Source organism: Cupressus sempervirens, chromosome 10, assembly GCF_028749045.1.
Source record: "Cupressus sempervirens isolate cs-2001-9-10 chromosome 10, ASM2874904v1, whole genome shotgun sequence".
Lineage (NCBI taxonomy): Eukaryota > Viridiplantae > Streptophyta > Pinopsida > Cupressales > Cupressaceae > Cupressus > Cupressus sempervirens.
This window is the reverse complement of record NC_143127.1, coordinates 725,115,942-725,188,030: the sequence shown is the minus strand read 5'-3', so window position 1 is coordinate 725,188,030 and position 72,089 is coordinate 725,115,942. Positions and strand designations below refer to the sequence as shown.

Genomic DNA, 72,089 nt, shown 5'->3' with positions numbered 1-72,089 from the left:
GAATAGTGGAGCTTCTTGCCACATCTCTAGATTTAAAAGACAAGTTTCAAACTCTCACAAATCATGAACCAGAAGATGTTACTATTGGAGACAACTCCTCTCATCTAATTAAAGGCATTGGTACATGTTATATTAAAATCAATTTTGATATCACTTTGCAATTGAAGAATTTCCTTTATGTGCCAAGGATCTAAGAAATCTTGTCTCAATCTCTGGACTTGCTGATCAAGGGTACCACATTGCATTTCAAGGAAATAAAGTTCTATCCTAGACAAAGAACTCTTCTATCAAGAAAGCTATAACCATAGTAGTTAGGGATAGAAGTCTTTATAAACTATGTAACTTTTAAAACCCAGAGTTAAACTTAACTCTCAGTAAAAATAAGTCAAACTCAATTGAAATTTGGCATAGAAGATTAGGTCATCTTAATTTTTGAGTTTTACCATCCATAAGTAAAATTGTAAAAGGTCTTCCAAATCTTAATTCAGAGCACTCAAGTATTTGTAAAGGGTGTACCTTAGGAAAAAACACTAAACACTCATTTCCTAATAGTGTTCATAAATCTAAAATCATACTTGAGTTGATTCATACAGATCTTTGTGGTCCTATGTTAGTTCCCTCTCTAAATGGATGTTTATTTTATGTAATCTTCATTGATAACTACTCTAGGAGAACTTGGATTTATTTTCTAAAACAAAAGGAGTCTTCTGAAGTCTTATCCAAATTCAAAGAGTTTAAAGCCCTAGTCGAAAACCAATCAGGACAAAAGATCAAAACCCTTAGGTTTGATAATGGGGTGAATTCACTTCTGATATTTTCAAAAACTTTTGTATTTCTGTTGAGATTAAGAGGGAGTATTATGTACCTTATAATCTACAATAGAATGGAATAGCTAAAAGAAAAGATAGATTCATTGTTGAATTATCCAGGGCCATGCTACATGATCAAAGCCTTCATTACTCTTTTTGGGCTGAAGCTTCCATTAGAGCTGTCTAAATTCAAAATCATTGTCCTCACTCTATATTGGAAAATATCACTCATGAAGAAGCATTTATTTGAGTTAAACCAGATTTAAGTCATCTAAGAATTTTAGGATGTCCACTATACATTCACATTCCAAAAGAAAAGAGAACCAAATTAGAGCCTTTTGGGAAGAAGGGGATATTCATTGGTTATAGTGAAACTTCAAAGGGGTACAAAATCTACATTCCCAGACAAAAAAATATTGAGATTAGTAGAGATGTCATATATGAAGAAGACACCGCCTTCAAGACTTTTAGTAATAATGAAGAATCTATTTCAGAAGAAGATCAAAATATAGAAATTGAGAGGGAGGAACACTCTAACATCTCAAATCATTCAAAATCTGAAAACATCAACCTTAATGATAAGAAGAGACCTCTTTGGGCTAGAAAGATGTTAGCTAAAAATCAATTTGAACTAGATGATGTAATTCAAGAAAGCAAAAGGACTAGAAATCAATCCTGCTATGTTGCTCTATTATCTAAACTCATAAAATCTAAACCTGCCAATGTTAAATAAGAACTTTCACATCAATCTTGGAAGGAAGCCATGATTGAAGAATATAATTCAATATTGAAAAATGATGTTTGGGATATAGTACCAAGACCTAAAGATAAATCTATTGTTTCTTCTAAATGGTTGTTCAAGATTAAACATGTTGTAGATGGTAGTATTGAGAAATACAAGGCAAGATTTGTGGCTTGAGGTTTCTCTCAAAAGGAAGCCATCAATTATGATGAGACTTTTGCCCCTGCTGCCAGATATACTTTAGTCAAAAAAATTCTAGCTATTGCTACATCTAAAGGATGGAAAGTACATCAAATAGATGTCAAAACTGCATTTTTCAATGAAAAGATTGAAGAAGAAGTTATGTTGAATAGCTAGAAGGGTTCAGTATCTTTGATCATCAGACTCATGTTTGTAAATTGAAGAAGGCACTTTATGATCTTAAATAGGCTCCTAGAGCCTGGTATGAAAGAATAGATAATTATTTACTCAAACTAGGATTTTCCAAGAATGAAGCTGATCCTAATTTATACTTCAAAGTAGAAGTTGATGATATGGTGATCTTTGTATTATATGTTGACAACTTATTAATCACAGGTGATGAACACGTGATCAAAAAATGTAAACAAGATCTCTCTGCTGAATTTGAAATGAAGGATCTAGGGTTACTTCACTATTTCTTGGGGTTAGAAATTTGGCAACTGGTCAAGTGCATTATACTAAATCAGGGAAAATACATAGCTGACATATTAAACAAGTTCGGTATGACAGAATGCAAACCAACTGCTACACCAATGGAGATAAACTTACACAAGCTAAAAGATGATCTGAATGAATCTAAATATGTGGATCTTACTTATTATAGATAGATTATTGGATCCTTAATATACCTAGTTAATACTCATCTTGACATTTGTTATGCAACTCATACCTTGAGTTAGTTTATGTACTCACCTAAAAAGATACATTTGTAGGCAGCTAAATACATAATGAGGTATCTCAAGGGTACTATTAGAATGGGAATAAAATATGAAAAAGTTAATCTTAAGCTAACTGGATACTTTGATTCTGATTGGGCTAGAAGTTTTATTGAGTGCAAGTGTACTTCAAGATACTGTTTTAGTCTTGGATCTGGCATGATCTTTTGGACTAGTTGAAAACAAACTTCTTTGGCTTTGACTTCTACTAAAGTTGAGTATATTGCATCCTCCCTATGTGCTAGAGAAGTAGTATGGCTTTGAAATTTACTTTCAAATCTCTTCAAAAGACCATTGAAGCCTACAGTGATTTATTGTGATAATAAAAATTGTATCAAGCTTTCTTCTAATCCCGTGTTTCACAATCACTCTAAACATATTGAAATTCCATTTCATTACATTAGGCATATGATTAATCAAGGAGTTATTCAATTGGAATATATATGTACTAATGATCAATCAGGTGATATTCTTATCAAACCTCTTGCTAAAGTGAAACTAAAATATTTCAGGGAAAGGCTTGGTATGATTATTTGTAATGATTTTTTTTTTGAAATAAAAGAGTTGTTTGTTTCTTCTATTTTATATGTTATGAAAGGTGACGATCTTTCATGGACATATTCAGTAATCTTTAATTATTTACAAGGTGATGATCTTGTAAGTAGAGATTATTTTTGCACTTCTCTACACATTGCTTAAGTGCAAGTAGAGATTATTTTTGGGTTTCTCTAGACATTTCTTAAGTGCAAGTAGAGATTATTTTTGGGCTTCTCTAGACATTGCTTAAGTGCAAGTAGAGAATGTTTTGGGCTTCTCTAAACATTGCTTAAGTGCAAGTAGAGGTTGTGTGTGTTGTCTCCAGACATTGCTTAAGTGCAAGTAGAGATCAATTACTACTCTTTCAGTGTTGCTTATTAGATAACTTTGATCAAGTTTTCCTTCTCCCTAGCTAAAGAGGGAGTGTTGATGTTTAGCGTTAGGACAGGTAAATTTGAATCTTCCATGATGTTATTACTTGTAATTATATTTCAGAGATATAAGCAACTTTTGTTCTAACTTTGACATCTATCTTATATTGTAGAGAAGTATCTATGCATCACTATATGATATACATGATAGAGACCTATATATACTTTCATGTATTCATACTAATGTATATACATATATACATACATACACACACACACACACACATATATATATATATAATATATGTATATGTGTATATATGTATATGTATACATACATACATACATACATACATACATACATACATACATATATATATATATATATATATATATATATATGTATATGTATATGTATATATATATGTATATGTATATATATATGTATATGTATATATACATATATACATATAGATATATATATATATACATAGATATATATATATATATATATATACATATATATATATATATATATATATATACATATATATATATATATATATATATATATATATATATAGACACACACACACACACACACACACACACACACATATACATATACATATACATATACATACACACACACACACACACACACAGTGACAGTATTTATATGCATTATCGATCAACTGAAGTGGTCAAGATTCACATTACCCTTGACAGACCTTGTTGTTGAAACTTTGTATTATGAATCATGAAAGATATCACTATCAAAATTTGTATTATTTATGATTGATGATTATTGCTAGGCTTATTGTTATGTTTGGTGGATGTTCAATTGAGATGCTATAACTCATGTAATATGTATGGCATCTTGTGTTGGGTTTGCAACCCAGGACTTGGCACTCATAATGATATGGAGATTACGCCTTGTGTTATTAGGGAAAAAAATAATAATACTCAAAGAATAGTTATAACATGGCTTCGAAGGGCCATGTCCCTACGTGGCCCAAGGCATGACTCTTCGGAGTCATGGCTGTTCGGGTGCGAATATATTTGTGTTCTTTCAACTACAGTGAATATATTACAAACGGCAATATGAGTAACTCCAGTATTATATTCACATTAGTATATCAATTGCTATTATTATTGCACCACATTTGTTTTATAGAGATACAGTAAAAGCAATCAAAAGCTAAAGAAGGAAGATTTCCAATACGTGCTACAAATACGTGGAGATAAGTAAAGTTATTCTACTCATATTGATTCTGAATTATAGAAATATATTTGTAATTGTTTATCTATCAGAGATCCTTTAGTTTTAACAATGATATCTTGGGTTTAGTTTAGTTTGTTGTTAGTCCATTTGCATTCTACACTAAGGCTTCATGAATACGTGTTTACACCGTGTACACATATGATTTACAAAAGAATTACAATGAATTCCCTGAATGTAATTCTCTAACATTCTCACCAAAAAGCCCTCTTTCAGAGATCAAAATCCAATGCCTTTTCCCAACCAGCAAAATGGTATAGTATTCTTACCTTTGATCGATAATGGTAGTGCCAAAAGATTGATCAATTAATCCTTCAAACTTTGAGCATTTTATCAAGATTCCTTATTTGAATTGTTAGATATGAATATTTTTTCTTGTGAATATGAGAGTCTATATGTGATGATCCTTACAAAGGTTGTAGGTGAATATCAGGTGCTACTGGAATATTTAGGTGTTTTAATTTTTTTATCAATTTATTTTATTTTATAAAAATATCTTAGTAGATATAGATATTCGCATTTTCTACCTTTATTCAAACATGTCTCTCATTTGAATCTTAGTAGATGACATTACCTACAGTTACCATCAAGCTCACCAATTGTACTCAACTAATACTTAAATTTAAAAAAATTCAAAAAAATTGTATATGAATTTTTTATATAAAAAGATACTTATACTTCATACATCATCAGTTAATCTAATTTTTTCCCGTTTGATATAAAATGTTTTCTCAGGTCACTCATCATTAGAGAGTAGTTATGGTAGACTGCAAGGAAGGTATCAAAGTGTTAAGAGCACTCTTGGGATGGGAAAAATAAATGTTATCATGCCCAGCCTGCTACAGTGAAAGAAAAGTTCTGAAAAATGTGAGTTGGTTCCTCATTTTCCTCCGAATGATCCAAATAAATTTGTAATGTAGAGAATGTTCTGAACCAGATATATCGTGAAAATGACTCAAATTACTCTTTTATATATCCCAAACATGCCATTTCACCGGTCAAGGGAAAGTATCAAGTAAAATGTGGTAGATCAGTATTTTGGGGTTTTCTAGAAGTATGGAAGTATTGATTTATCAGACTATGTTACTTTGACCAGTTCTACAATATGGCCAGTTACAATAATTCTCTGCCCTACTGTGAACTATTATGAGATCATCTAGAGGAAAATGAGGAGCCAGAACACATTCTTCTGAACAATTCTTGCATTGTAGTAGATCTTTCATTTTTCTACTAAAGATTTGCGTAGAATAAATGAGACAGCAGAAATAACCATTTTACTCATGGGTTAACTATGTGAATTTCTGCGAAGCTGAAAGAGAAAGGTCAATGAAAATAAGACGAACTACAAGGAAAGTTCCCATTGAAAGCCTCCCTAGCGGCATACCTAAAAACTCCAAAACAATTTGAGGTACTTATTTTTTTCTTTATGTTAAAAGTATTTCACGCCGTATGGGAGGTATATTCTAGGAGAACTATTAGTCACATCAAAAAATCTATCAACAATTTTATATAATTTTTAATTTTTTTTTACATTTGTTAAGTTCATTTAATTTTGAAAATTACTTTTCTTTTAAGATTTTAATATACTACATCAATTGTAATCTATTTTTATCATTCAATCCAATCAATGATAAGTGTTCATATAAGTAAAGAGAGATTATTGAATATTCTAATGCTATAAATATTTGTGATCAAGATGTCCATTCTTCCCTTCAAAATCTTTTGATCCATTTTTTTTCCCTTTTGAAATTTCTAAAAAGTTGTTACTCAAGATTGACCAAATTCAATGTAGTTTCTTCTCAATTTGTTTTAAGAGTACAAATAAGATGAAGAGTGTATTTAATGTTCTAGCATAACAAGTATTTGTGATGTTTATACATCAAGATGGTGATAGTATCAACTAAAATTGAAGAGACGTTAATTATGTTCAATATGAAAATCAGTAAAATTATGTACTTGATTCATTCTTACAAAACAAATCTAAAATTAAAGCACTTGTAAAGTGTTAAATTGATTTAAAAGATTGGAAGAGTTTTTTGATCAATAGTGATGAACTGAATTAAGTTGTGCTGAACTAATATTTTGTTTTTTATTCTATAGAGGTTTAGATACATCCAAAATATTGTAGAATCTCACAATGCACAAAATACATTACTTAAAATAAAGGAAAAACCAAAAAATTAAAAGCAAAAAATTATACAAATATGATAAATTACTAAATATTTCAACAATCTCCTCAATTTCAACAACTAGTGATTTTAACACAAATAAAAATATCCAACCATTAGAAGGCATTAGGTTGGCTTGAATGGCAATCTCTATAGGGATAAATTTTTAAAATTTAAAAGCTTCGAATGTAAATGGGAATGGTGATCGAGGGTTTCCACCTAATTTTTCTACAAGGTTTCTACAATGCCCTGCCCAAGGAAAAGGTGGTTTCTATCCTCTCTCTCAATTGGAGATTGCTCTAGCAATAGCATTGTTGGATGGTTCTCCCTCTGTTTTGGAACCCTCTGGTTCTCAAAAGGGATATTTTGGGAAAGTAGAGGTTCCTAATGTTCTAAACATGGTTGTCATCCTTCCTAAGAAGCAGTCATGCTTGTTTGTAGATCCAAAAGGTATAATCCATTCTCCTCCTTCCAAGGATCTAGTCAGGGTGGGGTGTCAGGATAGAGAATATAGTATTTTTTTTTTCTATGACCCTATCCTTCATAACACAATAGCTTCAATAGTGGTGACCCTAATTGGGAGGTTTCTTGGTCTCCACCTGAATATTGAAGCTATCTATAGGTTTGTTAAGAGAAAATGGTATCTAAAAGGTCACATAGATATTTGAGCCCTTCCTAAGGTTTTTTTTGTCTTGTGACTTTCCTAACAATGTCGACTATGACTATGTCCTTTGTGGAGGACCCTAGATATTTGGTAAGATAGCCTTATCCTTGTAAGTGGTCACCAAAATAGAACTATGATAAATCTTTCTTCTCAATTCTCCCTCTCTAGATAAGGTTTCATTACCTTCCCCTAGAGTTTTGGAACTTGGAACATCTAAAATGGTTAGCAAGTTTCTTTGGGGAACTCCTTTCAGTTGACCAAAGTACCTCTTCTAAATCTAGACTCCTTTGTGCTAAGGCATATGTGAACATAGGGAATTAGGAGAATCTTCCCTCGGTAATATCAATTAACTCGAAACAAGATATTTTGAAGCAGGAAGTGGAGTTTGAATCCCTCTCTTTAAAAGGACCTAATAAGAAGAAGAAAGGGATTCAATAGGGAGCCCTTTTCTCTTCAGTTATCCTTTCCTTGGTTCCACTCTCTAAAAAGGTTTGGATAGAGAAACTATCGACAAAAGAAAAGGATGATATTCAAGCTCTGGTTGATGCCCAAATTCATGGTGGAAATGGGGATCCATTTGATAAAGTTGAGATGGAAACTCTAAGATCAAACATGGAAGTGGGGAAAAAAGACAAACAAGCTTTTCTTCTAGTAGGTCCTATTTTGGTAGCCTTGTTGGCAGGGACAATTCCTATAGTGGAAGGGGTTTTCAAAGATTTAAAACGGGAGGAAGTCTTAATAGAAGACTGTAAGAATTTGGTATAGCTCTAATACCATGTAAGAAGTTTCCTTAGGGCAAGATTCAACCAAGATTTTAGAACTCGAACACAAGCTAAACAATAGACCAAAAAAGAGTATGATCAATAGATCAAAGCATGTCCTCATACATTGCTCTGTTTAGATTATATTTTAGATGATTGTACACACTAGGAGTGCCTGTATATAAAGGCCTCTCAGGAATCACCTAGATTGTCCCTAGAAAGTACCAAGAGATAAGATAAGCATGGAAACTAAGCACATGTCTTATCCATTATTCTAGATGAGAGGATAAGAATGAAAAGGTATATCCCAAGTGGAGATGGTGTAGACGCTATGTGCTTAATTAGTGTGCTAACTCCTGTGTTGTAGACACCATGTGCATAAAAGAGGTGTGAACTCCTATGTTGTCAACATGACAACTCAAAAGAGTGCACATACTCCTAGGTGACTAATAAATAACTATTAAAATAATGCATTAACCTAAGTAAACTTAAGTGTAAATAGAAAATAATTATTTACACCAATAGCCCACCTTAAGTGCAACTTAGAGGAATGTCGTTAAGCTTACAAACAACTAGGATGAAATACAAGATGGGTCCAAACTACTAGGCCATGTTAGGTACCCATGTACATAATGAAAATGCAATCTCTAATAAAGTAGAGAAAGAGGGAAAACCTCATGGAAAAGACCCTCCCCCAAAAAGAGAGATGAAAAGACAAAATTCCTAGATGGATGGAGTAATAAAGACCCCCATTATGACATACATCGGGTATATACAAAGGTGTAATGGGAGAAGGAAAAAACCCCCTAAGAGGGAGAAGTCCTCCCCAAAAAGGAGAAAAAGAAGGAGACAAGGTAGTCCCCCCATCTTAAAGGTAGTGTGCTGACCAGTCAGAAATGCTCCAATGTAGAAGTTGATCCATGATTGTTGAATGATGCTCCTCCCCTTTGGAAGAAACAATGGCAGTGGTACTGGTGAGATGCTTCCCCTATGTGTGGAAGGAATCTCAATGATGAAAGGTGTCTCTAAAACTTGTTCAAGTGTCCCTATGTCGATACTAATGGTGCCCTATTTCAAAGCTACTGAGAAGAAGTGTAGATCTAGCAAGGATTGATGAAGAACCTATTTCAAAGAACAATCTATCTCCTCAAATAATAAAGAGACCTCTTGCAAATGTTGTACATAAGGATCCACAATCACTTCAGCCTGTAAAGATTGATCCTGTACAGAATGGACATGAGGGTCAGAGTGAGCCCTTGTAACAACTATGGAAGGATCATCCACATCAAAAAGAATCAATATATCATCAAAGAAGTCTCCCAAATTGGCTATGTGAATAGAATTTCTCCAAGCTCTAATACCATGTAAGAATTTTTTTTGGGGAAATATTCACCCAAGATAGTAGAACTTAAACACAAGCACAATTGTAGACCAAAAAAGAGTATGATCAATATATTAGAGTATGTCATCATACATTACTCTGTTCAAATTAGATTTTAGGTGATTGTACACACTAGGAGTGCCTGGATAGAAAGGCCTCTTAGGAAGCATCTATAATGTCTCTAGAAACTACCAAGACATAAGATAAGCATGAAAACTAAGTACACATCTTATCCATCATTTTAGATGAGAGAATAAGAATGAAAAGGTGTATCCCAAGTGGAGATGTTATAGATACCATGTGCTTAATTAGTGTGCTAACTCCTATGTTGTAGACACCACGTGCATAAAAGAGTTGTGAACTTCTATGTTGTCAACATGATAACTGACAAAAGTGCACATACTCCTAGGTGACTAATAAATAAATATTAAAATAATGCATTAAACTAAGTAAACTTAAGTAAGTGTAAATAGTGTATAATTATTTACACCAACAAAGACCTTGAAGATGGTAAGGTAAGATAGATAGATTTTGAGGTTAGTCAATGTTATTTACTAGTGATGTTGGCTGGTTTGGAAGATTTAGGGAAGAATGGATTGTTGGCTACTATAATCATGGCCTTTTCAAGGGGTACAAAGTTGGTTTCTTCCAATCTTCTAGAACTTCTTCCTTCTTTTATTTGAGAAACCTAATTTTCATTGGGTTCAAAGAAAAGGGAGTTGGATGATGGATCCCAAAGTCAATATGTTGAGATTAACATGAGGAGGAAGAAACTCCTAGCTTCAAATAAGTTCTTCATCATGTTCTCTAAGTCAAAATAAAATCCAAATGTGGGTGGTAAGAAGATTGGTCAAGGAAGGATGACTAATAAAAATTCAAGAGAGATGACTAGAAAAGAGAATATTGTAGATGGAAAACAACTAACCATCTAGGAGAGTTTCTCAGAAGGTTTCAAATGGAGATCATGTCTTGGAATATAAGAGAATTGAATGCGCCTTATAAGAAAGACATTCTAAGAAGTGTAGTTCAAGACCATAAACTAGATATTCTAGTAGTCCATGAAGCTAAAATGACTAGAGAAAAAGTTAAAATAATATCATTGTTCAAAAAAATTAAAGTGTTGGGTTGTAGTTCCCAAGGCGTGTCTAGAGGAGTTGCAGTCTTTTGGAACGAGGCTATAGTTCAAGATGAGTTGATCTTGTTTGAAAATAACCTTCTCTCCAATATAGAAGGATCAAAATGTCTCCAATATATTGCATGATAGTGATGGGATTAAAAAATATGAACCAACATGAAATGATGCTAGGTTAAACATACACAAAAGGATATGTTAAAGATCTAGAGAGCAAATATAGATTGTTAGTCAATTACTTCATGAGCCCTTGTTCTCAAGTACATCACCAAATATGCATCAAAAGAAGAGAAATGACCTGATATTTGTACAAATATGCTAAGAAGAATATCAACAACATAGCAAGAAGACATGTCAGATCTCACTACATATCAAAAGTTCATAATAGAGATTGTTGCAAAGCATGATATAGGCGCACAAGATACATGTCAGATACTCCAAAAATTACAACTTGTTGTATGCAATCATCCTTTCACATTCTTGAATGTTGGATGAAAAGTATTCCAGTAGATAATAAAGAGAAAGGGAGAAAGACAAGTGCAGTTTAGCTACTTGCTTAGCTACATTGAATGACCCCTAGAGCTTGAAACACTAACACTTTTATAATTTACAAGATCATACACCTATTCTATGAATTGTAAACAAAGTAATTGGAAAAAGAGACAGGTAAAATCCATAGTCAATGTCTACCCAATTTTCTAAAACATCTTAGATGATGAGTCAAAGCAATTTGAAATATTTTGTTGGAGTGAGCTACTCTTATATAAACATTTCTATCATATAGAGATCGAAATAGGGCTTACAAAGAATAAAATTATTACAAAATGGAAGTAGATATATGTGACAAGATATTCTATATGGAATGTCAATCATTTACCAAAAGGGAGAAACCTCAAAAGAAGATGAATGCCACCATGATAACAAGATGGATGAAACATTAGAGCTAAATGAATGGCAATTATTTTCACAAGTGGGGCCCTCAAGAAGTGTTAGCCTAAATGAACTTGATATTCATTCTATGTAAGTTTGATCATAATAATAGATAGGATTTGGTTGCAATACTAGAAAATTTACATTCAATTTCAACACAATTCATAAATACAAAGAAAACAAATTGGCAAGAGGAAAGCATGTTGTCTAACTTTGACATCCCAAGCTATACATTATCAGCAAAGCAAGACATTGCTTTAGAAATAATTACAAACCACAACAATTGCTAGAGTTCCAAACTACTTTACATGATCATTCAAGGGAAAGTCGGTATAGGAAAATCCTACTTGATCACCTACATATGAAATGAAGTCAATAGTGAGACACCAAAAGAAGGAAGCCAACTAGTCACATTAGCTCCTGCAAGAGTTGCTACATTCAACATACATGAGTTAACAATACATTTAGTGATGAAGATTCCTATTAGAGAAATGCATTCATTGCAAGGGTAGGCTTTGACAAAATTCCAAGAAGCATTAAAGGACATAAGATACATTCTTATTGTTGAAATGAGCTTCATTGGGGAAAAACTTCTATTAAAAATAAATAATTGACAGCGACAAGAATTTCTCTCCAATGAACACGTATGCTTCAGAGGAATCTCCTATTAGTTGGAGACCTTGCAAAATTTCCACCAATGATGGATAATTTTGTCTACATAGAAAACTCTAGTGCTACATTTCTATGGGAGTAGTTCACAACAATTTTCACTTTATAAATAATGTTTTGACAATAGAGTGAAAGTACAACCCAAATACAATTTTTTCAATTGTTACTAAACATTCAAATTGTAGAACCAAGGCAAGAAAATTGATAGTTCTTGATGATTTGAATAAACAAACAAGTAACATCATCTAAAAGGCAATAATTTGAACTCTCAATCGAGCTATTTGCTACGAATGATTTAGTTAGCCTACACAACAAATGAATGTTGAAATTTTTGAACTTCCCTATTGCAATGAATATTGAAATAAATATCAAGAACAAAATTAAAAATTCAAATGGTGATGAAAAACTCAAAAAAAAAGTGCTACTTTGTAAAGGCCAACACATCATGCTCATAAAAAGAATATGGACACAAGTAGGTCTTATATATGGATCTCTTGGTGAGCTAGTTGATATTATGTATAGTCTTGGTTCCAAACCACTTGATATTCCAATGTATGTACCCCATGGAATGAAGATGACCCAAAGATTATACCAATAATTCATGTGTCACGAGGTAGTCGAAGAAAAATACCACTCACAATGGCATGGGCAATAACCATACAAAAATCTCAAGGCCTGACACTGCAAAAAGAAAAAATTGACATCAACAAGACAGAAAGGAAAGGGTTAACATTCACATCTATGTCTAGAGTTAGAACATTGAATGAAATTTTCATTAAACCAATGTTTTCCTTCAAGAAATACTCGAAAATGCAAGACAACTTACAAACAATCTCAAGGAAAAAAGAGGAAGCTTAGTTGTAACATGCTTCTCTCTAACAAATCTAAGGTACACAAATCAACACAACCATTTTCTTAGGTCACTTATTGTTATGAATTTATCACACATTCTCCTCAAAGGTTTTCTAAGGTCCATAACACAACATGACTAGTTTCTTATGGTACTAAATTTATCATGCACAATTTTAATACTTTTTCTTCTTTAATTTGTGTAGGTCTTTGAGGGAGGTATTTCGATACATTTTTGTATAGTGAGAGCTTTTCTACAGGTCTTGACAACTTTTAAAAAAATGATCCATTCACCCATATTGTGTTTCTCTTTCCTATATTTGTAAATGGTGAAATACTTTATCCTTGAATTAATAATGTACAATTTCTTCTAGTATTGATCAATACAATAAAAATTATTAGACAAAGCAAGGTTTTTAATTGGGTAACCATTGCATCTTGTTGGTGCAAGTGCTAGTTAATAATTACATACAATATATTTTATATAAGGAGTGTTATTTTTAAAGAAACAATAATAAATTAGTAACAAAGGTAAAGAATTGAAAACTAAGTAAAGAAAAATGATTGCCAAACAACATATACAAAATATGAATACAAATACTCGGTACCAAAGCAATGTGTGAAAGCAACACCATCTGCAGTAGAAGGAAACACACTAATAATCAATAAAATAACACTAATGATATTTATTCACCTGTAAAATAACTTCTTGGGGTAAATACTTTGATAGATCAACATCTACTAGCATACATGTGAAGTGGGAGTTAATTATATCCAAATAATCAATATTCACCTACTCTTAATTAGGATGGAGAATATTTAAACATGTTGGAAAATTACATTTCTCATGGACCTAAGAATTATCATTACATATTCCAATCATGCACCAACTAAATCATATAATATTTAAGAGGAGTTTGAAACAAAAATGACCCCCTTACTAAAATGTCCATTTTAGTTTTTTATTTATATTTTTCCATGGAAATGCCTATAATATCCCTAGAAATTCCTCACAATGAATTTCTCATCTAGAATTAGTTTTCCCAATTGTACTTGATGGAGAACACAATTTGTTTCACATGTTGTCATGGGTGTGTTAGTATTGGTAGGTTAGGAGGGCAGATGTTGGAGTTTTTTTATTGGATAAAATTATATAGAGATTACATCAAATATAGATACAACATTTAAAAAAAATAGTTACAAAGATTTGGACAGTGGATTGAGACTCAGTTTCTAAGAAACCTACTAGCTAAGAAACCATTGTTGTTGTTATAGAATGACTATTTGAAAAGAAAATTACATCTTCTCAAAAATCAGTTTGCTACTATGAAATTCATATGCTCCATATTCTTTGTACATAAATACCTTCAAACCAAACGATAGTCAGTAATAATATTAACTTCCTGTCAATTTACAATATCCTACAATCTTTCCATCCTACAATCAAAGATAATAATTGTTTCTTCAAATGCATTAAATTGAATTTTATTCCCTCTTAGGAAGGTTTGGAAGTCTACTTTGTGTTGGGTATGAGACTAAAGGACATTAAGATATTGGGAAAGATTGTCATAAATCATTGAGCATTCCAAATGGATGGAATAGAATGTACAGAAAAAAAATCTAAGCAATAAAATTTCCATGAATATTTTAAGATAATATGTGTAAAAGTCTACGAAATAACATTATGGTGGGTGGAAGACCATGTAGAGTGGTTTACCAAGTCCAAACTTGATGGCTAAGAACTAGAATAGGTGTTGGAGTTGAAGGGGCCTTTGATTGTAAATGACATCCTCATAGATTATTTGTGCATCATGTCATTTTAAATTCATAAGTAGTTCATCATATGGAAATCAAAGAAAAATATCTAGATCTGGAAATGTGAGTGTCAATGTCATTTTTCATTTAGAAGCTCTATTTTATCACACGAAATTGCCAAATTTGGAGAATAAGCCAATAAGGGTTTATTCTACGATACTCGCAAAAGGGAATCCTAGGATTTCATGTATTTCTTCAATGAATTGTAAGCCATCCTAAAATACAACCATGTCTAAGACTAGTAAAGATGATGGAGCTCTTTAGGTTAAAATCTAGTTTAGAAAATCTAAGTTTAATGAAATGATGGAACATAGGAAAGATAGTTATGAGAATTCACCTCTCAAGGTATATATATATATATATATATATATATATATATATATATGAATCCACACATGATTTAATATTCTTTTCTTTCTCAAAATCAACATCTTTTCAAGTGTTATTTACTATGTGGTTGCAAAAATTTTTAATTACAATACACTATATCAAATTAAAGCACTATAAAATCCATATGAGAATATACTTGACACGACGCTCTATAAAATGGTGTTTACTTATTATTAAAAATATATCACAAAAAATAGTAAGAGTTATTGAAATGCCACTTTTTCTAAAATAATTTTATTTCTTTAGTAATTGGAAATAAACTAGTAGAAAACATGCATTTAATAGATATTTCCAATTGTAAAAGTGTGAGACTATATATAACTTAGCTAAAATAAATTTATCTAGATCATATGTTTAAAAAAATAGATTTTTAGATAGAAATAATCAAATTTAGTCATTCTAAAAATCTATTTATTTTTTGAACATATGATCTAGATAAATTTATTTTAGGTAAGTTATATATGGTCTCACGCTTTAAATATATTAAAGTAATGGTTGAAGGGTATTAGGATATGTGATTTATTAGGGGTATTAAAGAGGCCATAGTCCCAATATCCTTAAACAATTTCCACATAGAATCACCCACATTCACCTAGAACTCTAAGACTACACTAGTGCTTAGTGGTTAGCAAATGATGTGAGAGAATTTGCATATTACAAGATGTTACTTGATGATTTGGAAAGACTATGATATTTGCTGTTATAATAAGGTCTTAAGTGTCATTGTAAGTCATTCTAGTCAAAAGTTAAAGTTTTTATACAAGTTTTTGCTAATAGATCTATAAGGTCCTAATAAGGTCAAAGATACTTGAACCATGTAAAATTGTGCACTTTGGGTTGAAATGATGCAATCAGGTGATATAAGGATATTTAGTGGCTAAATAGATGATTTAGAGAAACTAGGACAAGTTTGTAGATAATATATTTAGGTTAGCAAAATTTGAAGAAATTTCTTGCCAACGGGTGAGCTTTTGTAGTCTAATGGTCATCAATGTTTGAAAGTAGTTGTAGTTTTTATATTGTGATGCTAAATACTTTCTTTTTGTAATTGAAGGGTCATGGAGTTTATTTGGTGTTTTGGAATGTGAAAATAATGAAAAAAATGTAAAATTTTAAAAACTCCTCAATTTTTTATTATAGAAGTTTGAACAATCATGCACAACCTAATAATAATAATAAGCTATTTTTTATGGACTATTTTATGAGTCCCCTTTATTTTTTCTTTCGTTTCATTAATTTTCATGAAGTGTTGCAAAATTTATGTTCATTTTATAGGTTCTTCCAAAAAATATTATTTATTGTTATGGCAAAGAATCAAACATCTGTCTATGAATATTTAACCAACTAAAATCTATGGAAGTGCTTAGTGCTATCAATTGTCTTTCTAAGAAGACTAAATTCACAAATTTTGATGGAGAATTAGAAAAAAATAAAGATTTTTCTATTTGCATCTATAAATTTATTGTTAAATACATTTTTAGATCTCTATGTTTAATGGTGTAATGACTTTCATGATTATATATTAAAATATTTGGATCTATACATGTTTCTAGGAGACACCAAAAGGGATTAACTCATTTAGATTCTTTTTTGTTCATTTCCTTCACATATTTTATGGGTCTTGTTATTATTTTCATTAGATAGACATTAATCCTCATAAAGGTAAACAATAAACATAAAAAAGTTCATAATTATATGGAATGACAATATTCGGTATATATTGGAGTTTTGGGTTATTATCCTTGAAAGGATCTATTAAGAGTACTATTATTTTAGAATGTTGTAAGGACTGATTTGAAACCTTGTGCAAGTCAAAATGTTGAAAAACTCAATAGTGATGAAACTCAAGCTCAAAGAAGATATTGATATTGAAAGTCTTGTTTCTAGTGTAAGTTATTTTATGTTTTTTTTTTAAATTCAATTAAGGTTATATGTACCCTTTCAAGATCATTTAAGAGAATTTATTTAATGTTCCAATTTGTATTGGTGATGAAAAGTGGTTTCAATGTTGTATGTTGAAGGTCTACTTGTCCCTAATTTAGTATAAAAAATGAGCAGGGACACAAATATGGGGTACCAAAAGTTTACATATTCTTTTCTTTCACATAAAAATTTAATAAAGAGAATGGATTGCACAAGTCTTAGGCTTATCAAACATAGATCATACCACATGCACAATATAGTGCATACATCTTATGTAAAGATTCTAAATGAATTGTTTAAAAAAAAAAAAAAAAACAATTTTAATTAGGCAAGTAAAATCCAACAATCCTTGTCATGATAATTTCAAGACTTGGACTATACATAGAATGTAACATAGTTCATCTCATGTCCATTTTTGCCAGAGATGCATAAATAAAATGTAAGATTTAATTATGAATTAGATATTCATACTCTACCACTCTTTTACTTAAGTTATATTATATCTATATACATTTAGGATGTTTGGGAGTGGCTTCAACTTCATATTAATTAAGATAAAGATTTTATATTTTGAGGTCAAATTATAAGAAAATTTAGACAAAAAAATTTCAAGAATCAATAGATTTTCCTAAACATAATTCCAATTGGACTACTGATTGGAATACTAATTGCTTCTCTTTTTCACTATCATATGAAGTTTATTTCATATTCTATTATTTATGTGGTGGTTATCTTTTTAATTGACATGTGTGTTTAACTGAGAGAGAGAGAGAGAGAGAGAGAGAGAGAGAGAGAGAGAGAGAGAGAGAGAGAGAGAGAGAGAGATATAAATTATCATAAGGAAGATTATAACCTATTGTATCCTCTTAGAAAATGTTAACCATTATAGGACTATATTTTTTTCTAAGTGGCCCTGATGTATCATACGAGGTCATAATACATCTTAAATTTGTCCAATGACCCCTTAAAACCAATTACAATTCATTAGGATGAACTAGGAATCACTAGGACATATTATAATGTATTAATACATATTGTAAGTGACATAGGACATATTAATATTTTATAATGGTCCCAAATTGATCAAAACATATCCTTATGGGATAGAATGTGTCCAAAGTGGTCCTAGGAAAGTTGACCTCTTAAACTTGGAAGAGAGAAGTGCACCTTATTCTCTTATTTCCTATAGAATTTTGATAGTTTCCAAGGCTCCTATATTCCTAACCCATTAAAAATAATTGGTCATAAGAGAAATTAAATGAGCACCTTGTACACACCCTCTCTCTATAGACACCTTACCCATAGAACCTCAAAAATATAACTTAAGTAGACTTGTTCAAGTACCTTCTAACTTGTTTGGAACTCATTTATTAATATTTGACACCCTATTTCCACTTCTAGGTTATGTTTAGGAATTTAGGCCTAAAGGAGGCATAATTTTGGTTATCCCTCCAAACATTAATGTTCATCCTTAAGTCAAAATTCCTCTAAATAAAGTCTCTAAGAAAATTACATATCCTAGTACCCCTTTTTTATTTCAATGAGATTCAAAAAAATATATATATTGGCACCCCTTTCTATATGGTAAACTATACTAGTGTGAATACTTCTAATTAGGCTTGGAATAGTTTTAACATACATCAAAATCCCAAAATTTATAAATAATTGACGTCTACCTAAGTTACTTTTACTTTTTTGATGATTTCTTCATCAATTATTTTACCACTCGCATGGAAATGATTGGCTAGTGATCACTAGTATTCCTAGATCTACTAGGATTTATGTAAAAAATATTTTTTTACTTGTAAAATATTTTCTCTCCTTCTGTTCCCTTAGTGTTCATGGAATTCCAATGGTGAAAACTCAAGTCAGAGCCATTTTAAATTATGGACCATATTAGGCCTAGGGTTTCAAACCCGACCTTATAAAAGAAGTTTTGTATTCCTTAAATGAAGCATGAAAATATCAAAATAAAGTTAATATGATATCTAAAAAATGTATCTACCCTTTCCATTTTATTTCAGTTGGTCATCAATCTATATGGGAAAGTATGAAGCTATGAGGCATGCAAAGTGCGAAAAAAACTATTACAACTTATTCATTGATCAACACCCAAATACACAATAACACAAAATCAAGTAAAACATATTCAAGTATCTTCTTACTAGTTTGTTTGATAATATTTTGAGCTTATTTTGTCATTTTTTAAAGTTATCTCTTAAGATTCCAAAAGTTGTTAATGTTGTCAAAAATTTATTATGTGCAACATTTTGACAATCATTGCAAAATTTTATTACTTTTTTGAATTTAGAGATAGAGGAGTAAAATAATGACCAAAAATATTGGAAAATAACTCAAAACATTCAAATATCATATATCAACCTCATTTCTATAGGCCATCTAGAACTATTAACCAAATTTAACATGATTTCTTATACGTGACTATCTTGTTAGTGGTCTCACAAATATATAGTATTACATTACTGCTTGGTCCTTTAGACCTTGTTCTATTGAAAAATATCCCTATTGCATGTTTATCACTCATGGAACCCATGAGCCTTCAAATTATTTCTTCATCTTCATGAGGTTGTCTTGTGCAATACCCTTTGGACAAGAAATGTGTCTAGTCCTCCTAGATCCCAAATCTTGCAAATCTTCCCCTTTCTTTTTGATATTTTCTTCAAATAGCCAAGTTCATTAGCTTCAAGGAATCCATGTCATTTTAATTAATGTTCATAATATGTCCTCCTTTTAATTTTAGCTTCTAATATATCTAATATTTTTTCCAGCCTCCGATGGTTGGTATTTAATTGATATAATTGTATTCATCCTTGTTTATTGCCTCATCACTATCATTTACATCAGAAACCCTTTATTATAGAATGATATTAGATGAACTAAAAATAGGAGATATGACAATATTAGGTGTTAAATCCAACTTGTTGGATTTTACTCCATATCATCTCAATATTTTCCAAGCATCAATTCAATTCATTATAAATTTAACACAAATTCTTTTATGTAATATATCCTTATTGAGATGGACCATTACCAGATCACCAAATTTGAAATATGTGTCTCATATATTTTTATCTAGTCTTACTTTAGCTCTTTTGCTACTCTATTAGATGATTTCTCTATTTTATTTTTTATGGATAGATCCTTCATCATGTCTGAAACCTTCAACATGTTCACTTCTCTGTAAGAATGCATTTGTATTTTTTATCTAAAAGACTCCCTCCCCTAGGGTGACCTCCATTATAAATTTCATTTAAGAATTAATTCAATACCAACATTTCTAATGAAACATTCATGATAGGAAAACTTTAGTTGAGTTGTTACAATTTCCAAGGAATGACCACCTTCCTTGGTTAGGTATATATAGAGATTGGCTACAAACCTATTGAACACTTATATTTTCTTATTAATATGAGGCTGAGATATATAAAATTGAAAGAACATTTTTTCGGAACTTTTTCCACAGGGCACTCCAAAAGTCACTCCTCAATTTTTTAATCCCTATTTAATACAATTTTCAATGTACATCCATGTATTCTACCCACTTGCTAAACAGAAAATCATGCATATAACTAACTTTGCTTGTGATTTCACATTATATAAGTTGGTTAATTTTTCTAAATCTATCCATTGTTAAATAAGATGGTGTACCATTCCATCTTATTACTTTGTTGTATTTGGTGGCCTCTTCTTACCTTTTAATAAGAAATAAAAACAGTAACAAATTCTTCATTTTTCCTTTCTAAACCCAATAAAAAATCCATTCTTATTCATTCCCATGGCCAAGCTGTAATAGGTAATGCTTGATAAAATCCTTCAGTATCTAAATTTATTTTATACTCTTTGATGGAGGATTATCTTGGGTCTATGACCAGTCTTGATTCTACACAAAATATTTCTTTTTTCCTATACCAGTATGTTGTTTGCAAATAAGTCATTGTTTCTTTTGTTTTTAGGTTGTGTGTAGTTGGTATCATGTCAAGGACCTATCCTAAAATATTTTCCTAAAGGAAAATACTTTGAGGTTTCATATTCTTTTAGTTCTAGGCCATTATTTATCATCTTTATTTACTACAATTTTTATCTAGTGATGTGCATTATTTCCTTCGAAAAAGTTTTGTATGATGATCTGGCATCTTGCATAGTTAGGAGCTGACTCCTAACTCCCATGTGGACCTATATTTAAGAGTGCATGAATTTTTTTTTGTCCTTTTATTGGGTTTTCATTTACTCTTTTAAGATTGGACCTATAATGTAGTTAAATTCTTGACTAGACAACTTGTAGCTTAATGGATATATAGGAAGATTGGTTGGATGTAGTAAAGGAAAGATCTTAGATAATAGGAGATAGAATATGTAAGCTTGGACTCTAGTTTCATATTTTTCTTTGTATAGGGCCACAACCTAGAAGGCCTCATAGATGGGAACATTTCCTTTTGTATAGATGAAGTGAAATAATTACACCTATTGTGATGATGTGTAATGACTGTTGTGCCTTATGTTTATTTGAATAAAGCTTTTGTGCATAACTCTTAGCAAGGGATTGTTTGGAGGTTTAAGTTTAATTTATTCCACCTTACTCCTACCTACCCTCTCTCATTGCATTAGGTGGTTTTGGAGAAGAGTTATTTCTTGTGGCTTTGATTATGGAGAACCTTATTGGATTAATTTCTAGGGTGGAATATTTGAGATCTGACCTATTACTTGTAAAAGATTACATTCTTGTACTAACTATTTCCAACATGGTTCATGGTAAAGAAAATGCTCATAATTCTATAATCGACATGTTCAGCTAGATTTTAGTGATATTTGAAGTTGTTGAGGTAACCCAGAGAAGAGTTGTACATCTTTAATATTTCTATGATGATGAAGAAGCATCAACTAATCCTAATCTTAAACTGGAGGTTTAACAAGATGAAGAAACACTTTTGAGAGATTTTTCTATATGTAATGCTAGACCAATTGTTGAAGTTTCCTTCTATGATGGAAGATTTGAAACTAATATAGTATTGGATTGGATCTCTAAAATGGAAAAATATTTTGAGTATGACAATAATCCTAATAATAAGAAGGTGAAAATAGAATTCACAAAGTTGAAGGTTCATGCTTCACTTTGATGGGATCATTTGCAAATAGAAAGATAGAGGCAAGGAAAGAAAAGATCAAGATATAGACAAAGATGATTGTAAATATAAAGAATAAATTTCTCCCCATAGATCTCTAGGTCAATTTGTTGAGGAAAATACAAAATTTGAGGCAAAAAGACATGAGTGTGAAAGAATATACTAAGGAATTCAACAAGTTTGATATTAGATTTGGACATTTTGATGATGAAGTTGAGAAATTTGCTAGATCCCTGAATGATTTGAGGACATTGATTTGAGATGAGATCAACTATGTTAAAGTGGACAGTTCAAAAGAAGCATATCAGTATGCTTTGAATCCTAAAGAAAGATTGGTGAAGAAAATTGATCAAAGACAAAAAGGTAGAGGTGGTAGATTTTAAAGAAGAAGAGTGAGAGCTTATGCAAAAGGTATCCAATTTGACATTGCAATTCAAGATAGAGGAAACACAAATTGGAGAGAATAACCTCCCAAAAAATAATGCAATTACACTAGAGGTAGTTGTAATGGCTACCCTAGGAATAGTAATGGTGGAAAAAGAAAGGAAATATCTTGGTTTAAGGGAACTTTTTTGAAATGTGGAGAAGAAGGACATAGAGCATTTGAGTGTAGTAAGTCTAGAAAGAAGACTAGAGGTAGTAGCAGAACACTTTATCTATAAACAAGATGTTTAAGCTCCCAATGAGGCTAAAAATTGTGAGAACCTAATGTTGATAAGGATATTCTAGAATGAAGAAATTAGTCAAGAACCTATTTTGAGAATATTTTTGTTCAAAACTAGATGTAAGATCATTGGAAAATGTTATAAGGTAATCATTGATAGTGAAAGTTATGATAATTTGGAATCTAAGGAGCTAGTTGACAAGTTGTAGTTGCAGAGACTAAGAGATCCTAATCTAGGCTACCATGTTTTTTTGATCTAGAAGGAGAGTAATTTACTCGTAAGTGAGTAATGCCTTGTTAAATTCAAAATTGGAAATTACCATGATAAAGTCTTGTGTGATATTATGCATATGGATTATTTTCATAGTCTTTGGGGTAGACCTTAGTAGTATCAAAGACATGTTTTGCATGATGTTAGATCTAATCATTGTATTATTTGGGTTGGTGGAAAGGAATTATTTTTTCCTTTCATTGATAAGCTTGTCAAGAATCATCATACCATAGTTAAAGTATAACTTCAAAGTTTACATTCCATGAAATCTTCTTACCTCTCCTATAGTCCTATCTACATGTTAATTTAAAATAACTTTAACCTTATATGGTTCCATTAAAAAAAATCTTTTAGGTATATAAAGAAACATTTTACCAGTATTAATTACTTTGAATTGACACTTTTCAATATTTATTATTAGCTTCAAATCATGTAGCATTTTAAAGATAATATCTAGGTATTATGGGTTATCTTATTTACTTCTAGTGAATAACTAGATATCATCTATTTATAACAGTACAAAAATATCTATAAATTAAAGAAACACCTCAATCATTAACCTCGTAAAGGTACTAGGAACATTGGATAGCTCAAATGGATAAAGAGGCTTGCATTCATATAACCCTTCATTTGTTTTGAACATAATTTTCCACTCATCTCCCTCTGTTATTATTATCTCATGAGACCCACACTTGGGATTAATTATTGAAAACCAAGCATCTCCACCCAAGAAATCCATTGAATCTTCTATTTTAGGGACATGGATGATATATATTTGACACCTAATCCTATTGATGGCCCTTGAGTAAATGCATAACTTCAAGTTTCAATCTTTAAAAAAAATAAAAATTTGGGGTTGGGGGGCTAAGGTAGTAGGTATGATATATGAGATAAGATATTTTATCACCAACCCTTTTTCTAGAATTTCTAAAATTATCTAAGACATTTCCTCATTATTTTGAGGGTTTATCTTGTAGGAAATATTTTAGGAAGGGTGGTTACTTAGACCAAATAGGTATAATGAATCATATTTCATATTAGGGGTAGTGTTCTGGAATATATTTGTCTACTACTTCCTTTTATGTCTCCAAATTGTTTTGCACTTCTATTGGAATCTCCACTTTTTATATTCTTATTCTCTAGGTCTTGTATCTTTAGGAAAACACAAAACCCTTCGCCTCCATCTTCCCTGAAAATGTCTACGAATTCTATATCTTGTACCATCATCATAGTATGGATCATATGTTTTAATTTTTCTTCTTTGAGTAATGGTTGTATCTCAAGTATGCTATCTCATATTTTTGGAAGGAATAATATCTCTTTCTCTTGTGATGTTATGCTTTAATATAAAATTGTCTATACCTTCCAAAAAGGAGATGGAAAGAATCCATTGGAAGGATATCATTTTTTTAACAATTTTATTATCATATACTTAATTCTACTCTATTTTTAAATTGACAAATGCACGCTATCATTTATTCTACAAAAATATCTTATAGGGATAATTAGGAGGAGTCCTTTTCGGAATCATAACAAATTTGAAGCTTTTTAATATTCTACATTATTAATGGACCATGAATCGATGATCATCTTAAGAATATTATCTTGTATCCTGTAATTGACCCTAAATAGGGATCTCCTTTTTGGTGGATCAGTCCTAGTTAGTTTTTGAAGGAAAGTGCTTCTCATCATCAAACTTTTTCCCAGCATAGAATACAAATATACTTCTAGTGAATCTACACACCTTGCATTAAATGGCAGCAATGTTGTTCTTATTTTTTCTCCTTGGGTGTTTGAGGATATTTTTGTGGACACCTAGCTATAGTGTCCCCAACTTTATTTCAATTAAAGAATCTAAAGGAATTGGATCCTCTTTCTAATCCCCAAAACTTTCATCTACCATTAGGTCTCCTACCTCTATATCTTATGGTTGTACTCAAGTCTTTAATCTTCTTTCTATTGGTTAGACTCATTTGGAACCTTTTGCATGGATTCCATACTCCAAAACTACATCTAAAGTTACTTCCTCTTCTACTGAGCTACTATTGTACCCACTTTTCCTTTGCAACTTCTCTTCTTCTCTTACAAGCATTTGGGGAGATTTATTTATTGTATCTAGTTCTAGGATGCTAATTTCATATTGAATAAAAATTATTACACCATTAAAATATCTAGTTACCTTCTTTTATTCCTCCTCTTGTCTCTTTGACCTAAAAATTAGTTAGTGAAAACCCTGTATTTGGGTACCTATATCAAGGTTTCTATGCATCGTATATTGCTACAACCTATCTATCTATATGTCATAATAAACTGGTATAACTTAAGTTATATTTTTTGTCATTATCCTCTCCAAAGAGGATACCATTCTCTTTGCTTGTTTTATCCTTTCTCATTGGACATAATTATACAATGTGAGTGCATACCATTTTATCCTTTTCTTGGCCAATTTAACCCTCTTGTTTGTTGAAACATCTTTATTGTCAAAATTATTATTATGTGTCTCAATCTAATCTATCATCTTTTTTTGTTAATTCATATTCCCATTGTATGTAAGTTGACTTTCTATGACATCTCTACTCACTTATTTTAAGGCTTCTACAAAAGAATTTTCATATGTAGGTAACTCTTCTACCTAACTAGTATTTTCAACCTATTTTTGTTCATCTAACTTTTTGTCAATTAAATATTCAGAATTTTTCTCCTTGCCCTTAGTTCATTTCAATTTCCCAATCTTTTCTTCAAGATATCAATTGACAAACAATATTTTGTGACATACCCTTGGGATGCACTATATTAGCTTCACCTCCTCCTTTAAAAAGATGGAGCAATTTGATGAAAAATTTAGAAGAATACTAATAGATAGAAGAGATACTTTTCAGAAATGATGCATGTTCCCATGTTTTCACCATTTTCTTTTGATTTTTTTTTAAAAATTAATTTGTTGTGATTTTTAAATTTTTTAATTTAAAAAAAGAATCATCCCTTGTGCTAGGATTTTAGACATAGAATTTCTTAAGATGTATGTTGTTCATAGGTTCATCTACCAACTTACCCTCTAAAGTTCGTAACTACTATATTCCATATCCAAATACAATAGTGATCACAAAAGGACCTAGCCAATTTTTGTAAAATTTTCCTTTCTTTTCTTTGTTGTCTTCATTCTTTGGACTTCCTCTTAGGTATAGGTCACCCACTTAAAATTCTATAGGTCTCATTTTTTTATTGTACTTAGAGGATATTCTCTATTGATAAGATTTCAAATGGTCAAAAGATTGTTGTCTCTTTTCATCTAGTAATTCCAACTCTTGCAAGAATGATACTCTATAGTCTTCATCTGGAATAAGATCCCTTAATTTCACTCTAAGAGATGATAACTCAAACTCAAGAATAAGTGCATATTCATTTCCAAAAATAAGGGAATATGGAGTGGCTCTAGTAGGTGTGTGAATGGTTGTGTAGTAAGCCCATAGTGTTGGATTGAATTCAACATGATAGACATGACCAATGTCATTGATAGCCTTTTCAAGGATCTTGACAATGGTTTTATTAGATTCCTTAGCTTCAACATTTTCTTGTGGAAAATAGATGGAGGAAGAATTATGGGCAATATTAAACTTCTTGCATATTTCTTTAATATTTTTATATTCATTTTTTTTACTATGATCCATGAGTTGTGATGTTGGAATGCAATATCAACAAATGATATTGTTAAGGATGAACATGGAGACTTATTTTCTAGTGGAGATTATGAGTGGAATCACCTCAATCCATTTGGTTAAATCATATTTTGTTGTTATTATAAATATATGGTCATTGGAAGAAGATGAATGAATTTCCCTAACAAGATCAACTCCTCACTGACTAAATGTACATATTGTTGTGAATGGATGAAGTTACTGAGCTAGTGCATGAATTAAATTTCCATCTATCTAGCACTTTTCACATTTTTTTGCACATTGGAAGGAATTAGATTCCATTGTAGGGAAATCATAATCCATATGCATAATTTTCTTATCCAAAGAAAGACCACTTGAGTGTGACCCACATATACCCTCATGTATTTCTCAATATTTTTTTTGACTCATCATGTTCAACAATATGTAAGAGAGTACCGCTAAGACCTTATCGATATAGGGTTTCAATAATTAGACTAAATGATTTTTTTTTCCAGAGAAAACTTCTCTTTTTGTTTCAAGATAGGTGAGGTGGTAAGATATTATCTTTTAGATAGGCTTATATTTTTCCATAAATCAAGGAATTTTGGCTCAATAGATGACATATGATTGTAGACTCAAGATCATCATAGGAAGGATATGGTAAGGTTCCACTAAGAACTCAAAATAATCTTGTGTTCTTTCTACATCAAGCTAAGAAATAATTTTTTCCATGAAATCTGCAACTTTGTTGTCCTATCGGGGAGTCTGGTCAAATGTGATCACAGTGAAATACAATTTGAAGTCATCTACTAAATGCTTGTATTATATTAACTTATCATATTTGGTTTTTAATTAATCATTAACCTAATTAATGATCAATTAGGAGTCTCCATAAATATTCAACTCCTTTATTTTCCATTGTATGACCATTTTAAGTCCTTTGAGCAATCCTTCATATTTAGCCATCTTATTCCCACAAGGGAATAATAGTTTGCAAGACATGGGTACTGCGCATCCTTGTGGTGTAACAAATAATAATCCTACTTCATAAAAATTTTGGGTAATTGAAGCATCAAAATGTAATTTCTAGGATTACATGAATAATTGTATGATTTTGGCATCGAGAAGATCATCATGTATCAAATGTTCATCTCAAAATGTATCACATGTTTGTCTACTAGTAGAGTGTTTGCTATTTGATGCATAATAGCTTGTGACTCTATGGATTTGTGATCCATATACTCAATGTCAAATTCACTTAGTATCATAACCCACTTTTATAGTCTACTTATTAATGCTATTTTACAACGAAAATGCTTTAGACTATTGATCTTTGAAACTAGATTGACTTTATGAGATAACGTGTTGTGATTTTTTTTGAAGCAAAGACTACCACAAGGCATGCTCATTCAATTGATGAATAGTTAGGGTCATATGCCACTAGAGTTTGACTAATCTAATAAATAGCCTTTTCTTTTCCTTCATGATCTTGATATGCCAATAAGTCTCCCAAACCATTTTTGTGACTGATACACATAACAAGTGTGGTATTCCATGAATAAGTGACATCAAAGTTTGTGGATTTGTCTAGTATCTTTCTATATTGTCAAAAGATTCTTCACATGTGGCATTAAAGGGTACGTGCAAGATCATGATGGGCCAAAAATTGTCAATATGGAAAAAAAAAATTTCATTTGAATTTTATAAAATAAAGATGGCTTCTTAAGGAAATTATTAGCTTTCCATCGATATAACTGCTATCAAATAATGAGTTGAGTAAGTAATTGTTACTTTTCTCTAATATAATTACTTATAAAATATTGATTCACATACTGATTAAAAATGGTTATAAATTGAAAATGGCACAACCTTCTCAAAATCCAAAAGATGCATCACATTCTATTCTTTTCCTACTATGAGAAAAACAAAATAAAACAAAAAATTGAATAGTTTTGACTGAGTTAAAGTGGTGAGACATGATATATTTTATATTCCAAAAAATATTGTCGTAGAAAATTCAAAATTAATTATTTCATTGGAATAAAAATACAAAAAAAATGTGTGTCACATCTAGGTATGAGTCTACTTCCTATATGTGGAATTTTACCAAAAATATTATCATTTGATTGTATTAAGGTGGTTAGACATACACATACTTCTTAGTTTTTGCATAATTATTTTGTAATTTCACATTGAAATTTGAAATTTTGACCAATTAAATTATTTTTAATCATAAAAAGGATAGCATTTTAGAAACTATATTCAATTTACTACAAATGCTATTCTTACAAATTTTTGATATAAGGTTCATAACTAGTTCACAATTTCACATCAAGTTGACTAACATTGATGTCCTAATTTTTAATTATCACTTAAGGCCATATTTAGGCCCACCATTTTCCTCCACATCCTCCCCAAAGAAATGGTATATTATTATGTAGCGGATGCATGAAAGGATGACTTCTATCAACTAACTATATGAGACAACCCTTCTTATGGATTGCAACCTTCCATGTGATGATCTCCACTAACTTATATTTTTTTCTTGCAACATCTCCATAAATGCCTTTAGTTTTTTAGGGAAAACTTCTATTCCTTTTGTAGAAACTATGTATCCTAATAGTTTCCTAGATGTAATGCCAAAAGCACATTTCTTTGAGTTTAACTGGACATTATATTTTTCTAGTATAGTAAATATCTTTTCTAACACTTGTAAATGATATTTCGTAGTTTTTAATTATCCAAGAGTATCATCAACATAATCTTCCATTATGGTATGTTCATGTCATGAAAATCTATAGTCATAGCCCTGTGGTATGTAGCACCTACCTTTTCTAGACCAAAAGCCATGATAATCAAGAAATAAGTATGCCAAGGACATTTGAAAGTAGTCTTCTCTTGATCTTTTGGTACAATTTTGATCTAGTTATAAATAGAAAATCCATGCATTAAATATAGAATTTCATTTCCATTTGTAAGATCTAAAATAATGTTAATGTTTGGTAAATAAAATTTATCTTTTGGACAAGTTTTGTTTAGATCTCTACAGTTGATGAATACCCTGATAAAATTGTCTGTTTGTGAAACTATAATAATGTTTGATATCCATTCTACATAATCAAATGATCTGATAAAGCCTACATCCAATTTTATTTTTTATTCAAATTTGACTAAGAGTGCTACATGTGGATGCAAATTTCTAAGTTTTTGTTTCACTAGTTTGGCCCCTAGAGATATAGATAAATGGTGCATTATGAGATTTGGAACTAATTTCGACATATCAGCCTATGACCATGTAAAATTAATTTTTTTATAAATGAAAAAATCATAGAAACTCATCTCTTTCTAACTCTAAAAAAGATTCATCCGCCTTTAGTATGTGTTGAGATTCTTCTATTCTAATGTTGATAGGCATTGTTGGTTTAGTATATATTTCTAATTGCTTTTGATATAAATAATAAGATACAATTTCAATAATTTCATCTTTACGTGCCTCAAAGAGGTTTTCTCCCTTAGATACAACTTTTCATTTTACTATTTTTGGATCTAATAGTACTACAAAATGATTCTCACCCTTAGGTCTATTTTTTTTTTTATAGATTTTAATAATTAAAAGGATTGGCATTGTCACTAAAATAAGCCATGTCATTGATTTCAATAGTGATTTCATTGATTTCAAGTTCAGGAATAGGAGGCAAAGCCTAGTTGGTAAGTTTAGGATGTAGTAGTTGCAAGGGATCTCTTGGGTCATGTGCAAAGGTGCTAATGGTAGTAATAGATAAATTCTCGATATTAAGGAATTTACTAAATCTCTCTTTCTTCACCATCGTCATGATTTGCATAATATGGGATTAATTCTATTGAGTTTGACTATGAAATATTTCCCTCAAGGTATGCATTACTATATGGTGTAGAGCACCTAATCAAAGTGTTTTATTTTCTTAATGTAATAAGGTCTAGGGATTGATCAAATGATATCCCTAAGACCATCCACTTTTGTAATGGATAGAAGAACCCATGGTGCAATTATAAGCCTAGATATTATTTGGTCCAATGAAGTTGATTTTGATTTATTTAATGTTTTCTATGGTAGTATAGGTGTTTAGATCATTAGAAGAACCTATAGGAGTTGGTAGGATTCAATTTGCAAATAAATATGGTCATAAAGCAAAAATTGCAAAAGTTGCTTAGCAACTTTTGCAATTTGTTGACAAATTTTCAAACAAACCACCCCCAATAGCTATAACTACCATAAGGTGGTTTAACCTATTCCAAATGGCCTATAAAGGCTCTAAAAATTTGAAGGAGGATAGAGTATGAAGAAACTCATTGTATCTTGCTCTTTGATCAATAAAAATCTGTTGATCTAATGCAATTTTCTTGATTTCTTCTGTATAGTACGACATCTAATGGTTGAAGGGTGAAAATTTTGCATTGATTAGTTGGCCCTATTTATTTGCAATATTTTATTTTTTGTTTCAAGTTTTTATCAATCACAGTGTTCAAGATATTCAATTTTTTAGGTCATTGTTATGAGAAACCCTTAAAACCAAGGTTTGGTCAAAGAAATGGCCCTAACTTGAATCTCCACTAGTGGAATTCTTTCCATTTTTTCATGGAGAAAGATAGGGGTATGCTCTATCATATCTTACAACTTTGGGAATAGGAGGTTGCAGCACTAATTTTTAAGAGCATGCCCTAGGTCAAATATCCTTATGTATTTGACCTTTTTTTGATGCAATTTGAATGGATAATAAGAAGAAAGGAGTTCAAGGACTTGGCATAAGAACAAGACACCCTTATTTGAGTTAGGAGAATAGCTTGGTGTTGGAGGTTTTACTTCATTAATCTATCCTTTATCATTTTCCTTGAGAACCATGCCTAAAGTATCTAATTAGGCTTGTGTGCTTGGTATTGGTTGAGGTATGCTAGAGTGGAGTGAGACCTTGAAACTTTGGAATTTATCAGCACTTAAAAAAGGGTATTTAAATCTACATTTGGTTTACTAGGTCCTTTGGTAAGTTTTGAATTTATTGGTTGAAAACTGATTTAGGAGACCTAATAGGCTACTAGGTCAAATTCAACATCTTGAATTGTGGGTTGTTGGGAGTGGATCCATTGGATGGTTTACCTTTTTTGTGTTGAGTTTGAGTTTTTTCAAGCCATTGTTGGTGGTAAATAGACCAAGAACACCAAAATCCACATTTTTCCATTTTGTGGAAGGAAGCCTTGTTTGCACTAAGTTGGGTATAGTTGGGTTTTTTGTCTTGCTTGTGGAGTTGGGCCTAGAAACCTATTTGAGAGTTTTTTTAATAAGAGTATCCACTAAGGGAAGTGAACCAAAGCCTTTGAACAATCCTTTGTGAAGTTTGGAGGTTGTGTAGAAGTTTAGTTGATTCTTTCTTCCTTTGTGCTTGCTCTACATCAAGTGGTATTAGAACCACTTTGATCTTGTTGTAACACAATGTCTAATGGATGAGAAGAACCTGAAAGGTAGATCCCCTTGAGGATAGCCAATGTGGAACTAGCCAAGCTAGTCAAGGAGTAGATGGCTGAAAGTAGAGTAGTCTGGGAAGAGAATAGGACTATGAAGAGGGAATTGGATATACTGAAGAACAAAATGAGGAAAGGGAGTGATGACGAATCAAAACTTGAGGAGATAGAAGGGAATGGAGAACAAAAGAAAATTCATGCATATCAGAGGCTCTTCCTTGCTACATTGGAGAGGGTTGGAAAGAAAGGAGAAGGGGACTTACCCACTTTTCATGGTAAGTTGGATCTTGATGAATGTATGAATTGGATTGAGGCCTTAGACAATCATTTTGAATGTGATGAGACCCCTAAAAATTAGAAGGTTAGGATTCCTAAGGCCAAACTCAAAGGCCTTGCCTTGAGTTGGTGCAACTTTTTTCAAAATGAAAGGTTGGATGAGAACAAGGAGTAGATTGCCACTTGGAAGAAAATGAATGTGTAAATCAGAAATTAGTTCATAGCTAAAGACTATGAGATGTTGGTACACAAAAGGTTGTAGAATCTCTGGCAAAGGGACTTGGATGTCAACACCTACACACAAGAATTACACAATTTGACCCTTAGAGCTAAGGTGTATGAGATTGAGAAGCAAAAAAATGCAAGGTATGTAAATGGTTTAAAGTAGAGAATTCAAGATGAATTGACATTGATTACTCTTGGTTCAGTACATTAGTGTTTTAATATGGCCTTAAAAATTGAGGGAAAACATAAAAGAAAAGGGGATACAAGTAGTAGGGGTAGAGGAAACAACAATAGGGGTAGAGGTAGGTTCCATGGAAGGGGATCCTTTAATAAAAGTCAAGAGGAGTCTAGTGGTTCAAATGTTGAATGTGAGTCTAAAAATAGAGGAACAGTTAGGGGCAGAAGATCTAATGGTAGATGAGGGTCTAGTGGAAGGGGGCCTAATGTGTTCACTGGGAAATGCTTCACTTGTAATCAAGTATGAAATTAGTCCTCTAGATTCCCTAAAAAGAACAAGCAAGGGGATAGGAGAATCCAATTGACCCAAGAGGAGGATAGTCAGAGTGTTACTTCTTACCAATCTACCACTTTTAGATCTATAGTTCTAGAACTTAGTGAGTCCTTAATGATGCAAAGGAAAATGATAAGAGCCCTTACAATGGTAGAACCACCTCAAAGAAATCACTATTCAAACCTTTGTGCAAGGTTAATAGCAAAGTCCACAAGGTTATAGTCGATTTTGATTCCTCTGATAATGTTGCCTCTAAAGAGATGGTAGATAAATTGAAATCGATCACAAGACCTCACCCTTACCCTTATAAGGTGTCATTGTTGACAAAGGACAAACAAACACTCATAAATGAGCAAGTGTGGGTGGAGTTCAAGATAGGGGAATATAATGACAAAGTTTTATGTGATGTGGCAGAGATGGATGCCTACCATTTGCTTCTTGGGAGGCTATGAAAATATGATGTGTGTGCCAAACATGATGGCAAGAAAAATTTATATACCATAACCAAGGATGGGGTTGAGTACACTATTCTACCTTTGCCTAATCATGGGAACCCTGCTACAAATGGGGTGATGCTGGTAGGTGAGAAGGAGTTTATGAGGATCACTAAAGAGAAGGACACACCTTGCTATGCATTGGTAGTTAGACGTCAAAAACATCCCATCAAGTAGTCACAAGACCCACTCAAGGTTGTCAATATTGGACCTAAGGAGGTAAGAGTCTTGTTGGAAAAGTATAGAGGGATAGTTGTAGGAAGCCAACCAAAGACCTTCCCACCTAAAAGAGACATCAGTCATTGCATAGACTTCATCCCATGGGCTTCACTTCCAAACAAGGCAGCCTACAAGATGAGCCTAGAGTATAATGAAGAAATAACAAAACAAATTGAAGAGTTGTTGGCTAAGGGGTTCATTAGGAAAAGTATAAGCCTGTGTATACTCCCTCCAATCCTAGCCATTAAAAAGGATGGTACTTGGAGATTGTGTATAGATTTTGGAGCAATCAATAGGATAACTATTAGATATAGGTTTCCTATGCCAAGGATAGAAGACCTCTTGGATTGTTTGGAGAAGGAAAGTATTTATTCAAAGGTGGACCTCGAGAGTGGATATCATCAAATTAGGATCAGGGGTGGAGATCAATGGAAAATAGCATTTAAGACCTCAGAAGGCTTATATGAGTGGCTTGTGATGCCTTTTGGTTTATCTAATGCACCTAGCACCTTTATGAGACTAATGAATGAAGTCCTAAAACCTTTCTTGAACAAGTTTTTTGTTGTGTACTTAGATGATATCTTAATATTCAGCAAGGATAGGGATGCACATTTAAGGCAGCTAGATTTGGTTTTGAATAGGCTTCATGAATAGAAACTAATGATAAACTTGCAAAAAATTTCATTTTTTTAGATAGAGTTGATCTTCTTGGGGTTTGTGATATTAGGAGAGTTAAAAATGGATCCTTCAAAGGTTGAAGCCATCCTTAACTAGCCACCACCCACCACTCCCTTAGAGGTAAAGAGTTTTCATGGTATGTGCAATTTTTATAGAAAATTTATAAGAAATTTTAGTGGCATGTGTGCTCCTATGATAAAAACCATAAAGGGAGGAAGGAAATGTGTGGTTTCTTGGACCAAGGAGGCTCTTTTGAATTCTTGAAAAGGAAGATTGTAGGCCAACCTATTTTGGTGCTCCCTGACTTTTATAAATTGTTTATAGTTGAGTGTGATGGTAGAAACAAGGTAATTGGAGGTGTCCTAAGCCATAAGGGTAGGCCTGTGACCTTTTTTAGTGAAAAGCTTAACGAGGCCAAGTAAAAAATATTCGACATATGACCTTGAACTCTATGTTATAGTGTAGTCCCTTAGGAAATGGAGGCATTACTTATTGCCTAAAGAATGTGTTCTATATACTAATAATCATGCCTTAAGCTTCTTGAATAGGCAAGAAAAGTTAAACCATATGTATATGAAGTGGATAGAATTTCTACAAGCATATACCTTCACTATTGAACATAAAAAAGAAGAAACTAACAAGGTTGCTGATGTACTTAGCAGGAGAAATTTGACAATTCAAGAAGTTTAGTTGGAGAGCATTTGCATCCATGCAATGAAGGACATGTATGAGAAAGATGAGGATTTCAAGGAGGCATACCAAGTCTAAAAATCCATGGGAGAAAGGTATCATACTGAATTTGGTGAGTATATTCTAGAAGAATGCCTTTTGTTCAAGGGTGGTCAGCTTTGTGTTCCCAAGGGATCTATTAGGGAGAATATTATAAAGGAAAAACATTGTGGCAATCTAGTAGGGCATTTTGGGGAGGACAAAACTCTAGAGAAGTTTAGGACATTTTATTTTTGACCAAAATTATAGACTGATGTTAGGAGATTTATTGAGGAATATCTAATTTTTCAACAAGAAAAGGGAGGCACATCAAATGCACGACTCTATACACCACTTCCAATACATCACAGGCCTTGGGATTTAGTGAGTATGGATTTTTTTGTTGGACTTCCAAGGACTAAATCAAGTTATGATAGCATTTTTGTAGTTGTGGACAGGTTCCCTAAAATGGCCCATTTCATAGCTTGCAAGACCACTCTTGATGCCTCCCATGTAGCAAGTTTTTACTTCTAAGAGGTTGTTAGGCTTCATGGTTTTCCCTTGTCCATTATATTTAATAGGGATCCCAAGCTTTTGGGGCATTTTTGGAGGACCTTGTGGAGAAAGTTAGGAACCAACTTGTGTTTTTCATCTACCTATCACCCTCAATCTGATGGACAGACTGAGGCAGTCAATAGATCCTTAGGAAACATGTTGAGGTGTCTTTCCAAGAAAAATGGAGTCTCATGGGATTGTGTTTTACCCCAGGCAGAGTTTTCCTTTAATGATTGCATTAATAGAAGTACTGGTCTAACCCCTTTTTGATTTGTTTATGGCACTCACCGTAAGGGTACCTTGGAACACATAGATGTTAAAGACATGGAAAGGGGAAGTGCACAAGCTAAGTATTTTGTAGAGGTCATGAAAGAAGTCCATCAGTAGGTTCTGGATAGATTGCAAGATACTTCCATCAATTACAAGTAGCACGAAGATAAAATGAGAAAAGAACTTCAGTTCAAAGTGGGGGATATGATAATGGTTCATCTTAGTAAGGCAAGGCTTCCAAAGAAGATTCATACAAAACTGTAGATAAAAAAGATTGGCCCATTTAGGATAGTCAAGAAGTGTGGCAACAATGTTTACCAAATTGATTTGCCCCTTGATATTAACTCGTCTCTTATTTTTAATGTTTCTAACCATTATTGTTTCAAGGGTGTTGTTTCAAATGATGTGGATGTAGGTACACTTGAAAATTCCAAGGAGGAGCTAAAGAAAACCATCCCACCTATGCCTAAAGCCATGGTGGAAGCTATTTTGGATAAGAGAATTAGTAACCAAACTAGCAGGAAGACATACTATGAGTATCTAGTATAGTGGAAGGGGAATACAACAAAAGATGCAACTTGGATGACTGAGAAAGCTCCTAAGGCTTATGACATTGATCTTCCACTTCACAACACTCTAGAGATTGGAGTTTCTTTTATGTAGGAGAGAATGGTGCAGAGCACCTAATCAAAAAAAATTATTTTCTTAATGTAATAAGGTTTAAGGATTGATCCAATGATCTCCCTAAGACCATTCACTTTTCTAATGGATACCAGACCCCATGGTGCAATTATAAGCCTAGGCATCATTTGGTCTAGTGAAGTGGATTTTGATTTATTTCATGTTTTCTAGGGTACTCTAGGTGTTTAGAGCATTACAAGAACCTATAGGAGTTGGTAGGATTCAATTTTCAAACAAATGTGGCCTTAAAGAAAAACTTGCTTAGCAACTTTTGGGTATGTGCAAGATCATGGTGTACCAAACTATGGCCTTAAGTGGAAGTGAAAAATTAGTAAATCAGGTTTATGTCAACTTGACACATAATTTTGAAGTGGTTATGGACTTTATATCAAAAAGTTGTAAGAAAATAATTTGTAGAAAATTGAATGTAGTTTCTAAACTACTAGGCCTTATCAGGAGAAAAAAATAATTGATTGGTCAAAAGTTTGAATTTTAATGCAGTACTAAGAAAATTTTAGGGCAAAAATAAAAAGTAGGTGTATGTCTGACCACCTTAAGCAAAATCAAATCATAATATTTTTTTAATATAATTATAGATATGAAAACTAGACTCATGCCTGGATGTGATGCATATTTTTTGATATTTTTATTCCAAATAAATAATTAAATATCAATTTTCTACTAAAAATTTTTCGGATTAAAAAAAGTCTCGTGTCTGACCACCCTAACTAATAGAAAATTTGATCAAATTTTTATTTTTTTATTTTTTTCTTATACTAGGTGAAGTATAGAATGTGACGCAACTTTTAGATTTCAAAAATGTTATACCATTTGAAAGTTATAGCTATTTTTCATTTAGTATGTCAATCAGCACTTTACAATAATCTTCATTGATAATTAACTAATAAATACTTATCGAACTCAGAATTTGACAAAAATTATATTGATGGAATCTAGAGAGCGATATTAAAAAACCCATTTCATTTCATTCAATTTCGATCAAAATAACATTGTTAGACGGCTACCCGAAGTCTGAGTATCACTAAAATTCTCTATAAACACGTCTTTGGGGTTGACCGGGCAGGCTTGGTAAATACCAAGCCTGATCGGATATCCGATTTGACATCGGATATCCGATATGGCTTGGTAGTCAAATTCCAAAAATCTTCAAATTTTGGAGGGAAATTCGATTTAAACGTTCTAGTTTTTTATTTTAAAACTATTTCACTTATATTAATATGTAAAGGCATATTTTAATATATTATATATATATAATAACGTAATGTAAAGATACAAGATATAATCTAGTAATATATAATAATATCTTATGTTAATCTTATTACAATCTATAAATATAATATATATTATTATTATTTTTACTAAATATAATAACGTAATTTATATATATATAAAATACGTATTATATATTATTATATTAATATGTATAATAATATAATATTTATATAACAATGTAATATCTTTATTAAATATAATATATATTATAAATATTATTATATTAATATGTATGTTATTAATATATTTATATAATAACGTAATATTTTTATTAAATATAATAATGTAATATGTATATGTCTATATATATATTATTATATTGATATGTATATTATTAATATATATGTATATTATTGATATGTATAGTATTAATATATAAGAGTCAAAGGGGGTCATAGGGTGACCTATAACCCTCTTTGACCCATTAAACGACGATATATGTCTCTAGGGGTCCTAGGACCCCTAGGGACATATGTCGTCCTTTAATGGGTCAAAGGGGGTCCCTTTGACCCATTAAACGATGATATATGTCCCTAGGGGTCCTAGGACCCCTAGGGACATATGTCATCCTTTAATGAGTCAAAGGGCGTCCCTTTGACCCATTAAGTGACGACATATGTCCCTAGGACCCCCAGGGACATAGCCGAATCGTTTATATCAGTCAAAGGTGGTCATAGGGTGACCTATGACCCCCTTTGACCCATTAAACAACGACATATGTCTCTAGGGGTCCTAGGACCCCTAGAGACATATTTGAATGGGTATTATGGGTCAAAGGGGGTCATAGGGTGATCTATGACCCTCTTTGACCAATTAAATGATGACATATGTCCCTAGGGGTCCTAGGACCCCTAGGGACATATTCGAATGGGTAATATGGGTCAAATGGGGTCATAGGGTAACCTTACCCTATGACCCTCTTTGACCCATTAAATGACGACATATGTCCCTAAGGGTCCTCAGACCCCAAGGTACATATTCGAATCGTTTATATGGTTCAAAGAGGGTCATAGGGTGACCTATGACCCTCTTTGACCCATTAAATGATGACACATGTCCCTAGGGGTCCTCGGACCCCTAGGGACATATTTGAATCGTTCAAATGGGTCAAAGGGGGTCATAGGGTGACCTATGACCCTCTTTGACCCATTAAACAATGACATATGTCCCTAGGGGTCCTAGGACCCCTAGCGACATATTCAAATCGTACATATGGGTCAAAGGGCATCATAGGGTGACCTATGACCCCCTTTGACCCATTAAATGACAACATAAGTCTCTAGGGGTCCTAGGACACCTAGGGACATATTCGAATGGGTATTATGGGTAAAAGGGGGTCATAGGGTGACCTATGACCCTTTTTGACCCATTAAACGATGACATATGTCCCTAGGGGTCCTTGGACCCCAAGAGACATATTCGAATGGGTAATATGGGTCAAAGGGGGTCATAGGTCACCCTATGACCCTCTTTGACCCATTAAATGATGACATATGTCCCTAGGGGTCCTAGGACCCTAGGGACATATTCGAATGATTCATATGGGTCAAAGGGGGTCATAGGGTGACCTATGACCCCTTTTGACCCATTAAACGATGACATATGTCCCTAGGGGTCCTAGGACCCCTAGGGACATATTCGAATGGGTAATATGGGTCAAATAGGGTCATACGGTAACCTATGACCCTCTTTGACCCATTAAATGATGACATGTCTCTAGAGGTCCTAGGACCCCTAGGGACATATTCGAATTGTTCATATGGGTCAAAGGGGGTCATACGGTGACCTGTGACACTCTTGACCCATTAAACGACAATATATGTCTCTAGGGGTCCTAGGACCCCTAGGGACATATTCGAATGAGTAATATGGGTCAAAGGGGGTCATAGGGTGACCTATGACCCTCTTTGACCCATTAAATGATGACATATGTCCCTAAGGGTCCTCAGACCCTAAGGGACATATTCGAATGGGTAATATGGGTCAAAGCGGGTCATAGGGTGTCCTATGACCCTCTTTGACCCATTAAACAATGACATATGACCCTAGGGGTCCTAAGACCCTAGGGACATATTCGAATCGTTCATATAGGTCAAAGGAGATCATAGGGTGACCTATGACCCCCTTTGACTCATTAAACGACGACATATGTCCCTAGGGATCCTAGGACACCTAGGGACATATTTGAATCGTTCATATGAGTCAAAAGGGGTCGTAGGGTGACCTATGACCCCCTTTGACACATTAAATGACGACATATGTCCTTAAGGGTCCTAGGACCCCTAGGGACATATTCGAATGGATAATATGGGTCAAATGGGGTCATAGGGTAACCTATGACCCTATTTGACCCATTAAATGATGACATATGTCTTTAGGGGTCCTAAGACCCCTAGGGACATCTTTGAATCGTTCATATGTGTCAAAGGGGGTCATAGGGTGACCTATGACGCTTTTGACCCATTAAACGACGATATATGTCTCTAGGGGTCCTAAGACCCCTAGGGACATATTCGAATGGGTAATGTGGGTCAAAGGGGGTCATATGGTGACCTATGACCCTCTTTGACCCATTAAACGACGACATATGTCCCTAGGAGTCCTAGGACCTCTACGAATATATTTGAAAGGGTAATATGGGTCAAAGGGGGTCATAGGGTGACCTATGACCGTCTTTGACCCATTAAACGAAGACATATGTCCTTAGGGGTCCTAGGACCCTAGGGACATATTCGAATGGTTCATATGGGTCAAAGGGGGTCATAGGGTTACCTATGACCCCCTTTGACTCATTAAATGATGACATATGTCCCTAGGGGTCCTAGGACCCCTAGGGACATATTTGAATCATTCATATGAGTCAAAGGGGGTCATAGGGTGACCTGTGACCCCCTTTGACCCATTAAACGACGACATATGTCCCTAGGGGTCCTAGGACCCTAGGGACATATTCAAATGGTTCATATGGGTCAAAGGGGGTCATAGGATGACCTATGACCTTCTTTGACCCATTAAATGACGACGTATGTCGCTAGGGGTCCTAGGACCCCTAGGAACATATTTTAATCGTTCATATGAGTCAAAAGGGGTCATAGGGTGTCCTATGACCCACTTTGACCCATTAAACGACGACATATGTCCCTAGGGGTCCTAGGACCCCTAGGGACATATTCGAATGGATAATATGGGTCAAATGGGGTCATAGGGTAACCTATGACCCTCTTTGACCCATTAAATGACGACATATGTCTCTACGGGTCGCAGGACCTCTAGGGACATATTCGAATCGTTCATATGGCTCAAAGGGGGTCATAGGGTGACCTATGACCCTCTTGACCCATTAAAAGATGATATATGTCTCTAAGGGTCCTCGGACCCCTAGAGACATATTCGAATGGGTAATATGGGTCAAAGGGGGTCATAGAGTGACCTATGACCCTGTTTGACCCATTAAACGACGACATATGGCCCTAAGGCTCCTAGGACCCCTAGGGACATATTCGAATGGGTAATATGGGTCAAATGTGGGCATAGCGTAACCTATGACCCTCTTTGACCTATTAAACGATGACATATGTCTCTAGGGTTCCTAGGACCCCTAGGGACATATTCGAATCGTTCATATGGGTCAAAGGGGGTCATAGGTCACCCTATGACCCTCTTGACTCAGTAAACAACGATATATGTCTCTAGGGGTCCTAGGACCCTTAGGGACATATGCAAATGGGTAATATGGGTCAAAGGGGGTCATAGGGTGACCTATGACCCTCTTTGACCCATTAAACGATGACATATGTCCCTACGGATCCTTGGACCCCAAGGGACATATTCGAATGGGTAATATGGGTCAAATGAGGTTTATGACCCTCTTTGACCCATTAAACGACGACATATGTCCCTAGGGGTCCTAGGACCCTAGGGACATATTCCAATCGTTCATATGGGTCAAAGGGGGTATTAAACGACAACATATGTACCTAGGGGTCCTAGGACCCCTAGGGACATAGTTGAATCGTTTATATGAGTCAAAGGGGCTCATAGGGTGACCTATGACCCCCTTTGATGCATTAAATGACGACATATGTCCCTAGGGGTCCTAGGACCCCAAGGGACATATTCGAATGGGTAATATGGGTCGAATGGGGTCATAGGGTAACCTATGACTCTCTTTGACCCTTTAAATGATGACATATGTCTCTAGGGGTCCTAGGACCCCTAAGGACATATTCGAATCGTACATATGAGTCAAATGGGGTCATAGGGTGACTTATGACCCTCTTTGACCCATTAAATGATGATATATGTCTCTAGGGGTCCTAGGACCCCTAGGGACATATTCGAATGGGTAATATGGGCAAAGGGGGTCATAGGGTGACCTATGACCCTCTCTGACCCATTAAACGACAAGATATGTCTCTAGGGGTCCTAGGACCCCTAGGGACATATTCAAATGGGTAATATGGGTCAAAGGGGGTCATAGAGAGACCTATGACCCCCTTTGACCCATTAAACGATGACATATGTCTCTAGGGGTCTTAGGAGCCCACGGACATATTCGAATGGGTATTATGGGTCAAAGGGGGTCATAGGGTGACCTATGACCTTCTTTGACCCATTAAACGACGACATATGTCCCTAGGGGTCTTCAGACCCCAAGGGACATATTCGAATGGATAATATGGGTCAAATGGGGTCATAGGGTGACGTATGACTCTCTTTGACCCATTAAACGATGACATATCTCCCTAGGGGTCCTAGGACCTCTAAGGACATATTCGAATGGGTAATATGCGTCAAAGGGAGTCATAGGGTGACCTATGACCCTCATTGACCTATTAAATGATGACATATGTCCCTAGGGGTCCTAAGACCCCTAGGGACATATTCCAATCATTCATATGGGTCAAAGGGGGTCATAGGGTGACCTATGACGCTCTTTGACCCATTAAACGATGATATATGTCTCTAGGGGTCCTAGGACCCCTAAGGACATATTCGAATGGGTAATATGGGTCAAAGGGGGTCATAGGGTGACCTATGACCCTCTCTGACTCATTAAACAATGACATATTTCTCTAGGGGTCCTTGGACCCATAAGGACATATTCGAATTGTTCATATGGGTCAAAGGTGGTCATAGGTTTTCAAATTGTTCATATGGGTCAAAGGGGGTCATAGGTCACCCTATGACCCCCTTTGACCCATTAAATGGCGACATATGTCCCTAAGGGTCTTAGGACCCCTAGGGACATATTCGAATGGGTAATATGGGTCAAATGGGGTCATAGGCTAACCTATGACCCTCTTTGACCTATGAAATGACAACATATGTCCCTAGGGGTCCTCAGACCCCTTGGGACATATTCGAATCATTCATATGGGTCAAAGAGGGTCATAGGGTGACCTATGACCCTCTTTGACCTATTAAATGATGACATATGTCCCTAGGGGTCCTCGGACCCCTAGGGACATATTCGAATCGTTCATATGGGTCAAAGGGGGTCATAGGGTGACCTATGACCCTCTTTGACCCATTAAATGATGACATATGTCTCTAGGGGTCCTAGCACACCTAGGGACATATTCGAATGGGTATTATGGGTCAAAGGGGGTCATAGGGTGACCTATGACCCTCTTTGACCCATTAAACGATGACATATGTCCCTAGGGGTCCTTGGACCCCAAGGGACATATTCGAATGGGTAATATGGGTCAAATGGGGTCATAGGGTGACTTATGACCCTCTTTGACCCATTCGACGATGACATATGTCCCTAGGGGTCTTAGGACCCTAGGGACATATTCCAATCGTTAATATGGTTCAATGGGGGTCATAGGGTGACCTATGACCCCCTTTGACCCATTAAATGACAACATATGTCCGTAGGGGTCCTAGGACCCCTAGGGACATATTTGAATCGTTCATATGAGTCAAAGGGGGTCATAGGGTGACCTATGACCCCCTTTGATGCATTAAATGATGACATATGTTCTTAGGGGTCCTAGGACCCCTAGGGACATATTCAAATGGGTAATATGGGTCAAATGGGGTCATATGGTGACTTATGACCCTCTTTAACCCTTTAAATGATGACCTATGTCTCTAGGGGTCCTGGGACCCCTAGGGACATATTCAAATCGTACATATGGGTCAAAGGGGGTCATAGGGTGACCTATGACCCTCTTGACCCATTAAACGATGATATATGTCTCCAGGGGTCTTAGGACCCCTAGGGACATATTCGAATGGGTAATATGGATCAAAGGGGGTCATAGGGTGACCTATGACCCTCTTTGACTCATTAAACGACGATATATGTTTCTAGGGGTCCTAGGACCCCTAGGGACATATTCGAATGGCTAATATGGGTCAAAGGGGTTCATAGGGTGACCTATGACCCTCTCTGACCCATTAAACAATGAGATATGTCGCTAGGGGTCCTAGGACCCCTAGGGACATATTTGAATGGGTAATATGGGTCAAAGGGGGTCATAGGGTGACCTATGACCCCCTTTGACCCATTAAATGACGACATATGTCTCTAGGGGTCCTAGGACCCCTAGGTGCATATTCGAATGGGTATTATGGGTCAAAGGGGGTCATAGGGTGACCTATGACCCTCTTTGACCCATTAAACGATGACATATGTCCCTAGCGGTCCTTGGACCACAAGGGACATATTCGAATGGGTAATATGGGTCAAAGGGGGTCATAGGGTGATCTATGACCCTCTTTGACCCATTAAATGATGACATATGTCCCTAGGGGTCCTTGGACCCCTAGGGACATATTTGAATCGTTCATATGAGTCAAAGGGGGTCATAGGGTGACCTATGACCCCCTTTGATCCATTAAACGACGACGTATGTCCCTAGGGGTCCTAGGACCCCTAGGGACATAGTCGAGTCATTCATATGGGTCAAAGGGGGTCATAGGGTGACCTATGACCCCCTTTGACCCATTAAATGATGACCCTCTTTTTATTATATATTATTATATTAATATATATGTTATTAATATATCTATATAATAACGTAATATTTTAGTATATATAACGTAATATTTTAGGATAATAATTATAATATAAATAAACACTAAATATTAATATTATTATATGTATAGTAATAATAATAATACTATTATAGCTATAATAATAATATATATTAATACTATATATTGTAGCTTAATATAAATAATAACTATATATTTACACTATTATATCTATATTAATAATATTAATACTATTATAGGTATAATAATAATATTGATACTATAGGTATATTAATACTATTTTATATTAATATTATTTATATTTTATACTAATACTAATATACTATTAACTTAGTTATAAATTAAAGTCATTTGCCTCCAAATATTTTCATAATATTAATATTATTGTGGCAAAGGAGGGAAACCTTAGCAAGTTTTCCCCCCAAAAGTCCTTTTCCTATATCGGATATCCGATCCTGGATCGGATATCCGATCTATTATCGGATATCCGATTATACTGGCATCAATTTCAAATATTTGACTGTCCCTACAGACTCGACAACATTACATTTTTACCTCTTTTTTCATGGGATTTGTAAAAAGTCGTGTTTTGGGGCCCAACCAATCGAAAAGAATTCGAAAATATAACCTTAGGTGTTCAAATTTGTCATCTGAATGGGGAGCAGTAGTCGTCGAAAGAATAAACATAAAAGGAAGATATCCAATGAAGACATTGCAGCATATAGGGAAAAGGACAAAATGAAACACTGAAAAAAAAGACAAGGTATGCTAAATATCAATCAAGTTGACGATGAATTAATAGAAGGTGAAATCATAGAGTCAGATAATGAAAATGTATAGTTGGGGAATGAAAATGTACCTATTGAAAATGATAATGCGGAAATTGAAAATGTAGAGATTGAAAATTTTGAAAAAGAAATGCCACCAAGTCATAATCCAAATTGCATAATTGACCATGTCGAAGATGACAATGCACAGGAACTTAGTGCACAAGAATCTTACGTATCTTCTAATTATAATCGACATGAAGGTTCTAAAACACCAAAATGGATAATTGAAATTGATGAAATGATTATGACTAGTTTGGAAGGAAAAAAATCAGAAAGAACCATTCGGTTATGGGCTTCAAGACTATATCAGATGTTTTTTGGCAACAAGACAGTGGTAGAGCAATGTTAGCTTTTCATGCACTTATTAAAGATGCAAAAGATGAGACATATGCTTTCCAAATTGAAAATTTGTGTCAATAAAAAGTTGGAAAGAAATGCCATTATTGTGAAGAATCTTTTTAGTGCTCTCAATAGCGTTGGGAAAAATAGCAGAGAGAAGGATAATAGAGCTGCTCGAAGGGTTATTACAACCTCTTTGGTAAGTCATCATTTGAGAAAGGGTAGATATATGAGACAAACTTGTATTGATTTGAATCTAAATCGTACTACTTTGAGAAGAGCACTTAGTCGACAAGAGAAAATTGATGATCCTCTTCAAAATGAAACATGGGCATTTGGTGGGAGACTTCCACATTTTGATAAGAAGCTATCCGACGATGTGAAGGAAGAAATTATACAATTTTGGAACTCTAACTCACGAGTATCACCCAATGCTAAAGATGTCTTAAAGTTGAGAATTGGCATCAGAGACCGCACGCCACATCCTAAACGCTATTTGGAGGAAAGTCAAACTATGTTGTTCAAACAATTTAGAGAGAGTCATCCAAGTGTTCATATATCACAAAGGGCTTTTGAATCTTTGAAGCCATTTTATTGTGTGCCACTCAAAATTCGAAATACATGTTGTTGCAAATATCATGTTGAGTTTTCTATGCACCATGAACTATTATGCTCCATCCATTCTACTTTGCATAGTAAAGAAATGTTGGAGGATTGTGAGGCTAGTGGGCTTCCAAAATCATCAAGAGACTTGTTAGATCAACTCTTATGTTGTAGAGTTGATGGTTGTTCCTTTTATAAAAATGCTTGCTTAAATGAGAAGTGTTCAGAATGTGGTGGCTTATCCAAGTTTGACACATGTTTCCATGAGGGGTGTGAACAAGATCTTGGAAAGACAATAGTGAAAAAAAGGGTCTATGAAATGGTGAAATACACATTGAAGAGTGGGAGTGAGAGCTCTAGATGTGAATTGGTTGGAAAAGATATCAATGTGGCTAATTTTATTTCAGATTTCAAGGAAAATCTTTTTTACAAGTATGGAAGACATAGTCACAGGTCTCAGTGGTTGGATCAACAATTTAGAATGTGTAAGGAGAATTTTCCCATTGGCACTATTATATCAGTTGTTGATTTTGTTGAGAACTACACATTGCAACCTCAAAATGAGACACAATCTCAGTATTACAACTCTATTCAGATTGCAATTTTTGTTCACATAACATATAGACATGCCCCTGATAGTGCAGAAGATAATCGAAAGATTATTAGAGAGTATCATTTTTATATGAGTGATGATAGATCTCACTCTCACGAGTTTGTGCAACATTGTTTCGAGAATTTTTTTTATTTCTTACACGAGCATGCAATTGCTATGGATAGACATATCATTTGGTCAGATAACTGTACAGGTCAATTCAAGAATGCTCGCATGTTTTATTGGTTGTGTAGGATGCATGTAGAGAGAGGGGTGCATCATATTTGGAGTTTTTTTGAGTCCGGGCATGAAAAAGGGGAACATGATGGAGCAGGGGCATGTGTGAAGAGAGCTCTAGTTAAGGAGCAACTGAAGATTTCAACAACAGAGCTTCTTGATGCTCGTAGCATTGTTGATTGGTGTAGTTTAGCATTATCACAGGGGGGGACTCTTAATTCAATGGTACGTAGGTTCTTTTGGTTGGTTGAGGAAGGGTCCATAGGTGATAGATCAGATTGTGCTACAGTGACAGACTCATCGAAAATGCATTCATTTCAGAGCTCTAATTCTAGTACATGGACCATTTGGACACGACAACTAGCTTGTTTTTGTCATACTTGTTTTCAGTGTGATTGGGATCACTGTGAGTCAAGTGAGTGGGTGGACACATGGGCTCCACATTATCTTACTCCATTTTCTATCATACCCTTTATCAAAAATGATGACATGGAAAGTTCACTTGAGCATAATCATCTATCAGATCTACTTCAGCCAGGACATGTCTTTGCATTGGTTGCACCACAGGGGAATGATGAGAAATCCGATTATTGGTTAGTACGTTGTGTAAGAGGAAAACAAAAACTTGCACAACCGATCACAGATGATGATGGATTCACGTATCCTACTGGTTCAGTGGTTGTTGCTGGAACATGGCTGCGGACATACATGCTTAGAAGGAATGGAATTCCTGCATTCGAAGACTATCAGAAGCACAAAGTAATTCTCATATATTCGCATCTTATTATAGCAACAAATGTAAAGTTATTGAAGCATCAAGGAAGACCAAAAGTAAAAGAACTTTTTACTATTGCTAATGCTGATCATGAAGCCTTGTTGGAGACCCTAAAACAGAGAGAGGACCCTATTGGAATACTTGACTAGGTATATATACTTCTTATGTTATTTTCTTCATAATGATTTAATGAATTGATGATTATCTTGTTTAATACAATAAGTTACTAATTTTTGTATGATAGTGGAATCTAGGTACATCATGAAGAGTTGGAGGGGGGTGGTATTGGGGAGAATTTCTAAAATTTATGATGTATTATGATGTAAAATGTGTAGTTTTTTGTATATGGTTTTTGTATTTTGGTAGGTTCTTTGTAAGGAATTATAAGAGGAAGATATTGAACAAGTTCTTCCAAATCATATTTGCATGTGATACAAGGCTATAACGACAATTTTAAGAGCATTTATAACTATATGAAAGATAATTGCATGTGGATATCTTATTATAAATTTGGTTTTTTCCTTATTTGACATAACGCTGACATTATGATTATTAAAACTATTTTTATCAAACTAATCAAATAAGAAAAATCCATAAAGTATAGATGAACAATTAGAATACTTGATTTCTTCCATTTTACAACCAATCATAGCATTTGAAAGCATAAAGAGTCATAATATTGTATAATGTTTTGAAAGTCTTTCATATTGAAAAGTTGTATGAAGCACATTTGGGATAAGCCATAAAATCCATGAAAGAAGATAGCATGTAGGATAAGCAATTAAAGCCAATAAGCAAGATAGCACATGCATACTGACATGATATGAAGTTGGATATGAAGGCTATGAGTGGATGAGTCATTAGAGGTATCAACAATCCCATCATAAATGAGATCTTGGATTTTATGTTTTAACACTATGGAATCTTTAGTTTTATGAAATTTTCTTCCATGGAGATTAATTTAAGAATGCCTCGTGTGTATGTAAAGGTCTTAAGGGAGATTAATTTAAGAATGCAATATTCTCCTCTAACCTTTTCTCAAGTTTAGAATTGATTTCTATCATGTGCTTAGAGAGATGAAGGTAAGAAAGATTATTTGTCTCTTCTAGCTCTTTGTATTGAACATATAGAAAGAGAAATGACAAGTGAACAAATTTAAGTGTAGTCAATAGATCAAGGAAACCATTTCGTGAAAGAAATTCTTAGTATGCATATCATAGACCATGAAGTTAGAAAATACCAATACCTCTAAGACCAAAGAGCCATTTTAAGTATGTTCAAGCACTAGAGACATAGAAAATCAAAGTCAATTTATGAAACTCCCCTTAGCAAAAAATGCAAACAAATATTTGCATTTGACATTTTGACTTGGTTGAAAAAGTTTGACAATAATTGATAATATTGCAAGCTTGATGTTCAAAAGCAATTTTTTTTCCAAGAAATATAGTGACACATGGAGTAGTCTTCAAACAATCATCCATCATTTGCGGCCACCCCGTACCGAGGAGTCTCCAAGGTGCTCTAAGTGCATTTGGAGGTCGATCTTTCGAGGGTCATAACTTAGAGCTCGTGAGGGCTATTGATGAACTATCAAATGCTATAGGATGATGATCCTGCGGCCTAAAATAACCTATCTCATTTTTGAGAGATCACATTCCGTTTGGATTCAGCACAATAATCTCGCTCGATGCCAAAACTCGCAGTGTGCCTCAGTTCATAGGTGCACCACAGCGTAACTTTGAAACCACTGATCTTGGCATCAAATCATCAGTGCCATTAGCTCTAGATGGGCGGGTGAACCCTAGTCACACCCTTGTTCTGGCCATGAAGACCATCCATCATTTGCGGCCACCCCGTACCGAGGAGTCTCCAAGGTGCTCTAAGTGCATTTTGAGGTCGATCTTTCGAGGGTCATAACTCAGAGCTCGTGAGGGCTATTGATGAAATGTTGAATGCTACAGGACGATGATCCTAAGGCCTAAAATAACCTATCTCATTTTTGAGAGATCACATTCCATTTGGATTCAGCACAACGATCTCGCTCGATGCCAAAACTCGCAGTGTGCCTCAGTTCATAGGTGCACCACAGCGTAACTTTGAAACCGCTGATCTTGGCATCGAATCGTCAGTGCCATTAGCTTCGGATGGGTGGTTGAACCCTAGTTACACCCTTGTTCTAGCCACAAAGACCATACATCATTTGCGGCCACCCCATACCGAGGAGTCTTCAAGGTGCTCTAAGTGCATTTTGAGGTCGATCCTTCAAGGGTCATAACTTAGAGCTCGTGAGGGCTATCGACGAACTATCAAATGCTACAGGACGGTGATCCTGAGGCCTAAAATAACCTATCTCATTTTTTTGAGATCACATTCCGTTTGGATTTAGCACAACGATCTCGCTCGATGCCAAAACTCGCAGTGTGCCTCAGTTCATAGGTGCACCACAGCGTAACTTTGAAACCGCTAATCTTGGCATCGAATCGTCAGTCCCATTAGCTCCAAATGAGCGGGTGAACCCTAGTCACACCTTTGTTCAGGCCACAAAGACCATCCATCATTTGCGGCCACCCCGTACCGAGGAGTCTTCAAGGTGCTCTAAGTGCATTTTGAGGTCGATCCTTCGAGGGTCATAACTCAGAGCTCGTGAGGGCTATCGATGAACCGTTAGAGGAGACAAGTTCATAAGGATGGAGTGGCTTAGTGTTTTTGCTAAAATAAGTTAGTGGGAAGGCTTTATTAGAGGGTCTTGGCCAAACTAGTGGGGTGTTTGCCAAAATTTCTTGTTTCATTTCTACTTGGTTTTGTTTTCTTGTTTTGTGCTTGAGTATTGTTATGGGATTGGGAGTTACACTCACCCTTGTGGGAAGGGAAGATAAGTCTAGGGTGAAGGGCTTAAGTTGGGTTCAAAAAATGTATTGAGAACCTTGGAGTATGGGCTCCATTGTATGCCATAACATTTCATATCTTTCCGGGGGTGATAACGAAAGTATGGTGTAGAAAGGAAGTTTGAGGAGTTACAGCTAATGGTAGTGGGTTTGGAGGAGGAAATGTGGAGGCCCCGAGAGGGCATTAAATGGTTCATTTATGATAGCCCCGAGAGGGTATGAAATTTGGTGAATTATGATAGCCCCGAGAGGGCATGAAAATTGTTTATTGCAAATATGGTTTGGTATGGCAAGTATCCATTTTAGAACACACCTTCACCCTATGTTTATGGTTCCATCTGTGAAGCCATTGTGAAATAGTCTTGGGGGGAAATTGTTCAAGTTTGAAATGTAATGTTTATGCATTGAAAGATTGTATGTGTATCCCAGTTTGAGCCTTGTTCCCTAGCGCGGGGGTGGTCTCTTTGAGGCCTATGGTTGGGTGGAAAGCACCCATGGTTCTTGTTATTTTGTTGTGTTGAATATGCAGATTTGTGTCCAAGGGAGCAATGGAAATGGCTTGGAATGATCATCTTGCATATTGATGTTGGATGAGAAAACTTGACATTGTGCCCTCATTTGTGAAGGAGGATTCACCAGCTTGTTCATGTTCTCAATGATCATGTTGGACAATGTTCATGCTACTCATTGTCCATATCTTTCAATGTCCATGTTCCTTATGATTTTGAAAAGTCCCTTATGTTGCCCCATTGTGATGGAAGGAGATTGTATCATTGTTACCTAATGTACGTGTAGAAGAAAATATTGATAAGGTTGTATATGCATGTTTCATTTGGAGTTTATATTGTTATGAAAGCATTGGTACGAGTCACAGATTTTCTTTGACATCATTGTTATCATTTGAAAATGTGAAAGAAAGTTTTCTCCTTGTGGTATTGTAAATGACTAGTTGATAATAACAATCCATAGATGTTATGTGATACCATTGATTGTATAAATTTAAAACTTAGTAGATTGCTTACAATCTTGTTGTGCACTCAATAATTTGGTGAGGAAGCAATGTTGATAGATAATGAGGATATAGTAATATACTAATTGTCACATTAATATATATTGTAATGATTAATGAATGTGTGTACATTGGTAATGAGGATAATAAGTAATTCTGATCCCCTTCCCTTACATGCTAGAATCACGACCTAGTCCATATGATACAATTGACAGACCCTAATAGAATATTAGTATCAGAGGCTTGTTAGGATATGAATTACCTCACTAATTTATGAGTGTTGTATCTTGAACTTGCTTGTTTGACTCGTGATGCTAACTTGAACTAGATTGTCATCCAATCTATTTGAAAACCACCTGTGACTAAAATGTTAACACCTTCACACTATTCACATGAGTCTTGAACTCCTATTCAATGATAACCTTGTTTTACAATATGTAATTTCTTATGCGACTTCATAAGCTAAAAAAAAAAAAAAAAATTGTTGTTTTTTTACTAGTAAAATTTAGGGCATGACACATGATCCACTATAAATTGAACAATACTAGATACTAAATTAATATGTATATCATTGTGCACGTAAATGATAAAAATATATATCAAAATACATGTATCCATAGACAAAATTTTACACAAATATATATCAAAGATCATGTATCCATAGAAAAAGTACTCAAATATATATATATCAAAATACATAGATCCATATACAAAATGTGGCTGATCCTGCCATCAGAATGTGTATAATATCAATGTTTCTATATACAATGTGGCATATGCCATCTCAAAATGTCTCATGATGCATCCTACGAAAACTATACTACCCTAGGGTGCTGGTGGATGATCAAAATGTAGCCTCTTCGCTGCACTAGGTGGATCGGATGCCTCCTACATAAACAAAAAAGGAAAACCCAAAGTTAGACTACTAAATTTATATGATTCTACGTATCTAACATTGAATTACTCAAATGCATAACGATCTTTTCTATATTGGAGATTAATACTATCAAAATTTCATAATAAATACCTCTCTCGTCGACCTCCTGCGCCGGTCAGGAGTCCTCTCGTATGCCCTCGGCAATGCTGGTACCTCTGTGATTGTGGGCTGTATATGTTCAAATACCTTTGTCAGATGAATCTACAATTTAAACTATAACATTATAATTCATAGCATGCTAAATTTATAACATATTTAATCATGAATTCAAACTACAACTTACTATTGTAGGCTCCTCCTCAGGAGTGAGTGGTTGCGTCATCAAATCTACATAACTATCCCATCGAACCTCATGTACACTAGGAGTCTCCTATGAGATACAAAATAGTAGTTGTTAATATCATAGAAATTAGTTTTGAAATTATTTATGAAGATAAGTGATGCAAGAGCACCCCATGCTCATCAGGGGAACATTGAAGATCCAAGGCATTATAGAGGTCATGGAACATCTCTTGAAGTCAATTGGGCAATCCTTGCACCAATTATGGATCATGGAAGCATACAAAGTTATAATGTTGGACTCATATGTGGAAGAAAGTTGTAATTGGGCATGAGATAGGATTTTAGGATTTCATATGGTAGATGTGTCATTTGATAGGTTCATGTAGGTTGTCATGATCATATCTTGTCATTAGACAAGTCAAAACGTTCTAGAATTGAGTTTTGGGGTTTGAACAAGAAGGCCCTAGTTTTTAAGCCATTTTAAGGAGGGTTTTGAAGTTTGGGTGTTTAGGAGTGTGACCAAGACCTATAATCTTGAAAATCCTTAGTGTGTTGGTCCCTTTGTTGAAGCCTTGGTGTGTCTAATTCCTCCTTGTGTGTCCCAGAGTTGAAAGGTACATAAGTGGTGTCCATAGATTTCTTGGTGAGGAAAGAAAGAGAATCAGTGAGTTGGCCCTTGGGAAGGAAGAAAACTTGTTGTGAAAATGCCTCCTAAAAATCAAATGGATAGAGAACTTGAAGAATTGAGAGAAGAGTTGGCAAAAGAGAAAAGAGAGAGGAGAGAACTTGAAGCATCTAGAGTGAGGGAAGAAAGACAAATGAGAAGAGAGAGGCTGAAGCTTATTGCAAGGATAGAATCCTTAGAAAAGGAAAGGCAAGAACCTAGAGGAGAAGAGGTTAGAGGAAGAAATCATGGAGAGAACCATGAAGAATAAGAGGTTGGTAATGCAAGGCAAGAGCATGAGACAACATATGATCCTGAAGAAAGGAGATTTATGAGAATCATTAAGGCAGTACAAGGTAATGGTGGGAAGAACCATATTGATTTTCCAATATACCAGGGTAAAATGGATAGTGAAGAAGTGCTAGGGTGGATAGAGGCCCTTGAGAACTACTTTGATCTTGAAGACATAGAGGCAGATAAGAAGGTAAAAGTAGCAACAAAAAGACTGAGAGGAACATCACTCACTTGGTGGACTAGTGTTCAGAATGAGAGAGAGGAAAGGTGGTGCAGGGCACCTAACCTATGTGGCAGGGGGGAACAAGTATCTCTGTTGCCGGACACCTTGCTACTCCATGAAAACGAGGATTCAAGTAGATTAGGAAGTTGGAATAAAGGTTTGGTCCATATTTTACAAGTTGGTCTATGTTTTGTAATAAAGGCACATGTAAGGCCCACAAGCATTTTGGTGTGGTTATAAACCAAGTGACTCCATAGGACCAAAAGGCCTTAGAATAGGGTATTTAGAGTCTAAACAGTATTAGCTAAAAGTGGTTGTTTGTTTGTTTTATGGTTGGGAATGCCTATATGGTTGTTCCAACGGTCATGTAGACCTTTATATATGTCATATGTGATCTCAGTTGAAAGGGGGAGATCAGAGTGTACAGTGGTTTGGAGAAAAAATAATAAAAACTTCAATTTTTTGGAAATTTACTTAGTTGCATTTAATAAATCCATATGACCAATTTTGAGGCAATGGAATAGTTTAGAAAGTTAGGGAATGCATAAAAACTATAGTTTGAAATTTGAATTTCAAATTCAAACGGTCATATTAGTTTTGGAGGGAAAGTAGTAATTTGGTATTTGTTTGATTAAATAAACCTTTGTAACCAACTTGGTCGGTTGGACAGGTGCATATAAGCCTATTTAAGTTGTAATGAACATATGCAAGACATGAATCATTATTGGTACAGAAAAAATCATAGAAATCGTATAGAACAACAATCATACTTTCCTCTGCATCAATTAAAAAAATTAAAAATAATTGATACTTATACATACAATGGGGCTCTCTGTGCGAATGAAAATCCCTGATGATCTAGGATGCCGAATCTATATAGGCTCATCGCCAGTAGCCACACCCTATATACAATAAATAATGTAATTAAATGAGATTACCACAAACATTTTACAAGAATGCATCAATATTTAATCAATTAGAAAAAATCTAATTACCTTTCCTTTGTCAATGCATGCTGGCTCACCCCCCGCACTTTGTCCCCCTGGGGCAGGTGGTATCTGCAAGATAAAAGAAAGATTAGCAACCATATATCCTACAATATCAAATAGAAAAAAGAAATGCGAACACAACATAATGTACCGTAGATGTCTCAAGGCCAAATGAAATGGCCGAGAGTGTAGCATCATCTATCTGTCTGAGCTCCTCCTCGGTCATCAACTAAACATGAATGAAGATCACATACATGTAAAAGTCAGTATGGCTTAAAAATTAAAATTACTCTATTATAAAAATTAACTTTAAATCACATATGTCATAACAAAAAAATGTATACACGTATCGACACCGAAGGAGTCCATGCCTCTACATTCCCCTCCTCTCTCGCATCAGGGTCTGTAGCCTCTGCACGTGCGTCTAGTGTATCCTCGTCTAATACAAAATGATACTCAGGAAGATCACCTATGGGACCCAGGCAAATATTCTTGCATGTAATGCAAGTGTGAGGCACACAAACGTGTGATGAGCTAGCCGATGATGAACTGGCACCAACATCATCAACACGAGGAGGCAAGACTGACCTAGCCTGAGATATCATTAGGCTACTCAGCCTATGAATGGCTCTGATGGTCTGAGAGCTAGCCTCTACCATAATATCTGGATGCTGCACTCGAGGAGGGGGGGAGATATCAGGGGGGGGGGACAAAAGTGCCAAGTTTCTTCTACTGGGAAGAGGGTCTATCCTGAGGAGCTCCTAGTCCTAAGCCCATGTTGGGCTTCATGCTCCAATAGTTCACTTTAAGTTTCAACACAAATTCTGCATATAATTTTTTAAGGAAATAAAATGGTATGTCTGAATTGCCATGTGGAGGGATATCAAAGACCATCCACCAATGGTCCCAAAAATTTGCACGTATGGCGTCATTTGTGCACCATTTAATCGATAGTTTGGTTTTTTTTGGGTCAACTGGTATACCCATTTTTGGGTTAGCAAAAAGGCTTGCCAAATCGTCTTTGGTTATGCTGAGGGCCGTGACCTCATCATAATCCAAACCATCATCAAACATCTGGTGCATTTCATCACGCCAACGTAGAGCGGCATTTTGTTGGTTTGTAAGAGTTTCAATGTTATCCACTATGGTGTTTAACGTGGATAACATAGGAGCTAGTGCAGGTACATTATTGTATGTTCTATGCAAACCTCTCAACTCTGTGAGATTTTTATTTATCAAATCCTCGATTCGAGGAGGGTTTTGAGGAGGTAGAGGATCATTTGGTGGATGATTTTGTGGGGATACTGGATCGTTTGGTGGTGGGTTGCGAGGAATATTATTCCCTGCCTCAGTGTCATCATTTTGATCAGCCATTCCTATTGAATTGCAAAACGTAATATATATTAAAAAAAAATCTAAATTTTAACCATTTTTGTCAAAAAAACCCTAGATTCAACTCAAACAAACAAAATCTTGTTAAAATCTATTAAATTTAGGTTAAAAATGAGTCATGGGGGGGGGGGGGGGGGGGAAACATACCTGATATCTGATATCCAATTTGCTATCAAATATCTGATTTATTATCTGATATCCGATCTGACTGGCCCAAATTCGCGTGAAAATAAGGGCCGTGGGTCTGTGATTTTGTGTTTAATCCATGCACAGGTATCGGATATCCGATATTATAATATATATAATATAACATATATATTACATTATATATATTTTTATATTATATTTTATATTTATTATATTAATTTACTATATATTATAATATAAAATATTATTATTATACTATATTATTATAATTTATAATATATTATACTTTTTTATTATATATTATATTATAAGATATTACTTTTTATTATTATATTATATTATATATATATATATTATATTACATTACTATATATTATAATATATGAAATATTATATTATATTATTATAATATAATATGTTATTACAATATTATTATTATAGTATAATATTATACGATTATAATATAATAATATTATTATTATTATATTATAGTATAATAATTATTATAATAATAATATTATTATATTATAGTATAATAATAATTATAATAATATTATTATATTATAGTATAATAATAATTATAATAATAATATTAAATAATAATAATATTATTATAATATAATAGTATGATATATTATTTAATATTATTATTATTATTTTATATCAATAATAATAATATTAAATAATATATCATACTATTATATGATTTTAATTATTAGTCGGATATTGGATTTAAAATCGGATATCCGATATGATATCAGATATCTGATAAGGCTCGGCTTAACCTTCCAGGTTTGGTTCTTGGATAGGTAAAAAAAAGTCAGAGCGGATTTTGAAGCGCTTTTAGGCGTCTTCAAACTCTTTTTTTTTCACATCGCCACTTTTTGGCACACCATGATCCTATACATACCCTTTTGCAATTTGTTGACAACTTTTCAAACAAACCACTCCCAACAACTACAACTACCAAAAGGTGGTTTAACCTATTCCAAATGGCCTTTAAATTCTCTAAACATTTAAAGGAGGAGTGAGTATGAAGAAACTCATTGTATCTTGCTCTTTGATCAATAAAAATTGGCTGTTCCAGTACAGTTTTCCTGATTTCTTCCATACAGTACGACATCTGATGGTTGAAGGGTAAAAATTTTACATTGATTAGTTGGCCTTATTTATTTTTAAGATTGTGGTTTTTGTTTCAAGTTTTTATCAATCATAGTGTTCAAGATATTCAATTTTTTAGGCCACTATTCTGACAAACCCTTAAAACTAGGGTTTGGTTAAAGAAATGGCCATGGCTTGAATCTCCACTAGTGGAATTCTTTCCATTTTGGCATGGAGCAAGTTAGGGGTATGCTATATCATATTTTTCAAGTTTGGGAATAGGAGGTTGTAGAATTGATTTTTAAGAGCAAGCCCTAGGTCAAATATCCTTATGTATTTGACTTTGTTTTGATGCAATTTGAATGGATAATGAGAAGAAAGGAGTTTGAGGACTTGGCATAAGAACAAGACACCCTTATTTGAGTTAGGAGAATAGATTGGTGGTGGAGGTTTAACTTCATGAACCCATCATTTATAATTTTCCTTGAGAATCATGCCTAAAGGCATTAATTAGGCCTGTGTGCTTGGTATCGGTTGAGGCATGCTGGAGTGGAGTGAGACCTTCAAACTTTGGAATTTGTTAGCACTTGAAAAATGGTATTTGAATCTGCATTTGGTTTACTAGGTCCTTTGGTAAGTTTTGAAGTTATTGGTTGTAAACTAATTTAGGAGACCTAATAGGCTACTAGGTCAAATTCAACATCTTGAATTGTGGGATTTGGGAGTGGATCCATTGGATTGTTTACTTTTTTTTGGGTTGAGTTTGAGTTGTTTCAATACTTTTTTGGTGATAAATAGACCAAGAACACCAAAATCCACATTTTTCCATTTTGTGGAAGGAAGCCTTATTTGCACTAAGTTGGGTATAGTTGAGTTTTGTGTCTTGCTTGTGGAGTTGGGCCTAGAAACTTGTTTGAGAGATTTTTTAATAAGAGTATCCACTAAGGGAAGTGAACCAAAGCCTTTGAACAATCCTTTTTGAAGTTTGGAGGTTGTGTAGAAGTTTGGTTGATTCTTGCTTCCTATTTGCTTGCTCTACATCACTATAAGTCTGAAAAATGTGAATTTTCTTATCTTTAGTGAGAATAGATAGCTCATCCAATTCATAAACATTGGGATCACCTTCATGAAAATCAATATCCTCTTATTTATCTCTAATTTAGTGTAGAATTTGTAGGGTAACTTTTTGTTTTCCTTTTATTTAACATATTTGATTTGGTCTGTAACCCATACCTATGGTATCTATTTGATAATTTGGATTCTTAAAAATGGATTATAAGATACCTTCTCTTTGTAAGCCAATAGGTTCACTTCCTTTGTATCCCAATTTTACTAAGATAGTATATCATTCTCCATAATGTTCAAGAGATATATGTTCATATGTGATTGCCTCTTGTTTCTTTTCTTTGTAGATAAATTTCTCAACATTTTCTTCATCCATTAATATGCCTCCAGTCAAAAAAGTACCAAAAATAGTAGTAGAAGGGGGTTCCAACTACTATTTTGTTATCAAAGATCTTCTATATGATCTAGGAGATAGGAGTAATTTTATAAAAAAAAAAAAATTCTCCAAGATATGTTCTCCCATGCTCATTTCATGGACATCAAATTTCATATATGATGACTTGGAAGTAGATGCTATATTTATAGGATCATAATTGAGGGAAATGGATATAACTCACTTATATGGTATTAGATAGTCTATTGATGACTTTGGGGTGTTGTAATATTGAAAAGAATTGGGATCATCTTTAATTTTTATATCTTATCCACCATGAAGGAATTTAAGACGTTGATGAAATGTTTAAGGCACTTCATGTATAGAGTGAATCCAAGGAGGTCCTAAAATAATATTATAGGCTAGTTCCATATCCACAACTTGATAAGGTACATCTTTGACCACATGATATCAGGGCTAGTGTATTCTTCAATTAATTTAAAAGTTTGTATTAGTTTAATTTCTTAGGTAGAGACCTTGGTACATATAGAAATTTTTTTTGAGACATAGATAGTTTGAATGAGACACCTCATAGTGTGTCCTTTGGTTGACTCCTAGTTGTAGCATTAACTTGTTTGGATTCATCCTTCCCATGAAAGGTAATGATATTCTCATAATACTAAGAAGGATCACATTTAGAGATGTTGTTAATTTATGTGTTGGATGTAGTATTATAAGTGGCTTGATTTTCATTATTCTTGTTGGAGGAATTTCCTTTATCATAATATAGAAGTGGATACTTGAATGCATTATGTGTCTTATTTGGTGTATTTCCATCAATATTTACTTCACCATTGTTAATCAAATATTCTATCACATTCTTTAACCTTTGATAGTGATTCATTTTATGTCATTTGCCTCTATGGAAGTCACAATAATCACCATCATTTCATCATGATGGTTTCACTTTTGGTTGATAACATTGAACACTTCAAGAAGTATTATAAGTTTCTAAGTCATTAACTTCATCAAAGCTAATTTGAGAGATTCATCTATAGGAGTTAATGTTCTTGTTGTGGGTATGAAAGTTGTTCTCATGAAACATTGATTACTTTGTTGATTGTTTGGGACATCTTGAGTATTTTGATTTTTTTTACAGAGTAGTAGATTTGTTTCCCATATTTAGTACTAGTTCTAATGTCTTGATATTTTGATTATCTACAACTCCATCACTCATAATGTTTTTTCTTTTATTCCAATATTTGGATTGTTAATTGTTGGTATTTTAATTGTTTTTGTTGAGATTTGAAGAGCTAGCATTATCTTTTGTGTATTTAAGTCTCCCTTTTGGACCATAACATCTTCAAATCTTACAACTTTTTGAATGATATTTTTAAAGTTTGCTGGACATTATAATTTTACTCTACAGCTCATGTATGGTGTAAGATTTTTTATAAGGATATCCATATATTTTGGTTTAGGAATGATTCTTGGATATTTTGACAAAAGGTGACATCGTCTTTGCAAGAAGGTAAGGAATGGTTCCACATTGTTTTTTTTTGTATTGAAAAGGTCTAACTTTGTAACTTTATCTCTAATTTTATGAAAATAATGTGTGACCAGTATATTAACTAGCTCATTAGAGGACTTGATACTAGGTGGTAACATAGAAAAAAATTCCATTGTTGGGCCTCCCAAACTTCTTGGAAATAGTCTCATAAGGTAAGTATCATCATGAGCTACTTCAATATAGGTATCACTAAATTCCCTAACATGGTCATGTGTATCTATGTTCCCTTTGTATTTGTGAAATTTAGTTACCTCAAAATGAGGAGGAAACAAAATCATGACCAAACTTTTATCAAATGGGTATGGAAATATGTCTTGGAAGGTGTACCTCTTGGTTGAACATCCAGTTTGAATTTCTTGGATTTATTGTTGACGCATTTGGATCTATTATATTGGAGGGGGTATGAGTAGGATCATGGTGTGCTAAAAACTAGCAATCTAGAAAATATGCAGTTCTAAAATGCCTCAAAGCATTACCAAATCTATTCCAACTTTTTCCCACTCATCCTAATACTAAATTGTTGGAATTATTTTTAGAATAACTAATTGAGGGGGTGACTTAGTTATTCAAGGTCTAGATGTATAATTAAACTTTTCACAGCTTAGTTAAGTGATAAAACATTCTACATGCATTCATCCATAAGATTGTGGAATTACTAAAACTTGTAGGTTATTGTCAAATCAACTGGCAAAAATGTAAACATGAGACATATTAGATTCATCAACACACTTGACATAATAATTTATGTGGAAACCCAATTTGAGGAAAAACCACCAATACGATGCTACTCTTTTCCACTCTTCTAAAGTGATGCCCTATGAAAGGCCAACCCTAATAAAGGTTACAATGCACACTATTAAATGTGACCCTGTTAAAGGATTTCAATCACCCTGTTAGGACTGAGCCTTGTCAGAGGACTTTTGACCATTCACTTGGAAGGTCACCTAGTTAAAGGATTTACAAATGATTGTTAGGTCAACCTTAATCTAAAGGATTTACCCTAGACTAATACAATTGTTAGAGAGTAACAATATGAATCAATTTGATAACAACTTACAACTTCATTTGTAAAATATAGATAACTATACTAGTCCTCCATCCTACTTGGCCTTCATAGTTTTTAGCTCTAATAGCTTTTTCACCCTTCAAGCAATCATATCCTTAAACCTTCTTTCTTAACATGCCAATGTAGTCTCTTCTCTAGGGTCACTTGATAAAGAAAAACCCTTAACTCCCTATTTTCCTTAGTTTGTAGCACATAAATCCTTTTGCTTCTTGATGTAACACCCCAACCTTGCTTCCAAACCCCAAGCTCTCTCTCAGGGCTACCTTAGGTCATTCACTAGACCCACTAGGGCTTCTTCACACCCTATAATTACTAGGACCTTGCTCAAGAGATCCTAATCCTTCAGTTGGGGGTACACCAACAAAGTAACATCAAATTTCTTACTAGCCGGCTCCAGTCCGCTATTAACCCTCAAGTCCATCTATAGCTCCAAGGGTACCAGTTCTTCATCTAGGTTTTTTTTTTTTAGACTCCTTCTAACATCCATGACCCTAAAAATTGCTGATTTCATAGGCATATTCAATCTACTAGGGAAGATACACCAAATTGCTCCAAAAAGGCTACTAGGAATTAGCCCTCCTAAATAGCTGGAAACAAGATTTCTTGAAAAACTTCTTAACAACCCTACAAAAAAATTATATTTTTGGATACCCTTTTTAGAGTACTTCAAGATTCTATAATTTTCTAGCCTCCAAACTTTTCGTACAATGAAAGTATAGTTTTAGGCCAAAAATGAGGATTTCAAGTTCTTTATCGCTGTTGTGATGGAAAACCACCTTAGACACCTTTCCAATATCTCTCCTTTGGACTGGAGCAAGGTTAGACCTTCTCATTACTCTTTGTGCAGCTGGATTAAGGTATTTGTACACTCAATCCTCTCCATAACTCATTTTCCAACTGTGGTTCCTAGCCAAGTTGCATTTGGCTTGCCTAGGGCATCACCTTAAAAATGCTTGCTGATGCTTTCAAGGGACCTCCTTCTTGATACATAATGTACATGGATCCTAGTTCCAAATCCCAAAATACCAGAGGTTTCCAATGGTGGGAAGTGGCCCTAAGATCCCATTTTCTAAGTGCAGCCCTGTTCAGATCAGCAACTTGCCAAGAACAAAAAGATTTTTCTACACTAATGCAAATGAATTAAAATGATCAAACCAACACTACAAAAAGATTAAAAACAATATTTCAGAACTTTTCCAACACAAAAATCAGGCCATTCAATCCTCCTCTATTAAAAATGCCTTCAAATGCATAAAACCGGCAACAAAATACTTGCTCAATTCGTACAAAAATGCAAAACCAACTTGTCCAACCCCCTAAAAATGGCTGTCCTCACATTTTTAAAGGCTCCTCCATCAGTTCCATAACTTTTCTAAATATTTAGGATGTTCTAAACACACAAATGCCAAAAAGTTGCTTTTTGCAAGAAAATGTTGTCATGACAACATGACAACATTTCAACAACTTTTGTTCTACATGGAGTTAGACCTCCAAATTTGGCACAAAAACAAAGTAGACATATAATATGCATAAAATGACTTCAAATAAACAATTCAAAGCCATTGGAACCTTTCTAGACCATTTTAGGCTTTTCCGGACCTAAGTCACCTAGTTGACAATAGTCAGCAACTTCTAGCAACTTGGTCACTTTGGGTCTTGCCAAGTCTCCTAAACACACCTAAGGACCACATAGGACCTATTATTAGAATAGTGATGTGGCTAGCATCAATACAAGCCAAAAATAAAGAAATACCTAGGTTTCACACTTAGCCTACCTAGGTGCTCCTGCACCATACTCCCCCCTCCAACAAAGAACTCAAGGTGGATCAGTTTGCAACAAATCTAGAGGTATGCCAACCTTCTTGAACTCTGTCTCAGCAACCCATGTAGCCTCTGAAATTGGTTTCTCCTTCCATTTGATGAGGTGTTCCATGTAAACCTTGTGCCTTGTAGTCTTCTTTACCCTTGAATCTAACACCTTTTCTACCTCCAACTTGTTGTTTGTAGGTGTTGAAGCAAGTTCATGATCTTCATGAACATCGGGACTGAGCTGAGATGGGTCACCTTTGTATGCCACCAAGTCTTGCACATTAAAAATAGGGGATATGCCCAAATCGGAAGGTAAATCTACCTTATAGGCATTTGCTCCATATTTAGCCAATATTTTGCAAGGCCCTACCCTCTTCATCTGTAACTTAGTAGGAATGCCTTTTTGAAGCCTTGCTTTGTTCAAATGGACCATTACATAGTCCCCAACAGCAAACTGAACATCCTTCTTCTTTTCATCCACCTTGGCTTTGAGTTTTAGAGTGTTGTCTTGAATAGTCTTCTTGACTTGCTCCTGAATCTCCTTCATGGTTTGTACAAAGTCTTCAGCTTGACCACTAATCTGATCCATGTTTCCAAGACACCTTAGTTCACACACACCTCTTGGGTGCATGCCATAAACAATTTCAAAAGGACTCTTTCCGGTAGTCCTATTCTTGCTATCATTGTAGGCATATTCTGCTTGTGAGATGATAACATCCCAAGTCTGACCATACTCCTTAGTTAGGCACCTAAGAAGGTTACCTAAAGTTCTATTAACCACCTCAGTTTGACCATCAGTTTGCGGATGGTAAGCTGAACCAAAAGACATGTTAGTGCCAAGCTTCTTCCATAAAGTCTTCCAAAAGTGACTCATGAATTTCACATCTCGATCCGACACAATGCTTAATGGAAGTCCATGAATCCTTACAACCTCTTTGAAAAAAAAATGAGCTATATGACTTGCATCATTGGTTGTCTTACATGGAATGAAATGTCCCATTCTACTGAATCTATCAACAACAACATAAATGCTATCATACCCTTGCTTAGTTTTAGGCAAACCAACAATGAAATCCATACTTACACAATCCCATGGTCTGCTAGGAATTGGTAAGGGCTGGTAAAGACTTGCATTGTTCATTCCTCCTTTTGCCTTCATACACACCATACATTGCTCCACATACTTGGTTACATCTTTGACCAATTTAGGCCAATAATTGAACCTTTGCACTAGTTCTATTGTCTTGCTGATACCAAAATGCCCACTCAAGCTGCCATTATGCTTCTCTTGTATTAGGTTCTCTCTCATGGAACCTCTTGGTACACACAACTGGGTACCCTTAAATAGCAACCCATTTTGCAAAGTGTATTCTAAAAATCTGCTATGAAAGTGGTTTCCAAAATCCATGCATACCTTATAGGCTTCAGCAAAGTCCTCATCATTCTTGTAAAGATTCTGAAAAATCTCCACTCCAATGCTATGGAGCTGAATCTCTTGGACTATTAAAACCCTTCTACTTAATGCATCAGCAACCTTGTTCATTTGTCCTTTCTTATGCTTGATTGTAAAGGTGAAGGCCTGCAAATATTCCATCCACTTCAAGTGCCTATTGCTCAACTTCTCCTGTGTGTTGATGTAGCTAAGAGCTTGATTATCTGTAAACACAACAAATTCTTTTGGCAACAAATAGTGTCTCCACTTCCTAAGACACTGGACTAAGGCATACAATTCTAGATCATAGGATGAGTATTTCTTCTTGGCCTCATTTAGCTTTTCACTATAGAAGGCTACTAGTCTACCTTCTTGACTCAACACCCCACCCACTGCTAGGCCACTTGCATCACATTCTAAGGTGAACAACTTTTCAAAGCTAGGCAATTTTAGGATGGGTTGAGTAGCTACTTGTTCTTTTAACATATCAAATGACTTTTCAGCCTCTAAAGTCCACCTAAACTTGGACTTGACTCCCCCCTTTATGGTATCAAGAAATGGTGCACAAATACCACTAAAGTTCCTAATGAACTTCCTATAAAATTGAGACAAACCGTGGAAACTTCTTACCTCACTAGATGTGGTAGGTGTAGGCCAACTTAGGATAGCAGCAACTTTCTCCTTGTCCATCTTCAAAGTTCCTTTAGACACCACAAAGCCTAGATACACCAACTCTTGCTTGAAGAAGTCACACTTCTCAAGGTTGATAGATAGCTTCTCCTCATGAAGCCTCTTCAAAACTGCTTCTACATGCTTGACATGTTCCTCTTTGGTCTTGCTGTAGATGAGGATATCATCCAAATACACCACCACAAATCTACCTGTGAAGTCTTTGAGCACTTCATTCATGAGCCTCATGAAGGTGCTAGGGGCATTGGAAAGACCAAATGGCATCACAAGCCATTCATAAAGACCATCAGTAGTCTTAAATGTTGTCTTCCATTCATCTCCCTTCTTTATTCTAATTTGGTGATACCCACTTTTCAAGTCCAGGTTAGTGAAATACATAGCACCTCCTAGACAATCCATAAGGTCTTCAATTCTTGGAATAGGAAACCTATACCTGATTGTAATGCGGTTAATGGCCCTTGAGTCAGTACAAAACCTCCATTTTCCTCCCTTCTTGGATGCCAAAACCACCGGGACTGCACAAGGGCTTATGCTCTTTTGGATCAAACCTTGGTCCATCAACTCTTGGACTTGTCTTGCCACTTCAAGGTTCTGATCTGGGGTTAACTTGTAGGCTGCCTTATTAGGTAGTGAGGCACCTGGAACAAAGTCAATTTGATGGCTGATAACTCTTCTTGGTGGTAGGGTAGCTGGTGTACCATCACTAACAATCTCCTTATACTTTACAAGCAACTCTTGTACCTCTGCTGGTAAAGGTTCTTGGACTGGCTTTTCTTCACTTGCAGCCTTTAGTATGACTGCAAATCCTTGGCTCTCCTCATGCTTGAGGTCTCTAATAAACTCTTTCTCTCCACATAGCAGCACATTAGGCACCTTGGACTGTGGTTCATCCCCTTCTAAAAATGACTGAATTTTGAAGGTCTTGCTTCCTTTCTTAAATGTTATGGTATTTTCCTTGCCATCATAGACCACTTCCCTATCAAATTGCCAAGGTCTCCCTAGCAAAAGATGACAAGCATCCATTGGCAAAATATCACATAATAAGCGGTCTTTATATCCTGCAATTGAGAAGTCCACCCATGCTTGTTCATTCACTAGGATGCTTTGCCCTTTGTTAAGCCATGTGACCTTGTAAGGGTTTTCATGAGGTATCTTCTTCAATTTGAGCTTTGTAACAGCCTCCTCTGATATTACATTATCAGTTGATCCAGAATCAACCACCACCTTGCATACTTTTCCTAGGATCTTGCACTTGATCCTAAACAATGCCCTTCTATGTCTAGGCTCATTAGAAGCTGGTTTCTTGATCAGCACCCTCCTAAACATAAGATTCTCACCTTTTTCAGACTCAATATGGTCTATGTCAACATCCTTGCAACTTCTATTATCTTCTTGTGCATATGCTAGCCTTTTATCTTGGCTTGAGGAAGAGGGTTTGTCCAGGCACCTATAGGCAGGATGGCCTAGTTGACCACAATTGTAACACTTCATTGTTGCAAAGTAAGAGCTACTCCTACCTCCTCTACCCCTACTTGATCCTCCTTGATTGCCTCTCCCTCTATTATAACCACCTCTTGAAGAGTGGTCAATAGTTTGCTCCATGGGTTTGCTTTCACTTTAGCTCTTTTGATCACTACCTTTGCCTTGGTAGCCTCCTCTTTGATTTTTCTGATTTCTGCCTTTGCCTCTATCTTTGAAGTTAGAATCTCCTTTCCTCTTGTTCTTTTCTTCTACCTTAAAAGCTAGCTGATTACATCTTTGGATAGTGGTAGGGGCCCATAAGCTAAGCTCCTCTTGAATGTTCCACTTCAAGCCACCAAGATACCTTGCCACCTTGAGTGACTCCTCTTCTTGCTTCTTGGATCTCAAACACAACCTCTAAAATTCTTTAGTGTAGGACATCACATCAAGATCTTTTTTGCTTCAATCCTTGCCTCTTTTTATGGAGTTGGATCTCAAAGTCTTCAGGTAGGAAGTTCTCCTTGATTTTGTTTGCCATAGCACTCCAATTTGCAATTGGATTCTTGCCCATGCTGACTCTTTCATCTTGTACATACCTCCACCATGTTAAGGCTAAGCCTCTAAGCCTTGACTTAGCAACCTTAACCTTCTATGCCTCTGAGATACCCTCACACTCAAAGTGGTTCTCCATACCCTCTAACCAATCCATAACTGCATCAATATCCATCTTACCACTGAAAAGTGACACTCCTTCCAAAGCTTTACCTCCTAAGGCTTTGATTGCCTTCAAGAAGGGCTCTTCTTGCAAGATAGGATCAGGTTTAGGTACAATATCTTCCTCTGCTACCTTTTTACCATTCCCATCTTCTTCTTCATCTCTTTTCTTGGCTGCCTCTACAACTGCATCTAGATTTTGCTTCACCTCTTCTAGTGCTTCTTCAAGAAGCTGATTTCTTTGCCTTTGCTCATCAACTTCTTTAGCTAACTCCACATTTGTCACCATCATGGATTCTCCTACTGATTCTTCAGCGGCTTCCAACATTAACTACCTTTCCCAAATCTTTAACTAGGCTCTGATACCACTCTGATGTAACACCCCAACCTTGCTTCCAAACCCCAAGCTCTCTCTCAGGGCTACCTTAGGTCATTCACTAGACCCACTAGGGCTTCTTCACACCCTATAATTACTAGGACCTTGCTCAAGAGATCCTAATCCTTAGTTGGGGGTAAGCCAACAAAGTAACATCAAATTTCTTACTAGCCGGCTCCAGTCCGCTATTAACCCTCAAGTCCATCTATAGCTCCAAGGGTACCAGTTCTTCATCTAGGTTTTTTTTTTTTAGACTCCTTCTAACATCCATGACCCTAAACATTGCTGATTTCATAGGCGCATTCAATCTACTAGGGAAGATACACCAAATTGCTCCAAAAAGGCTACTAGGAATTAGCCCTCCTAAATAGCTAGAAACAAGATTTCTTGAAAAACTTCTTAACAACCCTACAAACAAATTATATTTTTGGATACCCTTTTTAGAGTACTTCAAGATTCTGTAATTTTCTAGCCTCCAAACTTTCCGTACAATGAAAGTACAGTTTTAGGCCAAAAATGAGGATTTCAAGTGCTTTATCGCTGTTGTGATGGAAAACCACCTTAGACACCTTTCCAAGACCTCTCCTTTGGACTGGAGCAAAGTTACACCTTCTCATTACTCGCTGTGCAACCAGATTAAGGTATTTGTACACTCAATCCTCTCCATAACTCATTTTCTAACTGTGATTCCTAGCCAAGTTGCATTTGGCTTGCCTAGGGCATCACCTTAAAAATGCTTTCTGATGCTTTCAAGGGCCCTCCTTCTTGATACATAATGTACATGGATCCTAGTTCCAAATCCCAAAATACTAGAGGTTTCCAATGGTGGGAAATGGCCCTAAGATCCCATTTTCTAAGTGCAGCCCTGTTCAGATCAGCAACTTGCCAAGAACAAAAAGATTTTTCTACACTAATGCAAACGAATTAAAATGATCAAACCAACACTACAAAAAGATTAAAAACAATATTTCAGAACTTTTCCAACACAAAAATTAGGCCATTCAATCCTCCTCTATTAAAAATGCCTTCAAATGCATAAAACCGGCAACAAAATACTTGCTCAATTCGTACAAAAATGCAAAACCAACTTGTCCAACCCCCTAAAAATGGCTGTCCTCATGTTTTTAAAGGCTCCTCCATCAGTTCCATAACTTTTCTAAATAGTTAGGATGTTCTAAACACACAAATGCCAAAAAGTTGCTTTTTGCAAGAAAATGTTGTCATGACAACATGACAACATTTCAACAACTTTTGTTCTACATGGAGTTAGACCTCCAAATTTGGCACAAAAAAAAAGTAGACATATAATATGCATAAAATGACTTCAAATAAACAATTCAAAGCCATTGGAACCTTTCTAGACCATTTTAGCCTTTTCCGGACCTAAGTCACCTAGTTGACAATAGTCGGCAACTTCTAGCAACTTGGTCGCTTTGGGTCTTGCCAAGTCTCCTAAACACACCTAAGGACCACATAGGACCTATTATTAGAATAGTGATGTGGCTAGCATCACTACAAGCCAAAAATAAAGAAATACCTAGGTTTCACACTTAGCCTACCTAGGTGCTCCTGCACCACTTCTAATCATTCATTTCTATAAATAGAAATTTATGATCTTTTCCCACTTATTTTCCATTGGCCAATTTAGAGATAGGATGGATTAGGTAGGATAAAATGAATCTATTCCACATTCCGTGTCTCTTCTAGAGACTTCTACTTGAATCCTCTTTGAATTCACCTAAAATATCTTATCTTGAATTCTATGCCACTAGCTTATCAATCTTATCTTCCACCTAGTTCAGAAATTCTAAGAAAATAAACTTGTTGACTCAGATTCATTGAATTCATGATTTTAGCCACTTGGCATTATCAAGATTCTAATGCTTAGGACATACTATGTTTCTCAACATCCTCTGTGAAATTAGTCGACATGATCTAAAGTTTATTGGGGCTCAACATCAACTAAACTTTACTCGACATCCATTTTTCTTCTCAACATACACTAGAATGAACTTTTACTCAGCTCCATTTGAGTTTCTACTCCACTTGCACTATGTTTTCTCAGCACCTACTATCCACTCAATCAAGCCTGGCAAACAAAAATTTGTGCAACTTGTTCTTCTAAACTTTCTTAGTGTAACTAGCCTTTGTAACCTTAAATAGATTATCAGTACATCATGTTATCACTATCTTAACTAATTCTTTTACTTCTTTACACAAGGATAACTCAACCTTTCCTCTAGTTTCTATTGTTACATCTTTTGATCAAATCCTCTTCATCAATCAAATAAGTGATAGTACTTAAATCATATAAGAAATTGTCTTACTAGCAAGTAGCAGGTTTGACATTAGTGGCAAAAAAATAAGTGAAACATATTGATCATAATTGTATATTCTCAACAATCTCCCTCTTTTATAGTCTTCTTTAATCTGATCTAAACAATCTCGCTCTTTTATTTTTTTCAATCTATTCTTAACAATCTCCCTCTTTAGTGTTCATGGAAAAATGAACTAATCAACCAAATGGAAAACACCTTATTCAAATAAATTGACTAGGTTAAAATAGTAAGACAATACAAGAACAAAAATAGTTCTTTGTACTGAAATCTCTCCCTGAATTAGCAACCTCCATCTTTTGAATACGTTAAAAAATTATTCCTTACAACTCCCTCTAAGTTTCTTCTTATATCTCCCTCCTACTAGGTAGGC

General features: G+C 34.6%; 1 long non-coding RNA gene across 1 annotated transcript; it reads left to right on the top strand.

The window, feature by feature from the left end:
* Nucleotides 1–48,915: 48,915 nt before the first annotated feature.
* Nucleotides 48,916–49,396, top strand: LOC149535874 (uncharacterized). The gene is made up of 2 exons (XR_016357950.1): nucleotides 48,916–49,050; nucleotides 49,156–49,396. It is a non-coding gene; the product is annotated as an uncharacterized LOC149535874 (long non-coding RNA).
* Nucleotides 49,397–72,089: the final 22,693 nt, after the last annotated feature.